The following is a 62136-nucleotide window of genomic DNA, read 5'->3' as shown; positions in this document are numbered from 1 at the left end:
TGCATATAATTGCAATTATAGCCTATTTTAAGATTAATAGCATTTCTATAATTGTAAAATTGGTTTCAATATATTTAAATTAATATTTATGCATTATTATTTGGGTCAGTACTTTTAATTTGTTTTTAAAATCTTTTTTACTATTTTATGAAATAAAAAAGGACAAAACTGGCCTCATTTCGTTTCAATTGCAGCCCATTTTGTATTTCGATTATAGCCAGATTAACCCCCCAATCGACCCAATTTGAATCCCAGCCGGGCCATCCCAATTCCATACCCTTTGACCCATTTAACTACCCGATCCAAGGCTCCTTTAATCCAAACCGTTGATTAATCTGATCAACGGTCACGATCTCCCCTTTCCATTTTTAATCCCCCAAACCTTACCCTAGTCCCCATTTCTGTTTATCCAGCTGCCTTTGAATTCTCTCCACCCTCAAACTCTCTCGAAGGTTCTTCGGAACCCTAGCCATCTCCGACCCCTTTTTCACTGTTCTTTCACTAGAATCCATGGCTTATCAGGCCATGGATAGTCTATACTCACTCCCCTCCACCATTAGACCTTGGTTGTTCGAAGTTGTGAGGCCTGACCTCGACGATTCCCTCTCCGATCTTCTCCGATCTTTGATTCCATAGTTTCTTCGGCCATCCTCTGGCACATTCGAGACTCAGGAGCCCGGTTCTTAACCTTCCCGACTCAAGACCAGACCTGTCTCCAAGCCTTTCTCATTCCTAGGGTTTCTCTGAAACCCTAAGCCATTAGAGGTTCTTTCACCGTTATTTGTTTAGATCTGTACTATGTCTCTGCTTTTCTTGATATCTAGAGTGTTTTCCCCAAAAGTTTTTGTCAAAATTGTTTCTCTCCGATTTTTAGGGTTTCCGCAAGGATTTTTGAAAAATCTTTCTGATTCTTTTCTTCTTTGCTTTATGTGTGTTGGTTTATACCTTGCTCGTATGAGTTCTTTTATTTTATGCATATATTGTCTTTTACCTTCTTCTTTTCTCCTGTTAATTTCTGCTATGTGTTCACTACTCTTCTGCTATATTTGCCTACCGTTAAAGTTATTTGATTTTTGACTCTGTTCATGTTCTTACATGCTTCATCTACTTGTGTTCAAGTTTGCACTGTCTCTTTCTTCTGAACTCATTTATGTTCTGAGTTTCTCGAATATGTTTTTCATGATTTTTCTTCCTTTGTTGTTCAAGCATGCTATCATGTCTGTTTTGTTGAGACTCTGAAAAACAAATGGTTTGCTTTCCCACCTCCATGTCTGATTCAACATTTGAAACCCTAGGATTTCGAGTTTCCTTTTGACGATTTTGATTTTTTTGTTCGAGTGAGGGTTCCACAATGAGGCCCTGGACTCTCAAACTCACTATGAGTCTGCAGGTTGAACCTGCATCTCCTTGCTTATGATTCTGAACTTCTCTTCGATTAAAATTCTCTTTTAAACAACTTGACAGTCTCTTCCTGATTCACATGTTTGAGTATTTATATATATGAGAACTCTTCTTTCAAAAAGCCTTTGCCAACTACTAATTGATTCCGGATTCCTTTAATTGTGTTCACTTGATTATTACTGGTTTTCCCTAATTGAACCTTTCTTTACCTCTTTTCCTGACTCGATTCATTCGAGTAAAAGTCTGAAGTTTTAATTTTACTGGTTGATTCTCTTTCCCTTTTCTTTACAAGCCGTGTACTATTAGTTTGTTGCCTTAAATAGCTTCTATGTACTTACCCTTTATTATATTACTGGGAAAACATTTTTTAAAATCCCTTTCCATAATTGCTTTACCCGCTTGAGATCAGAATCCCTTAATTAAAGGGAGACTGATCATGATGATATTTCCTTACCTTTTCTTGCTTACTTGCCACACTATAAAAAGGGCTCAACCCTTCTGCATTAGAAAAGGGGCTTTAAGCTTTAAGCTTTGATAAAAACCTTACTCTCTCACATACACTTTCAATCACAATACTTTTTCAATACCTTCTACTCTCTACTGAGACTTTTGTACTGCTTTGCAATTTGGATTTTCAAGACTGTTGGTTTACTTACTTGCCTTTCCTGAAACTGGTATGTCTAATTTAATTTCTTGCATCACCCCCTATGTGTTTTTTTTATAGTTTCAGTACTCTTTTCCACTTTGGTGTTCATGTTCAGTAGTTAAATCATGTGTGTTTCTTTCCTTGTATCTTGCTTCTATTATGAATCCCTATCCCCCTATTCCCCTCTATGTATCTGAGTTAATGGTTTTGGCCTGGCAGTATCTAAATTACTGCCCAGGTCTGAATATAATTGGGTGTAAGCACTTCCTGGATTTCACAAAGCTCCTTGGAACTTTGACACACCCAAAATATGAGAAAGTCTTTGGGAATCTGATCTTGGAAGTTGGTTTATCTCATATTATTGGACTTTGAGTCTGAATTAGTCTGTTCAGATGTAGTTGGAATTTCTGATGTAATATACATTTTTTGGATTCATTCAAGTGGTAATAATTTGTGATAACTATGGGGTGTATAGTAAAAATGGATGAGGGTTTATCATATTATGCATATGGGATAGATATCATGCTTTATGTTTTGTTTCTGCAATCACAACATTTTTGTTTATAGTTTTCTGCATTTAAAAATTCTGCCTATAAGATTGTTTCATTATGCATTTAAAATCCTACCTATAAGATTGTTTTATTTCAGCATCAGAAAATGTGTCTATAAGTTTCTATACTTTTGCATATAGAAATCATGACTATAAGCTTCTGCACTTCTGCATATACACATTAGGCAAACAGTCTATAGGTTAAAATAATCAATTACATCCTAGACACCATACTTATAGGACTCCTGCACTTACGTAACCGTTTTAAACCAATGACACTTAGAGATCATGCCTATAGGAGCAAATCAGTTGAATCAGTTTCGTTTGGAATGTAAAATCAGTCATAAGTCCGTAAAGTTTCGTTTATAAAACCAGCATCCTTTTCGTAAAAATCAGTGTACACTGTTAGATATCATGCATATAGGTCTCACTTAGGCAAACTACTAGGTAATTAACCAACTGTATCAGTTTTGATAACTACATCCAGACAGGGCTAATTCAGACTCTTTATCTGAAAAAATATGTGATAAATCAGCCTATACTACGCCTTAATTTATTAAAAACCGAACCAGTACTTGTACGTCATGCTAAATAACTTGCTGCTTTAAATTATGAGGCCTACTTGAGCCTTAATTGTTATTTGTTCACCCTTTAACTGCTGTTTGTTTTGCTTGTCGCCTAGATTTTTATCCTTTTGAAACTCTGAAAAAGCCCCAACTCCCTCCCCTTTAGGATTAGTAGTCTCAAATGTCTCCGGGACTGATAGAATCGGGACGGGTAATAGCATGCAATAAGTAACGACACCATGCTGCGCTTTAATACCTCAACGGGGTGGGAAGGGTAGTTATGGATATGATGGTCGGTGCGCTAATACCACATGTAGCCCCTCTTTTGAGGAGTGATTACCGGGTATTGCATTGATGTGATCCATAGTAATCATAAACCTAGGACCCCTCCCCCCCCCCTTCCCTTTTATTTGTTCTCATCTATTCCTTGTAGAATTGTTTAAATCTTTCATCAAATTCCTACCCCTTTTTACCCTTTCTCAAGTTTCGACTTACTTGCAATGTTGTATGTGAACCCCTTCTTACTTGAGCCCTTAATTGCTTATTTGATTATGTGAAGTCACAATTGTAACATGGCCGAGAACCACACTAGTGGATCTTGAGGGGTGCCTAACACCTTCCCCTCAAGATAATTTCTAGCCCTTACCCAAACTCTGGTTCTTCAAACTCAAACCCTTCTTAGTGTTCTAATGTACTTAATTATTAGGTGGCGACTCTTCAAATTCCAAAATCCAATTCCCAAAAGGGAATGAGTTGTCCTCCCAAAGGTCACAAGCCCGATTTCGCTTTTTTAGAAAAATGGGGCGCGACAGTAGCTTATCCAAATACCTTTGCATTATGTCATCTCGAACCTCGAAGGTTTTGTTTACTTGGTTTACTACCAGCAAAGAGTCACACTTGGCTTTGATGACTTCCGCCCTCAAGATTTTAGCTAGTTCAAGACCTGCAATCATGGCCTCGTACTCAGCCTCATTGTTAGTCAGCTTAGAAGCTCTGATGGATTGTCTAATAGTGTTGCCCGTGGGTGGCTTCAATATGATGCCTAGCTCGGACCCCTTCACATTAGAAGTTTCGTCTATGAAAAAGGTCCATACCCCCAATGATGTACCTGATTTTAACAAGAGTTCCTTCTCGACTTTGGGTACGAAGGTTGGCGTGAAATCGGCCATGAAGTCTGCTAAAATTTGAGAGTTGATGGTCGTTCGGGGTTAATATTCGATATCGTACCCACTGATTTCGATGGCCTATTTGGCCAATCAGACCAATAGTTCGGGCTTATGCAAAACATTATGAAGTGGGTAAGTGGTTAATAAACATATGGGGTGACATTTGAAAATACGGTTTTAGCTTCCTAGAGGCGCTTATCAATGCAAGTGCTAATTTATATAAGTGTGTATATCTAGTTTCTGCTTCTCCTAGAGTTCGACTTACATAATAAATAGGAAATTGCGTACCTTGCTCTTCTCGAACCAGGACACCACTTACTGCAATCTCCGAGACTGCAAAGTACAAGTAGAGGTTTTCATCTGCCTTTGGAGTATGAAGCAATGGTGGGCTCGAGAGGTATCGCTTCAACCCTTCTAACGTCTCTTGGCATTCCGGGGTCCAAGCGAAATCATTCTTCTTTTTGAGTAGAGAGAAGAATCTATGGCTCTGATCCGACGATCTCGATATGAATCGGCCTAAGGCAGTTATCCGCTGTCAGCCTTTGCACAGCCTTAACGTTGTCTACGATAGTGATGTCTTCGATAGCCTTGATTTTGTCGAGGTTGATCTCGATTCCCTGATTTGACACCATGAAGCCAAGGAACTTGCCCGACCAACTCTGAAAATGCATTTCTCGGGGTTAAGCTTCATGTTTTATTCTCTCAGTATCTTAAATGTTTCCTACAAATGTGTCAAATGGTCCTCTGTGCGCAGGGACTTAACTAGCATATCATCAATATATACTTACATTGACTTACCTATCTGTTCTTTGAACATTTTATTTACTAGGCATTGGTAGGTAGCCCCTGCGTTTTTTAGCCCGACGGGCATTACATTATAACAACATGTTCCATAATTGGTGATAAATGAAGTCTTTTCTTGGTCTTCCGAGTTCATTTAAATTTGATTGTACCCGGAATAGGTATCTAGAAAACTAAGGATCTCGCGGCCAGTCGTGTCGTCGATCATGCGATCAATGATAGGCAGTAAAAAAGAATCTTTGGGACATTCCTTGTTTAAATCCTTATACTCTATACACATCCTAAGTTTGTTTCCCTTTTTAGGAACTACGACTATATTAGCTAACCATTCGGGATACTTCACTTCCCGAATGGACCCTATTTTGAGAAGTTTAGTTACCTCGTCCTTTATGAATGAGTGTTTTTACTCGGACTGGGGCCTTCTATTTTATTTCTCTTAGTCAATGTATTGTTATCTCCGACGGAATCCCTGTCATATCTAAGTGGGACCAAGCAAAACAATCTATGTTATTAATAAGAAATAGAATAAGCTTTCTCCTGAGTTCGGGGGTTAACCCTGTTCACAGGTATACCTTTCGCTCGGGTAGGTACTCGATCAATATAACATGTTCCAGCTCTTTGACCGTTGATTTGGTGGCGTTAGAATCTTCTTTAACAGCAAAAGTTTGAGGGGTCAAGAGATCTTCCTCTTCCTCTTCCATTTCATGCTTCTCCGATTCGGTCGAGGCTGGTGGCGGTGATCGCTATTTGGCTTCCTGTCTACCCTTGGTGACCGGTCCTTTTGATGTTGATAGCACTGAAATCGGTATTACCTCATCGACCGCGAACATTTTTTTTGCAGCATGCTGCTCCCTGTACACCATTTATACCCCGTCTGACATCGAGAATTTCATCATTTGGTGGAGAGTTGAAGGGACTGCCTCATGTTGTGGATCCAGGGCCTCCCGAGCAGGGCGTTGTACCTCATGTCGCCCTCGATTACGTGAAACTTGGTATCTTGGATAGTCCCTTTCACGTTTACCGGTAGATAATCTCTCCTTTAGTTGTTTCACTAGCCATATTAAAACCGTTCAAAACCGAGCTGCAGGCACGATCTTATCTTGCAGTTCGAGCTGCTCCACGACCTTTGATCGGATGATATTTGCCGAGATACTTGGATCCACTCAAACACGCTTAATTTGAACTTTATTTAATAAGATAAAAATTACCAAGGCATCGTTGTGAGGCTGAGAAATTCCTTCTGCTTCCTCGTCATTGAATGATACGGTGCCTTTTGGCACATAGTCTCGGGTTTGTTTCTCCCTAGTAATTGATACCTTAATGCGTTTGAACACGGGCCCTTGCGGAATATCGACCCCTCCAACGATCATAAAAATTACATGTTGCGGCTCCTCTTATTCATTTTTCCAGTTGGCGTCCCTTTCCCTGAAATAATTCTTGTCTCGATCACTTAGGAATTCTCGAAGGTGGCCCTCATTGAATAAACAGGCTACCTCCTCTCTCAATTGCCTGCAATCCCCGGTCCTATGACCATGTGTGCCATGATATTTACACATCAAATTAGGGTTCCTTTAGGAAGGATCGGTCAGTATGGGCCTGGGTCATCTTGTGTCTTTGATTCTTCCAATTGCCGATACGATGCCTAATGCATCGACACTAAAATTATATTCTGACAATCGAGGTACCTCTATGGGATCGGTGTGTTTATCAAAACCACTATTTCTCATGAGTCCTCGAGAATTCTATCTGCGATCGCTTCTTCGATCGTTCTAGGCGGAATTGCGTCCTAGACCACTTTCCTGCGATCTGAGGTGTACGGTTGATATCGGTCTTTATTCGATCTTGGCTCCCTGTCGATGTCCCTCTGACTTTTGGCTGTTGATCTGTTTGGGTGTACTAAACCGGAAGGAGCTCCTAACTGGTCATCCTTGACCCTGATCTTTGATTGGTACCGATTGTGTACATCTGCCCAAGTTACAGCAGGATACTCGATCAAATTTTGTTTCAGCTGACGTGATGCTATCGAACTTGTTCATTCAATCCCTGAGTGAAATCTTGAATGGCCCAATCATCTGTGATCGGTGGCAACTCCATGCGTCCATTTGAAATCGGGATACAAACTCCCTCAACGTCTCATTATCCCTCTGTCTGACCTTGAAAAGGTTTGATTTCCTTGTCGCAACCTTTATGGCTCTGGCATGTACCTTTACGAAAGAGTCCGCCAACATGGCAAACGAGTCAATGGAGATGGTAGATTGTGATATTAAATCATTGCTCCCTTCGATAGGGTTTCCCCGAACTTATTGAATAAAACAGATTCGATCTCATCATCTTCCAGATCGTTACCCTTGATGGCACATGTGTAGGAGGTGACATGCTCGTTGGGATCGGTGGTCCCATTGTATTTAGGTATGTCTAGCATACGAAACTTTTTCGGAATGGATTTCAGAGCCGCGCTCTGAGGAAACAGCATTTGTACGAATTTCTTTGAATCCATCCCTTTCAAGATTGGTGGTGCCCCCGGTATCTGATCAACTCGGGAGTTGTATATTTCCATTTTTTTATCATTAGCTTCGATTTTCTTCTCTCCTGACTCAATTCTTTTGGTGATTTCCTCAAGCATTTTCATTATTGCAAGATCGGTCCCCGATTCGTTACCATTTGATCTCTCTAGTACTGGCTCAGTATGACGAGTGATTTTTGGCTCGACCCCACTCGGAGTTCTATGTTGATTTTGTAGCTGAGCAATAGTGACGTGCTGAGCCTGTAGCATCTCGAATATCACTTGGAGACTGACTCCTTTGTCTCCTCTGCCCTGTGTACCCTGGCCACCAGATCGGCCTTCTCTGCGTACACTCTCTTTGGGGTCCGCACCCAGGTCCGCATTTAAAGCAACATGCGAACTGACATCGACTGGATTGGAGACCGGTGCTCCCCCGAGATTAGCCTGTGGCACCTTGGCTCCTAGAGCAATCACATTATTGTTTTCCCCGTAAAAATCGAGTCCATTGTCACCGTGTGTGGGTGAGTTTTGTGAGTTTGACATGTTTCAACCTGGGAGCAAAGATACTTGACAAGAACAAGTGTAAAATAATATGTGTTATCAGAATCAGCACCGAACAATCACTATTATCCTTGGCCCCGCGGTGGGTGCCAAACTATTTACCCTCAAATTCGGATAACAATTAAACTTATTCATAGTTTTATGGACATGTGGTTTCGTCCAATACCAATTGATAAGCAAGAAAATAAATAAATATATTAGAGAATAAAATAAATCAAACTAGTATGCTAGCCAGGTCTCGACCTCGACTTGGGGTAGCCTCGAGGTGGGATAGTAAGAATAGTAAATGATAAAGTAACTATGATGAACAGTAAGTGAAGCAGGAAAGTAATGAATGTATATATTCTTATCAGTGAACAATGATCGTTACAAATGAATGGGATCCCTCTTTATATAATAGAGGAGTCCTAAATAAGGTACACTTCTAATTATAGTAGGAAACCATATTAACATCTGATTGACCGCAATGGATTGATTCATTCCGAGATTCACTCCACGATTATCAACCAATCGCGGATATCTCCCCTTTTCTGTTATCAAGCTATACTGATGTCACTCGAAGTCTGTCTCTTTCTGGCTGTGATTGACGTCGATCTTGGTAGGCTTCGATTCCGGACCGACGTCCTAGCTCCTTGACGCGACATTCCCATCTTGAGCAAAGGACGAAATCGGGTAGCCCCGATTTCCAACGTATACAAAACTATTATTAATGAGATCAATAAGGTGAATTGTTTGCCTAAACTAATGAAAACTATCATTTAAAAATTTTGGTTAGATGCAAGGACGCCAATTGCCAAGGGCTATTCTCTAATAACCAAATTTTAAAATTGTGATATGTATAATATAGTCAATTAAAAAAGGTAATCAAATTTTATTTTTCCTTCCAAAAAATGAACTACTTGAGCTGGCTTAACAATTAGTAATTAAAACTATCAACCATAGAGTGAAAATAATTTTAAGTAGTGTTGCTTTCGTAGGCAAATTATCATGTTGTGCATTTGAGTAGTCGTATATGTTTCGACTGAAACATATTCAAAATGATCAACACGAATCTAAGCAAAAATACTTTAATCAAACATATGATGATAAGCATATGAAAGGTGCACCATTGTAAGCTTAAGCTTTTAGTGAATCATTTTTTCTTGTTCTCTATGCTTTTTCAGAACATAGAATTGCTGCTATATGATCAGGAAGTCACAGGTTCGAGCCGTGAGAACGACCTCTTGCAGAAATGCAGGGTAAGGTTACGTACAACACTCTTGTGGTCCGGCCTTTTTCCAGACCCGCGCATAACGGGAGCTTAATGCACCAAGCTGCCCTTTTTATGCTTTTTCAGAACAATGTTGTCGAAAAGGTAGATTGTAAATTCATGGAGGAAAAATGAGTGTAATTACTTAAAATATACAATATGAGAGACGTTCAGTGAACCTCTTCGCGTAATATCTTTAGGGTGTTCTTCTAATTAACTAGGAAATAATTACAACTATCGCTCAATCCTAAGTTAGTAAGGGTCGATTCTATATACAAATTCTTGCTAATAGCAAGCGCTAGAAGTTTTTAGGATTTTCTACTGGCATACCGATTTCTAACAAGACAAAAGACTCCTAACGAACTAAACATAATCGCAACAAATTGACATAGCCAAATTGAAAAGGAATTTTTACATTCCTATGCCACATAAGAAACCTTTTTACCCTCAATATTTAAGGTTTGACTTAATTACACTTAGTATACTAAATTACCATTTCTATACCATAATTAATTAAGGGTATAATTAATGAGATGTTTTTTACTCTTTAATTAAAGGATTTCCGTTTAATTCCAGTATCTCCACTCATCCCTTACTTTCTCTCTCCTAACCCCTCATCCCCGTACCCACATTCTTTTTACCCATACCGACGTTCTTTTTACCATTTTCCATTTTCTGAAACCACCCAATCTCCCTCTAAAATCGCAGAAAATTGAAGAAACCCTTCAAACAAATTGGTTCCCCATTTTACTCCAATTGATGTTCATCAATGAAGAACAACAAAGCTTCAAAAAAGAGTCCTAAAAATTCAACAGTAGCTGATATACCCTCCTTTGATTTGGGTGTTTTATCCCCAAAATCACCCAAAAAGCAAGGCAAATCTCCACATGCAATTGCAGAGACTACTCATAGTTCCTCTCCCCGACAAATCAGAGCCGAGATGAGAACCAAACAAAAACACGATGTAGATGCTGGAGAACTTCTACACCAGTCAAATAAGTCAAACGAAAAGGAAAAGAGATTTCTGTAGACGACGACTTTGTAGAAGAGATCCCTAATCTTCGAATAGGAAAGAAAGCAAAGGTGTCTCCTGGTTCGAAAAATCTAAAAATGAAGAAACATTCAAAAAAATACCCTAAAATTGTTCGGAACCGATCATTGGCGAAGGTAAACATTTATTAGTTTCGTTTCTAATTTTTTTGTTTGGTTTAGGATGGTAAAATCTGTGTTCTACGTGTTTTAGACAATTGTAGATTAATTGCCTTAATTTTGAAGATTATATGTAGTTGTGATGTTCTGCCTTTATAGTTTTAGATATTTTATAGTTTTTTTTGTAGTTATACTATTAGGTAACTTGTACTATTTGAAGCAGAATTGTAGTTATCTTTCGTTGCTGCCTTTTTTTAGAAAATGCTTTAAATTATATATATTATGTAATCATTTGTAGTTATGTTGTTAAATCTGTGTTCTACGTGTTTTAGACAAGTGTAGATTAATTGTCTTAATTTTGAAGATTATTTGTAGTTGTGATGTTTGCCTTTATAGTTTTAGATATTTTGTAGTTTTTTTGTAGTTATACTATTAGGTAACTTGTACTATTTGAAGCAGAATTGTAGTTATCTTTCGTTGCTGCCTTTTTGTAGAAAATGCTTTAAATTGTATATATTATGTAATCATTTGTAGTTATGTTGTTAAATCTGTGTTCTACGTGTTTTAGACAAGTGTAGATTAATTGTCTTAATTTTGAAGATTATTTGTAGTTGTGATATTCTACTTTTATAGTTTTAGATATTTTGTAGTTTTTTTGTAGTTATACTGAACTTGTAATATTTGAAGCAGAATTGTAGTTATCTTTTGTTGCTGCGTTTTTGTAGACAATGCTTTAAATTGTATATATTATGTAATTATTTGTAGTTATGTTGTAGATAAAATGTTGATGAATTTATCCTTCTTATGCATTTTATTAATGTGAATTAATTTATTATTTGTGCAGAATGAACAGTTTTTGCCCCACATAATGTTGATTATGGGGTGCTTAGATTCCACACTTTGTGTGATCCTAGCATTCCTAGCCAGATTAAAGAGCTTCTATCCTCAAATGGTTTGAATCTTTTCAAAAAGACGTGTTTTGGATACTTACTGTCTCTTCCCACCATATGCATGCAAAACCAATCCATTTATCTTCTGATGAAGTATGAATTGACCAAATCCAATAAATCATATTTTTCTGTATAGTTAAAGGGCGAAACATTAAATTTTGGATTGCATGAGTTTGTATTAATTACTGGTCTAAGATGTGTTACCCAGGTTACTGATTTTGGTTATACTCCCACTTATGTTAGCAAAATAATGAGCAGTTATTTTCCTAACAAATTAAGAGTGGAGAATTCTTATTTGAAACAGATAGTAACCACTAGATTCTGGTAAACGATGAGGATGCGGTGAAGTTGTGCATCCTTTATCTTTTAGAATTTTTCATTTGTCCTTCGGACAAAGATCATGTTTCTTTTGTAGATCACTTTAGGTTCTATTTGGTAGAATCTGGGCAGTATGAGTCATACCCATGGGGTATTAAATCTTTCACCCAGATGATGGAATCTGTTAGGCACAGACAAAATCCGTATGTACATTCTTATCTCATACGGGGATGCCCACTAGCATTGCAAGTATGGCTTTATGAGTGTTGCTCTACTGTCAGCACTGATCTAGCTACAATATGTTCTAACTCAATACCTTGCATACTAAGATGGTCAGCTACTAAGGGGCAGATTTGGTTAGCTGCCTTTGAAGAGAAGATGATAAAGCCTGAGTGAATAAAGGTATAGTTTCTTTTATTACGATTATACATTTACTTTCAACATATCTACAAGTATTCTACATTTTCTGCCTTGATCAAACTAGTTTATTTTTCCTCATTCAGTTTACCAACATAGTTGAATCTGGAGAAGAGATTGCAGTGCTGATTTTTCCCGACAAAATTGAGTACAAAGTTCAAGAAGGTGAACAAACATCTGAGGTTCCCAATGCTGATCCTCCTATGTTGGAACCCAAACAAACAGATGGAGAAGAGGACAATGAGTCTATTGCTGAGAAGATCAGTAAATTAGAAAAAGGAATTGAGCAGGTAATACATATAAACTACAATATATCTACATTTTATCTATAATATATCTACATTTCATAAATTGTTTACCAAATATCTATAAATTTGTAAATTCTGATATATATCTTTATATAATTGCATATGTTTTTGCATTGTATGTTAGGACATGTTATAAAGTTAATAACTTACTATATTGTAACTTGTAGGTTGATAGAAAGCTTGAAGATTTTAGGAAAGCTGTCTTTGTAGAACTCGATAGCTTTCGAGTGTTTATAAATGATTATGTGCAGTCTGTCTTGCAAATGATAAACATTAGAAATGTGCAAGATGATACAAAGGTAAGATCTGACTTTTATTTTTATAGCAAAACAATTGAGACAATGAAAAAATATATACAAACTAACATAAAACATTCAGTTTGCTGGCAGTTCAACAAAAAACAATGACCAACAAAAAGACTTGGACAATTAGCATTTTCAGTTCAATATTGGGGAACAAGTGCAGGAAAGCACCAGCAAAACAGGTATCTACAAAATACCTACAAAATATCTACAATTTGTGTCAGTGTATAATTAACATATCTGCACTTATTCACAAAATATCTACAATTTTGCTACACATATGCTACACCTTTCAAGCCACCATTATCCAGTATTATTTACCATTTTTAATTATAAAACAGAACATGTTGAAGGTGCAGTTGGTCAAGAAAATCTTCCAGCACATGGTGATTTATATACACATTTTCAAGTTGCAGCTGATGAAGACAAAGTAGGTATCATACTATCACTCATAGATATTTTCTTGTTGTTTATAAATTTTAACATTCTTGTTAAAATTGATATGAATTCTGTTACAGTTATGGAAGATACCAATGCACAGTCCCCAATTCACGGAGTGACAGTAGCAGCTCAGTCAGAACAGGTCATTGAGGAACATGACAATGAAGGCGCAGATGCACAGTATGTGGATCTAGGTGATTCAGAAGGATCAGGAGTTGAGAAGAATGGGGTCACACTAGATGATTTTGAGTTGCCCGACAACTTATCCCAGTTGGTTATGTTTGGCGAGCACATACAAGATGATGCAACACCTATGCATCCGGGGAGAACAAGGCATCCGGGAAAGCATGTCCGATCACCATTTATCTCTCTATACAGTTCTGGGGGTAGCAGCTCGGTTGGACCTAAAATTTTCTACCTCAAACACCTTTTTACTACTGTTATTGGTGAAAATGTAGATCCGGATATTTTAGAAAACTTCAACAAGTAGTTATACCAGTCTAGCGACAAAGGTTCAAAGAGGTATGAATGCATAATTTGACACTTTCATTTCAGCATTTATCTTTTACATATCTAATTCAATCTACAATTGTTTTTTGTCATTTATTTGTTGTTATAGGAGGAAGGCTCCGTTTTCCATAAAGGATAACCAAATTAAGCCTTGGTTAGACCTTGGAGTGGAAAAGGTTGATAAGAAGGAATGGTTCTTTTCGTTGGCTCACCCCAGACAAGTCCTCAATGACTCGGTAAGTATCAGGAGTCTATTCCCAAGATATGATTTGTAGATATTTTGTCTTCTGTTTTGTAGATAATATATGAAGATGACTTGTAGTATAAAGTGTAGATATGATATAGACATGATTGTAAATGATGTCTTTATTGTATGTAGTGTAATTAATATTTAGGTTTCATGTTATGTATCATATTTGAAGATTATCTATAGTATAAATTCTATATGTATTTTGTGGACAGAATAGTTTTATTGCTGTATTTACTGTTTGTAGTGTAATTGTAGTTATTTTGTAGTTTATGTAGAACATTACAAGATTAATTGTAGTCTAAAATGTAGATATAATTTAGACATGATTGTAGATGTTGTGTTACATGTTTGCCCAGTAACTGTAGGTAAATTGTAGTTATTTTTAGATTAGGTACTTAAACTGTAGGTAAATTATACATTTACTGTAGGTAAATTTATTTAAACTGTAGAGCTGTTTTTAGACATCATTGTAGATATTTTTTGTTTCTGTTTTTGTAGTTAATTGTAGTTATAATGTAGGTTTTATGTAGATTATTTAAAGTTGAGTTGTTGTTTACATGCCAATTATTTTTGGGTGCAGCACATTAATACAATAATGTATTACTTGAGGAAAAGAGGCAAGTAGGCCCCAATAACAAGACCAGGTTTACCACAATGGATTGTGTGTTCAAGACCAGGATAGAACAAATTTATGAAAAGTTCATAAATTCACCTCCACAAGAGAAGTATTCGGTTGTTAAACCCCAAGATGTTGTTGCAGAATATATTTTGGGGTATAGACTACTTGTCAATGTTGCATGGGATGAAGTTGACTATGTCATAATACCCGTTAATATTAAAGAAAAATTCCATTGGGTGTTGGTCATTTTCGACATTGCAGACAGGTAACTTTATGCGTATGATTCCATGGTCTCTTCACACAACCATCATGTTGTTGAATCCTGTGTCGAAAAGTTTTCTGTTATTATCCCTTTGTATATGTCATGCACTGGTTTCTATGGGAAGCGTAAGGACATTAACTTCATGAATACAAAGGCATACATCGAGAAATCTGTTACCGACCCTCTTAACATTCAGTGGATAGTTGCATATATTCCACAGCAAAAAGAAGGGTCACTATAAAAGATCTATTCTCTCTTTCTATGCATTTAATTCTTTTTTTATTTCTAATTATTTGGTAAATATTTAAAAAAAATTGTGTTTCTGCAGCGCTTGTGGTGTATTTGTTGCTGCATTTGCGGAGTATGTTAGCCTTGGAGATTTATCAATTCCCGCAGAAGAATTTTTTGATATTGACCAACATCGTAGACGCTATGGAGCGCTCCTATGGGACTACACTACAAAGAAGCAGGAAGATGGGTCAATCAGTGAAAGTGAGGTTACAGGCAGACTAGCAAGGAGGAAGGGTGCACCTACATTGAATGAGAAAATAAGAGTCCAGAGAAAGAAAAAGTAGTGTCATGTCTATGTAATTTAGTTGATGCTAGTTTGTAGGAGAAGTATAGTACACAACTTTCTGAACATTTCTTTTGTATTTTTATTGTAGCAGACCTTTTGTTTTGTTAATTTCTATCCAGTTTAGTAGTTCACTTGAAAATAACTTGGTGGTTTTATCTCCAGTTGTTTAATATTTACAACACTTGTTCTTCATTATCTTAAAAGTAGTTATTATATTGTTAGAATACAAATTATCTACAAAAAAAACTTCAAATTATCCACAATCTGGAAACATTGAATGTTGAGATTGTATATAATTTTATAGTTGAATATATATATATATATATATAATTTGTAGGGAATACCTCCAGTTATATTTACTTTCTTTATATAACTGTCAGTTCAAGTTACATTAATTTTTTTTAACTTGTAGTTATATTGTGGATAATAAATATTAACTGCTATGTACATAATGTAAAAAATGGAGGTAGATGATTGACACAATACAGAAAAACATGTTAACAAACATAGAAACAAATTGAAGTTAACTACATTATGATCTTTCAAAACTTAAACGATTACACACAAAATTCTGTTAACTTGAACACACTAACAATTATTTTGAAATACTATTCTAACTACACGATATTTATTTCTTTTTGGGTGCATTCTTGCAAGATCTTTTGTTATGTCATTCACCTCCACAGTTGTCACATGACACCTTGTACTTCTTTGACTTTAGTTCATCATATGTTTTGTATCTTTCCTTTTGAGGTCTTCCTGACTATTTTTTCTCTCCCGTAGGTGGATTTACTACTTCATCAGATCTATGTTGTGGCACATTCCATTTGCTTTCATCGGGAAGGGGATTTACTGATATTTCATAAGTACGCAGCAGGCTCTCCCTTGTGTAATATGGAGAGCAATAGTTTTCATAAGTTTCATTCCTGTGCCTTAGAGCTGCCAAAGCATGCGGACATGGAAGTTCATCAAGTTGGAACTGGCCACAACTATATTTCTTGCTTTCAAGACACACAATGTACCGCTTCACACCATCTATCACAGTATGGATATGATCTGTTGAAGCTCTCACCTACAATTACATAACAAACAGAAAGAAAAATATTTACAATCATAAAAATAGATTAACTACAATTTATCTACAATTATATCTACAAACTATCTACAATCTACAAATTAACTATAATTTGTCTACAATTTATCTACAATCTGGAAACAATATATATTAATTAATTAATTTTCTGCACCAAATAAACAGATCTTACCCTAAGTTTCTGAGATAATGTACTGTTTTTCTCCAATTCTTTGTTGAATTTGTACCCAAGGTATGTGAAAGTACCATTTGCCTTCAATAACTTCTCTCCAACGTTCAAGAAGTGTCCTCATATACTCTAATAGGTCAAATATTGGCAGCTCTCTTGCCTCTTTTGTTACAGCATTCAACGACTCGGCAATGTTTGATGTCATAGTCCAAGTTCTATTCACCGTTGCATGTACTCTTGACCATCTATGATAGCCAATATCATAGAGGTATGATTTAACACGCGGGTATATCTCTTCAATCTTCGACATCATTTCATTAAATTCATCCAGAGTGTATGACCCTGCTGTAGCAAAGTACAATTCATTTAATTGTAGATGACCCTTCTTGAACTTTGCCCTTATATTTGTCCAAATATGCCACACGCAAGAGTAGTGTGGCACGCCCGGATAGGAAATTGATGTTGCCTTCAGGATACTCTCATTCCTATCTGAAACAACACACATTGAAGTTCTTTCACCATATGCTTGCTTGAATTGCTCAAAAACCCACTTCCACGATGCATCGTTTTCCGAATCAACCATAGCATATGCCAGGCAATATTGTACCTACATTATTAGTAAAAAAATAATTAATTGGCAGATTTGAAAATGCATATGAAAACACAAATACATATAAAATACAATATGTATATATATATATATATATATATATATAAAATATCTACAATGTATCTACAATTTATAAACTGCCTACAAAATAACTACAATTTTACCTGCTGCATCCATTGTGCTTGCTGTCAGCATAATCCCCCTGTAGGTTGTCTTTAAGAATGTCCCATCAACCACTACTACTGGTCTACAATATTCCCAACCACTTATTGATATACAAAGAGCAACAAATGCATATAAGAAGCATTCATCTGTTGTCTTCTTCAATTTAACAACTGAACCAGGATACGTCTTCTCAAGAATATAAAAATATTTTGGTAATTTGTTGTAGGCGTTAGCCGGATGACCTCTCAATAACTGTAAAGCCTTTTCCTTTGTCCTCCATGGTTGCATGTAGCTTAGGTTCACTCCGTGTTGGACAACGTGTCAGTTTGTATGTCCTTTGGTGTGTAAATTGTCTTAGGATCACAACACTTTGGCATGACCATGCTACCAACTACAACTGCAATACGGTTGCGCTATATGAATGTATCGTTCATATAGGTGCATGTGTGTTGTCGGTTGAAACTCATGATCTTGAACATTACAGAATCATTAATTGATGTTGCCTTGAAGTGCCAATTACAGTTTTCTGCAACGCATATGAGCCAGTAGCTACAAAAAAATACATTTATAATACAGGTTATCAATGTAGATTTAACAAAATGACTGTTTTAACATAAAGTAACACACTATACAATATAACTACTTTTCATCTACATATCACAAGAAAAATACTGTTTATAAAGGTCTTTTTACAATTAATATCTTCATACCTTCTGTGGCTAGATCTTTTAACCCAAAATTGAAACTTGTGCATGACAAAATAGTGCCTCATTGCAGTTGCAATTGTTTGCTTGTCTTGATACACTTGTCCTTCTTCGATAACACTTTGTGTACCTTCAGTTATTATTTCACTTTGATATTCCTCTATGACGGGAGAGGCTGGCATATCAAGTAACTGTATTGTCTCAGACGAACCTGCATGAAAATAAAGATAAACTGTGTCATATACAATTTTGTAGAATCTTTGTAGATAAACTGTAGATGAATAGAAAATTTTGTAGTCAATTTTTTTTCAACATGTATTGTAGCTTAATTGTAGTATAAATGTAGTAATTTTGTTGATAAGCATGAAAACAATATTGTTTTATACATCCTAAAACTGATTTGTAGTTTATTTGTAGATAAATGTAGGAATTTTGTAGATATTATCGTAAAATCAAACTTCCATAGAATTTGAAACATAACAAACATGCACTTGTGTTCTCATTTGTAATAGCCAATTCCATATTGAAATCTCGTACACTTATGAGTAACGGATATGATCCTAAGCTTTTATTCTCCTTTTTTGTCTCCATATACACACTAACCCCATATTGTTCCTAATATCCATTGGAGGACAATTCTCATTCACAATGTATTTGATTTTTACAATTTTTTCCGAAGTATCAATCATTAATTGCTCTGCAATTGTAGAAATCAACATACTGTAACTTGCATCATCATCAAGCACAATGCCATCAACTTGAAAATCTCTAAATCTTCCATAGCTATCCCAATTGCCATTAAAATGTAGCATGATTGGGATTTTAGACATGATTGCGTGTCGTTGCTGAGGTATTGTTCAATATTTTGTCGCTTTTTTTATTTTTTGGATTAAGAAAAAAGACGAAGAACAGAGAATCGGCAAAATTGATTTCTACAATTTGACTTGAATTTGTTGAATATTTTGTCGCTTTTTTTATTAGTGGATTGAGGAAAAAAATCGACAAACTGAGATTTGCAGAACTGATTTCTACAATTTGAAATTGAGCTTCTGATTTCGACGAACTGAGATTTTGATTTGTAGCGATTGCGAGAATATCGAAGAACAGAATTTGATTATAAATTGAAGATAAAGAATTTTCGTGATATGATTTGATCTGATTTACGCCAAATCTTTTTAGAAGATTCTGTTCCTGAATTTTAGCTCGATAAATTAGGAAGATTCAGCTACTATTAATTAGTATTTAGTGATTGGTATAATAACTGTAGAAAAAATGTGGACAGGGCGGGTAAATTAAAAACTATGCACATTTTTGGTAATAAGGTTTCATATATGATATAGGAAAGAAAAAATCTCAATTGAAAAACAAAGGAAGTGGAATAAATAACAAGCTCTAACTTTTGCCCTGATTTAAGGCATATGACAATATTACTTAATTGATTGAATACAGTACTGTTACTCACAGGTCACAATCAAAGCTGCCCATGGGAAAATAGAAAAGTCATAGTTCCACCATTCGGCAGAGACATGATTACTGGAAGCACACCTGCTTCTGTCTTTGCAAAAAAAAAAGTACAATGTATCTTGCTTTTGTTTTTCACGTAACAACCAACTTCATAAAGAGAAGGGGAGCGTTGGTGTAACTGGTAAAGTTGTTGCCATGTGACCAGGGGGTCACGGATTCGAGCTGTGAAAACAGCCTCTTGTAAAAAAGCAGGGTAAGGTTGCGTACAATACACTCTTGTGGTCCGGCCCTTCCCTGGACCCCGCGCATAGCAGGAGCTTAGTACACCGGACTGCCCTTTTTAACCAACTTCAGAAAGAAACATCAACAGGACAACAATATCTATTTTTCTTAAACTAATACGTAAACAAGTCTTAGTATTGCCATTTATGGAAGCAGATATCACCAGCCCCATTATCCCTTCTGGAAAAATTAACCACAAATTGGTTCTATTAATCTGACATGCATGAGAAACTAGGTTAGAAGACACAGTTTCAGCAAGAAGTAAATCACCTCACAATTACTATTTACTCACAGACTGCTGTCGGATTACTGAGAATGGCTTTCGTAACCAATAACATTATTTTGAGAACTATTCGTTTTTCGCTTTTATTTCTTTCCTCATCTACAAGTAAAAAAATCAAGTAACTAGATCATGAAGAGAGAACAAAACTAGCTTATGCGACAACTACCAGTACATGGACTACATACGATTAGACAAGGAACCAGAATCTCAGTGGCCAGAGTTGAACCTGGTAAATCTTGATCCCAGAACATCAATGGTGATGAAGTGCTAGAGGCCTACGGCTTGTTGGCTTTGCTTAGCCCTCATTGGATCCAGGTTGCCATATGGTTATTTTTTGGAATTTAGGAGTTCTCCCTGGCCAGTTGTTAAAGGTTCACAACTAACAACCTGCAAGGCACAAAAAAACATAAAATCAATATTTAACAACATTTTCTGAAAATGAGAGGATGAATGCCAGTCTAGTTCTGCTTGGGGTCCCAGAATAAAAAACAAATCATTGATACCTAACTGGCAAATGCCCACCACAACTCAATAGAAAAGAGGGGGAGAGGGATTCATCACAAAAATTTGATTGGATCTCTAATCTTCTTCATTCCTTCCCATGACAATAACTAGAATAAAAAAAAAAAGGGGAATGTCAATGCATCCACCGATTCACTGAGTGACTTTTCCTTACCGCTGCCCTTACGTCCCTATCTCTTAAAGCCCTATCAGACTTCCCTTGCCGATTGAAGAAAGCCTTGTATGGCTTCAAACAAGATAGGATACTGTCCACTAGATTAGGTCAAGTGATTAGCAAGACAATAGAGAACCCAATAGAAATTAAAATCAAAGAATCAATTATTCATGGTGCTGGATAAAGACCAGACGTGAGCTGTGCACAAGAACTTAATATATGCAAAATGCCACACCAATGCTAAACAAATAATCTGCTTAATATAGCTCTGGCGGACTGCAGATAATACTACATGGATGAATGCATCTTACGAGATGAAGGAGCTTGTTAAAAACAAATCCCATCACATTAGCCAATGCATCATCAAATTAATGCCCCATCATGACAAGGAAACACTGTTTCTCATCATTACATATCATAAAGGTTGATGAACAAAGCAAAAAGGGACACCGTGGAAGAAATATCAAAAGGTAAAGAATCAGAAAGGAGTCCACTAGTTCTTACAACCGCACATTGTGAAGCTTAAACTAAAAGACCATTAGACCATAACAACATAGCAAAAGACTACAAGAAATGAACACAGGAAGTGACAAAGTTCAGTATTCACATCTGGGACCTTGCATTGCATCATATTCTCTTGATTTCCAAAATAAGAATTGTTTACTCAAATTAAATAGCACATCGTTTCAGTTGAATTTGAACCAAAAGACAATTCATATGTATACTAACATACCGTTCTCATAATACATAGTGAGGATAAAAAACCAATGAGAACTGTACTGGGAGAATGGTAGAACTATAACTAAGGAACCGAAAGAGAAGAAGGTGCTTAGTCTACCTTGGGAGATCATCACAGAAGACTTGCCATTGGTATTGGTTAACTGCTGAAAGAAACTTCCTAGTGCAACTGAAAATGCAAGCTTACATGTCTGTTAGTAATGTACTTTCAAGGTTTTGCACCTCTCAAGCACAAAGAAGAGAGAGAAACAAAAGCACCCCGCTAAAGTTTTTCACAAAACTAGTGAAAGCGTTCTTCAAACTCACGTTAGAAAAATGTAAGATGAAAAGAAACCCACTCACACGTTCTTCAATCCCACAAGATTGCAAGAAGCGTTGAGTAAGCGAAGAAGAGGAAACAAAAGAGTCAATCACACTTTTTAAGCTAATGGTCAAAGAAACTAATTAATCACGTTTATTTTCAGCATATTGAGCCCTTTAAATAGGTCTTAGAATGAGTAAAATTGGTAAGGTTAAGGAAAACTAATCCTAATTAATCTAGAATAAGAATAAGACTAAGAAAACCTATCCTAACTAAAATAGGAAAAAAAATTCTAGTAGGAATAGACTACCAACTAACAATCCTAGTTTGACTAAAAATATAAATATAGTACTACTAAAACAAGAATCAAATTACTAGGAAACAAGAAATAAGAAATCCTAATCTTTATAGAACAGAAATTCTAATCTTCAATGGATTCTTGGACTTCATGAATTTCTGGATTCTCGACCTTCTTGAGCTTGTATCATCCCCCTGGTTGAAAAAGACTCATCCTCGAGTCTACCAGCTTCTGTAGATGGTGCATGATTTGCTATAGTAAAGAATAGGGACCCAATGTTCACCAAGTTTCAAATTACATTTTGCTAGCTTATCATATAGCTTTTTCTTTCTTTCTTTCGTTCTTCCTTCCTTCCTTCCTTTTTCTTCTTCTCCTTTTTTTTTTGGGCTCTGTTTTTTCAATTCCTTCATGGGCAAGAGGCAGAGAGCTTCATTTCAAACCTGAAATTTCCTCCTTTTTTCAGTTATAGAGTAGAATTAATTGCATATTGACTTGATAATTTTTTCCTATAAAACAGTATTGAAATGGCGTCATCCGATGGTAATAAAGAAATGATATAGCTTGGAATTATGCTATACAAGGCTCATCAAGATCCGCAATTAAATGTGTGTTTTGTGAAAAAAAAACATGGTGGTATAATTTGGCACAAATAACATTTGATTGGTGAATGTAAAAATGTAGTACAATGCCCTCTTTGTCCGCCTGATCTCAGGGAGGAAGTAAAAGCATTTGTCGAGAAGAAAAATGTAACAAGAACTCAAATGAGTTATGAAGCATCGGTGCATCTTATTGATGAAGAGAATGAAATGAGACCCCAACCCCCCCCCCCCACCCCCCAAAAAAAAAACAAAAGATGAGGATGCTGAGGTGGATGTGCGGGCACACCAGGATAGACAAGATTAGGAATGAAGATATTCGGAAGAAGGTGGGCGTGGCCCCTGTGGATGACAAGATGCGGGAAGCGAGGCTTAGATGGTTCGGGCACGTGCGGAGGAGAAGCCTTGATGCTCCGGTGAGGAGGTGTGAGCGGTTGGCCATGCTGGGTACGAGAAGAGGTAGAGGGAGGCCTAAGAAGTATTGGGGAGAGGTGATCAGGCAGGACATGGTACGACTGCAGATTTACGAGGACATGGCCCTTGATAGGAAGGTCTGGAGGTCAAGCATTAGGGTTGTAGGTTAGGGGGTAGTAGAGCTTTCCTTACTTCATACCGGGGCTGAAGCGGGGTTAGATTAAGGTTGATCTTAGATGGTTTGCAGTTTATGTTGAATCCACACTATCCTTGTTGTTTATCTTAGCCTCGGGCCTTAATTACTAGTTACTGTTATTGCATGTCATTTATCTTTTGGTTGTTATGCTTCTGTTACTATTACGGTTTCTACTGGAGTTACTAATGAATTGTCTTTTCTTTTCTGAGCCGGGGGTCTATCAGAAACAGCCTCTCTGCCCTATCGGGGTAGGGGTAAGGTCTGCGTACCCATTACCCTCCCCAGACCCCACTTTGTGGGATTTTACTGGGTAGTTGTTGTTGTTGTTGTTGTATATCTTCAAATAGTTCTAGTGGGTCATCCACGTCGCGTACGGTCACAAAAGGTCCTTTCAATCTTTATTTCTCGGGAAACAACAAGAAAAGAGAAAAGGTGATTATGGTTCAGGTTTAGAAGCCAAGAAGATTTTGAGGGATCGCCTCGTAAGTGCTTTTGCAACATGGATGTACGATGCAGGGCTCCCTTTCAATTGTCTTGACTACAAAACTTTTGATAAATTCATTGAGGCCGTAAGACAATATGATCCAGGAATGAAGCCGACTAGCTATGATGAAGTTAGAGTAACTCATCTTAAAAAAAGATGTGAAGAAGATAGACAAGATTGTAGAGGAGCATAGAGTGGAATGGAATAAGTTTGGATGTTCCATTATAATGGATAAATGGACAGCATGGAATGAAAAAATGGTCATAAATGTGTTGGTGACTTCTCCAAGAGGTAGTGTTTTTCTTGAATCTTACGATGCTAGCAACTCTTCTATGGATGTAACCAAAATGTACAACTTGTTTGCAAATACTATAGAGAAAGTTGGAACGAAAAATGTTGTACAAGTTGTTACCGATAATGCTAGTGAGAATGTTAGTGGGGTAAGATGATGCAAAGTGTGTATCCACACATTTATTGGACTCCATGTGCTGCCCATTGTAACAATTTGATGTTTGGTGACATATTCAAGGAAAAAACCATATGCTTCAGGCAACTTTAATATAGTTATCTTTAAAGCTTTAACTTTATTTATACTTATGTCCTATTAAGTATTAACTATAAAATTGTTATTGTTACTTTTACAGTTTTCACTAAGGCCGTCAAAATATATTCTTACATCTGTCAGAGGTCATTATTGTTGAACTTGATGAGGAAATTCACCAATGAAAGAAATTTGGTGAGACCGTCCAAGACTAGATTTGCTACGGTTTTCTTAACTTTGCATAGTTTTTACTTGCAAAAGAAAAACTTGAGAAAGCTAGTTCTTTCATGGAAAGAAAATAAATATGCAAAGGAAGCTGCGAGGAAAGAAACTGCAAAAATTCTTATTTCTCCATCATTTGGAATGACGTTGTTCGGGCTCTTAAAGTTGGTGATCCTTTGATTAGGGTACTTTGTATGGTGGGTGGAGAGAGAAAACCACCAATGGGTTATCTTTATGAAGCGATAGATAGATCCAAAGAAACTATTGAAGCGTCATTTGAGGGAGATCTGAGGAAATAGGAAAAAGTTTTTGAGATTATTGATAGAAGGTGATCGGATCAACTCCATCGACATTTGCATGCAGTAGGCCATATTTTGAACCCGGGATTGTTTTACAAGGATAATAGAGATGGCACTTCAGATTCAGAGTTTTGGGTTGGATACCATAAATGTATTGTGAAGTTGGTCCCCGATGCAGCGGTATTAAATCAAATTAGAGGGGGGAGAGTTTGGTAAGTACACACACGCAGATGGCCTATTTGGTTTATAGGCGGCTATTAGCGCCAGAGACATAAGGTCGCCAGGTAACTAACTTTAATATAGATATCCTTATAGCTTTAATTTAATTTATTTGATTTATCTATACTTATTAACTTTTAAAATATTTTTCTATAGCGGAATGGTGGATGCAATTTGATCATCAAACTTGCAAAACTTGCAAAAGTTGTTGTCAAAGTACTACGCTTAACTTGTAGTGCATCTGGATGTGGGAGAAATTGGAGCGTATTTGAGCATGTAAGAAGCAGATTTATTTATATTAATATATTATATATTGTATTATTATTACTCCCTCCGTTTCATTTTAGATGAGGTAGTTTGAATCGGCACGAAGTTTAAGAAAAAAGAAGAAGACTTTTGAAACTGGCGGTCTTAAAAGCTTAAGGGGTAAAAAGTTTGTGGGGACATGACATTTGTGTGGCTATAAAAGCTTTTCATTAAGGGTAAATGGGTAAAATGAAAGAGTTTAAAGTTGAATTATTTCCAAATTTAGAAATGTGTCATTTGTTTTGGAACAGACTTAAAAGGAAAGTACTTCATCTAATATGAAACGGAGGGAGTAGTATCTATTAATTACTCTCTACAACTTATGCGCGGATTCACTCCAACGAAAAGGAATAGGCTTGAGTTATCGTGTCTCAATGATCTAGTGTATTTAAAATACAATAGAACATTGAAGCATCGTTATGACGCTCGCGATACCATTGATCCAATTTTGTTGCATAACATTGACGAGGCAAATGAATGGTTAACTGGGACCTCCCCCAAAATCATGAAGATGAACACGTGTATGTAGGAGATGATCTCGATTGGGGTACTGTTTCTATGGCAGCTGGAGTTAAGGAGAATATCTATGGTCTTAGAGGGAGTTCTTCACGTTCAAATAACAAGGGAAAGGGAGTAGCTACAAGTTCAAGTCGGTCACTATTTGATGAAGACTCCGAGGATGAAGAAGATGATAGCCAATATAATGCTAACATTTTTGAAATTCAAAAATTTGAAAATCTTGAAGAAGAATAGATGTTGCTTGTTTTAGTTTATGAATCTACTATGACTATCTATTGAGTTTTAAATTTTTGAATTGATATATTTATTAATATATTATTGCTATTATATTTTTAGTATATTATATATATAAAATTTTAACATATTGTCGTTTCACATCAAAAAGGTGAGCGCTTCGCTTCTCGCCTCTCGCCTCAGTGAAGCGAGCCCTCGTCGATATTTGTCGCTCACACTATCCAAAAAACTAATTATGGTACATTTGGACATCATGAGCGGATTGATATTGCTATGGCCCGAGGTTTATGTTGTACGATTATTGATGTGGAACGAGATTTATGTCGTGCAGTTATTGTTGTGACACAAGGTTTAAGTCGTGCTTATTGTTGTGGCACAAGATTTCTGCTGTGCAGCGTGTGGATATGGACCATCCCTTGGGATCGCCCTCCCATGTTTTTCTCTTGGTGGCGTACACGCAGAGTTTGTGAGACACTGATGAGTGTCAAATTATGATGGTATTGGTTGTGAGTTGGGCGTAAAGGGGGAAGCTTAAATTACATAAGTGAATTATTTACGTCATATCATGCATTGACATTCTAGACTCACGTAGAAACATGCATGTATATCATCGATATATGCACATTCATGCAGTTCATATATGCATAGGACTTAATAGTGGATAGTTGCACACCTGGAGAGTGTCGGATTCATAAATATGTTAGTCTTCATAATGCATAGACATCTTAGACTCATGCAGGATCATTCGTATAGTTTCTATTTAGGAATTGATGCGAAATTTGGTCTCTATCATGCACAAACACTCTACATTCACGTAGAAATATTCTGAGTAAAGCTCCTTCGTACAAATCTCATTTATATGTTGATTTAGTGCATTTGTATATGCTTTGATTTGGTTATTTAAAAAGCATGTTTATGACCTTCTTCTTTGATCGAGCACCTTATCATTGATATCAGATGTTCCTTGGTTGTCTCTTGGCTATTTTTCTGTTATTGTATGGTTTATGAGCTACACCGTAATATAACGTGAGTATTTTTTGACTAAACTTCGCCACTACTTCGTTGAGGATAGTCTTGATTATTGAATACATGGGGTCGATACCCTACGTGCAGATTTTGGAGTTGAGCTGTTGTGGAAGTCGAAGGCTAGAATTGAAGATGTAATGGCGTTCCAGTTGTAATCTACCATTTTGTTCATGGTAGTTTAGGACAACGTTGCAATCCTAATATTAGTCGCTCGTGACTTGTACTACTAGTTCTTGGGATAGTTTGTATTAATCTTTGCGTTCTTAATTTATTATTTATTTGATGACTTCAGTTTGAAATTTGAACTATGTTTATGTTGGTTGGCTTCCCTAGCGTGTTGGGTTAAGCGCCATTACGATCCTGTTGGGACTTGGGTCGTGACACATGAACAAAACCTAGTTGTGCACATAGCATCTGGAAGGCTGATTTTGTCAGAATCCTTTATCAAACAAGTTCATAATTTGATTGGTAGCTCTAATAAAAGAATACTCCTCAACTCACTGATTCAGTGTGGGAAAAGAAGATTTAGGGCATTCAAATGCTATTCCCTTGGTAGTTCCCAAGGCATTTTGACTAACAATACATACACAAGGCTAAGCTGGCTTTCAGTTCCCTGGCTTAAACAAAATTGATGCTCAAAAACAACAATGATCTAACAAAGTTTCTTTCTCCCAAAATATAGCTTGGAAGTTGAACATCCTCAGGCAATCTGCAGGAACTAAGTAGGACTCTTCCTAAATCCCAGTTTTCATCTAAGTTGCTCCGACATGTCAGTTTAGGTGCCGCACCCGTGTCGACACGACACTAGTATGGGTGTGGGTATAGGGGATTTGGTCAAACAATTTTGGGTACTTTGACCACGACGGACGGAAAAATTTGAGACGAGATGCAATTTGATTCCCGAAATCATAACCAAAACTAGAGTAAATTTTAAGAAAATAGCATACCTTATCTAAGAAATCAATTCTTTACTTATCTACAACTTGAAAATTAAAAAAAAAAAATTGCTTTACAAGCTATATGTCAGTATTCCATAAAATTTCTCATAATTTAGAGATATTTTTATATTTTTGAATTATTTGTGGTGCCATCCAACTTATTGTCACCACAAAGCTGTACTCAAATATAAGATTGAAAAAATATTTGCAATACAGCAACTTCACAAGTTACTGACAGAACAGTCTCGGACTTGCCCATAGGGTTTACTAACAGAATTCTATAGTTAGGATGAGCACCAGCACCCTATTATATTAGTAACAGAAAATTCAAAGTAACTTGCCAAACAGAGTAAATTTGAGACAATGATATGCAGCATAACAAGATATTAGTAACAGAAACTCAAACTTGCAGAAGAAGCCATATGTTAACATTGGGACAAAATTAAATTCAATTTTTAGATCACTTAATAGCATTCAACAAGAAGAATAGAAAGCACAGATTGCTAACATTGGGACCAACATTAACAGAAGCAAAAGTGTAGCATGGAAAGAATGCCAAAACAAAAGAACCAAACATATGCTGAAAGAAAGAAAAAAAGAGCATACCCTTTTTCTCTTCTTTTTCTTTCTACTCAGTATCTGAAGGCAAATGCGATGAATCGACAGGACCGTCAACTTCAAGCGTCAGATTTTGTAACCCAGGCTTCAATTCCTTATGGTAAAACTCCTCGTACTCCACTCTGTCTCCTGCTTTCTTCTTCACCTCAACAACTCTCAAAGATGGTGTCAACTCAAATATCTCAGCTGCAATAGTCAAAGGTCCCTTTGCACCCTCCTTAGACCCCTCCAAACTCACTCTACAATCCTTCTTCCTCACTGCAAAGCTCACAACTTTAGCAATTTCTTCTAATTTACTTATGATCTTAGGCACCGGAGCCCCCGATATAAACCTCCCTCCATCCTCTCCATCATCAAACAAACCAGACAAGTCAAAACTACGCGAAAATGAAATGATATCAAATGCATTCAAACTAGCAGGCCTAGGCAAACTAGGCGGCTTCCTTCTTATCTCCATTTCAGACTCTGACTCTGACAGCTCAGACGAAGAATCAACTCCTTCTTTATCATCCACATCATCATTTATGCTACATAACTTGTCATCCTCTATATAAAATTTCACATGTTTAAACCCCTTTTTGAACCACCTATTGTTCATTATCTCCGGAATTGTGATCCGCCTTTCAGGATTTGTATCAAGAAGTCGAGTTAAGAAACGAGCCAATTCAGAGGAAAACCATCTAGGACATCTAAATTCACCTTTGTAAATCTTCTTATACATAGCCATAACATTCTGGTCATGAAATGGTAAGTACCCTGCCATTAACACAAAAAGTATGACCCCACATGACCAAATATCAACTTTAGCCCCATCATATCCTTTCCTACCCAAAACCTCAGGTGCAACATAAGCAGGGGTACCACAGAAAGTATGGAACAACCCGTCTTGCTTTATCTGTTCAGAAATAGCACTTAGACCGAAATCAGACACTTTAACATTCCCATCTTCATCTAATAATATATTTTCTGGCTTTAAGTCTCTATGGTACACCCCACGGGCGTGACAAAATGCCACTGCTGAAATTAATTGCTGGAAATATTTTCGAGCAACTTCTTCTTTAAGCCTGCCTTTAGCAACCTTATTGAATAACTCTCCACCTTTCACATACTCCATCACGAAATAGATTTTGGCTTTGGTTGCCATAACTTCGTATAATTGAACAATGTTTGGATGCCTAACTCTTCTCAGGATCGAGATCTCGCGTTTTATGTGGGCAATTAGTCCTACTTTGAGGATTTTTTCTTTATCAATCACCTTTATGGCTACGCACTCGTTGGTTTTGATGTTCCTAGCAAGGTACACTTTTGCAAATGTACCGTGGCCTAGTAATTTCCCAATTTCGTACCGACCCAATATAAGAACTTGATTTTCCTTCTTGCTGTTGCTACTGGAGCTGCTGCTGGTGGTGGCCATGGGTTGGGCAATTGAAAGGATTATTATGCGTTAAAGATTGGAATATACGAAAAGGGATTTGTAAAGTCCACCTTATTGTTGTGTTTGTGGAGGAGCTTCCGCCACGGAAAGTGGGAGGGAGCTATGGTTGTTTGTGGGTTGTCGTGGTGTTGTAGGTAGCTCCTCGGATGTTGATTTTCAGGTTTTTAACAGCTTGTTTGATGGTTGTTCCTCCTTTGTATCCTATTTTATTATTCCACAACAATATTTGTTTTGATTGTTTCATTAAAATTAATTGTATTGTATTATTAATTTTATTGTTCCGAACAATAAAAAGTCCCATTTTTTAAAATAACTGATTTGGTGTGGTGGAATTATTTCCTATTTTTCTTTCCAATTATGTCCTAACTTATTATTCTACAATTCTATTTTACCCTTTATCTTTTTTTCTATTTTAACTCCAAATCTTCGATCTATAACCTACTTTATTTTTTTCCAGACCAATGTTAAAAGTGTTTTGCCACCTTCTATTTTATTTTTTCTCCTAATTTGCTTTTAACTCGATTCTAATTAGTTGTGCTCCTTTGTTTTGCCTTCTTCTGTCTCGCTCATTTGTTCTGCTTTCTTAAGGTATTTTGCATTCTTCTGTTTTGTTTCTTAAAATTATTTTTATATATAATTTTTTATAAATTTAATATTTAAATAATTGAGTGTATTTTAGTAAATTTATCAGTTACAGTACAGTACGATACAGTCAAACCAAACAACAAAATATTATTTAACAATAACAAACAATACAATCTATCCAAACATTATATTCATTAAATGGTACGATACAATACGATACAACACAACACAATACATTATAAACCGATGTGGAACAATGATCCAAACAGAGTGTTAGGTAAGACAAATGATTTTGAGAAAAAGAAAAAAAGGGTAACACGAAAAAGAATGTTATTATCTTTTTTATATTTAAAAATAATTTAACTTTAAATTTTTTTATTTTTCTTTAGTAAGATCTATATATTATTAAAAGCCAAAAAAATGCACCACATTAAGCCAAGTGAAAACCTAGAAAAAAGTCACATGGCATAATTAGTTATTTAGTTAAAAATTAGTTATTGGTTATTATTTATGAATTTAAATATCTATAAATTTCTAAAATAAGAAAAAATAAAAAACTACCCATTCAAAATGGGGAGTAGCTTCTTCCTAATATAGTAGTTTATATATATACATATATAAACTTAAAGGTGTCAAACGGGCCGGGCTGACCCGGTTCCGGACCGGACCGGCCTGGATAGATAGTAAGGGGCCGGGCAGGGCTGGGTTGGGACGGGAACTGGCATGTGCTGGGTAGATTGTTTATACCGGTTAACCGGACCGATACGATCCAGTAAGGTCATGTCAGTTAGGAACCATTTAACTGGCCCGGACCGGCCCAGACGATTCAACGGCTAGTAATTTATAGTCATACAAAATTTTGACTTATTTTAGACCATAAATTTTAAAAGTCTATTTTTATTTCTTAAACTTTTTAACCAGTCAAACTAAATCACAAAAAAAGGCACAGGGATTGTTATATTTGGGGTTCCCCGATAATGGGGTTGCGACACGGATCGATGAGATTCTTTTTTGCGAGAGGGAATGGGGGTGAGTGTAGCGGCTGGGTAGGGTTGTCGGAGATGGATTAGATTGTACACTTTTACAGCTGAAAAGCTTAGGTGATCTAAAAAATAAAATAACTAAATTGGCCCCTTTACTATGCTCGGGTATTAAGGGAGAAGTTGTCGGCCATGGGGGCCTGGAGAAGCAGTGTGGACGCGAGTTATATGTGAAATACAACCACAGACTACATTAGGGAAGCTGCTAGAGAGGTATTAGGGGTCACGAAAGGCTACCCGGAGGGTCACAAAGGGGATTGGTGGTGGGATGAAGAGGTCCAAGGAAAAGTGTAAGCCAAGAAAGCGGCGCATGTGAAACTAATGGAGAACGTCGATGAGAAGAAAAGGAGGACGAATAGGGAGTTTAATAAGAAGGCCAAGAAAGAGGTAAGTTAGCGGTCACGGCTGCCAAGAATGCAACATTTGAACGCTTGTATGAAGAGCTGGGGTAGGGTGAGGGGGAGGCGGTGACAAGAAACTATTCTGGTTAGCCAAGGCTAGAGAAAGAAAGTCTTAGGATCTGGACCAAGTGAGGTGCATCAAAGACGAGAAAGGTAAGGTCTTGGTAGAGGAGGCGTGTATTAGGTGTTTTTGGCAGACTTACTTTCATAAACTCTTGAACGAGGATGAGGATAGGATCATTGAGCTTGGGGAGTTGGAAAGCTCAGAAAGCCAACGTGATTTTGGGTTTTGTAGACGTATTAAAGTTGAGGAGATTATACAGAAGATGAGTAGGGATAGGGCGACCGGACCACATGAGATTTCGGTGGAATTTTGGATGAATGTAGGCCGTAAAGGCTTGGAGTGGCTTACTGATTTGTTTAATGTTATTTTTAGGACAAAGAAGATGCTCGAAGAGTGGAGACGGAGTTTGATGGTCCCGTTGTACAATAACAAGGGTGATATTCAGAATTACAATAACTATAAGGGTATCAAGCTACTGAGTCACACCATGAAAGTTTGGGAGAGGGTGGTGGAGAGGAGGGTGAGGATGAGTGTTTCTATTTTGGAGAACCAGTTCGGTTTCATGCCAGGACGGTCGACTACATAAGCCATTCACATGGTAAGGAGGTTGATAGAGCAGTATAGAGAGAGGAAGAAGGATTTGTAAATGGTGTTTATTGACTTAGAAGAAGCCTACGATAAAATCCCTAGGGAGGTTTTATGGAGTTGTTTGGATATTAGTCGTGTTTCGATGGCGTGCATTATGATGATTAAGGACATATACAATGGAGTTAAGACTCGTGTGAGTACAATGCGAGGAGACTTGGATTACTTCCTAGTGGTAATGGGGTTGCATCAAGGATCGGCTCTTAGCCCATTTTTATTTGCCCTAGCGATGGATGTGCTGACGTGTTACATTAAAGGAGAGGTGCCATGGTGTTTGTTATTTACAGATGACATATTGTTGATTGACGAGATGCGTTGTGTGGTTAATTCTAGGTTAGAGGTGTGGAGACAGACCCTAGAATCTAAAGGTTTCAAGTTGAGTAGGACGAAGACAAAATACTTAGAGTGTAAGTTTATTGTTGGGGCTCATGAAGCAGAAGTGGAAGTGAAGCTGGATACACAAGTTATCCCTAGGAGAGATAGTTTCAAATATCTTGGGTCTGTGATACAGGATAATGGGGAGATCTACGAAGATGTCGCACATCGTATTGGAGTGAGATGGATAAAATGGAGGCTCGCTTATGGTATTTTGTGTGACAAGAATGTGCCACCTAGACATAAGGGAAAGTTCTATAAAGCGGTAGTTAGACCGGCCATGTTTTATGGAGCTGAGTGTTGGCCAATTAAGAAATATCATGTCTAGAAGTTGAAAGTAGCGAAAATGAGGATGTTAAGATGGATGTGCGAGAATCGAGGCTTACATGGTTGGAGATGTGAATAGGACATACCTTGGTTCCCCGGTTAGAAAGTGATAGAGGTTTACCGATGCGGGTAAGGGAAGGGGCAGAGGGAGGCCTAAGAAGTATCGGGGTAAGGTGATTAGGCAGGACATTTGCACCCATGTCTAATTACCTTGTTGTTGCTACTATCTATTTATTACTTTATTTTCACTACTCTTGAGTTGAGGGTCTTTTGGAAACAATATCTCTACCGTTGTCGACGCCCCATTTTTTCTCTAACCGTAGGGTCAGAAATCGGGTATATGACATTGGGAGGACAACTCTATTCCCTTTCGAGAATTGGGTTTAGAAGTTGAAGAGTCGCCACCTAATGATTATAGTGCATTAGGACACTTTAAGAAGGGCTTGAGATGAAGAGACCAGAGATTAGGGTAAGGGCTAGAAATTATCCCGAGGGGAAGGTATTAGGCACCCCTCAAGATCCACTAGTATGGTTCCCGACCATGTTACAATTGTGACTTTACAAGTAAACAATCAAAGTTCAAATAAGGACTCGCATATAACATTGCAATTAGGTTAAAAACTTTCGAAGGTAAGTAGAGAGGGCAAAAATTCATGAAAGAGATTTGAACAGTCTTACAAGAAGAGATGAAAGCAAATAAAGGGAGGGGGATCCTAAGTTTATAATTAATATGGATCACTTCAATGCAATACCCAGCGATCACTCCTCGGAAGAGGGGTCGCACGTGATATTAGCGCATCGGTCATCATATCCATATCTACCCTTCCCACCCCGTTAAGGTGTTAAAGCGCGAAATGGTATCGTTACTTATTGCATGCTATTACCTGTCCCAATCCTATCAGTCCCGGAGGCATGTGGGAATACTAATCCTAAAGGGGAGGGAGTTGGGACTTTTGCGGAGTTTCAAAAGGATAAAAATCTAGGCGACAAGCTATAACAGATAGCAGTTAAAAGGGATACAAATAGTAGTTAAGTCTCAAGTCGGCCTCCTTATTCAAAGCAGCAGATTATTTAGCATGACTTACAAATACTGGTTTGGTCTGTATTAAACTTAACGTAGGAAGGGTGGCTAACTTATCACATATTTTCAGATAAGAGGTCCAAATTAGGCCTGCCTGCTGGTTGTAATTATCAAAACTGATGCAATTATAAAATTTTACCCTAAGGTTTGCCTAGGTGTTAAACAGAACTTATAGGCATGATATCTATAAGTTTCAGAAATAAAGAAGTAGACTGATTGCAGAAAAGAATTAACAGTTACAAAAACATAAGTTCTGCAGGTGCTTACGCGTAATTGCTACTGATTTTAGACGAATTGGCGATTCAAGTTAGTTAATAGCTCCTATAGGCATGTTTTCTAAGTGTCACTGATTTTAAACACTGTTTTTAAACACTGTTATTATTATACAGAAATACTATAGGCAGGTCATCTATATGCAACTATATAAAAATGCAGAGTTTCAGTGATTTGTAAAATGCAGAACTTTTAGAGACAGTAATTCCTACAAGCATGATCTCTAGATGGGATACAAAATTTCAGAAATGATAACCCCTATAGGTATGATATCTACGCCTTGCATGCATAGTTCCCTGCCATTTTCTACTAGCCAACCCCAAATGTTTATTACAAGATTATTACATACCAGAATTAATTAAAAAATAAATAAAATACGTCCGAAATCAGAATTCCAACCAAGGAGGGCCTAATTCAGACTCCCAGTCTGACATATGTAGTAAACCAACTTCCAAGGATCCAGGTTCCAAAGCCTTCTCTTATTTGGGATGTGTCAAAGTTCCAAGGAGCTTCAAGAGCTCCAGGCAGTGCTTACACCCCAAACATCATTCCAGAATTACAGTAAAGTGCAGTGCGGAAAAGCCAACCCTCAAATGTCCAAGTTCAGAGGGAACTCAAGGTCCCAAGGCAATGCTCATATGAGAGGGGCAAAACTTAAAGTCTAAGAGTAAGTGCAAGTGCAGGGGAGGGGAAATGATAAGCTGGTGGTCATGCCAAGCAATTTGAAGTGCTGGCACACCCCTGACCAATTTGTCATTTTCAAATTGAGGAGTTATGACTTATTGAAAGTCAGGTTCAGGCCTGGATAGCCATTTAAAGGCTACCAGACCATAAACTTTAACTCAGCATACATAGGGGGTAATGATACGGAATTCATACCAAAAACAGTAAACAAAGGAAGAGGGGGGCAAAGGGCATGATCAGCAATGAAACATACTGACACACTCTTTACTTGGGGTCAAAATTTAGTTCATGGACAACAATTCATGTTGCCATGCCCTGAATCCCCATTTATAAACACATAGAGGGTAAGGGAGTATGGATCAAACATTTGCAGGAAAGTAAAGCGTACAGTAGCATATGAACATGTCAAACTCTGCAGGTAATAGGCATAGATATAAGGACTATAAGTAAACACATTAGGATGATTGCTGGGAACTTAGTTAAGACATACCAGTAAAAGAGCAAGAGTAGGATGCAAAGACAAAGCAGTAATAGTATATTAGCCTTGGCTTTTAGCCGGCTAATAAGAAGGAGCAGAGAACAGCAGTAGAGCAAAACAACAAAAGAGAATGCAGATTTTGAAAGTATTCAGTGGTGTGTGTAAGTTAGAAGACTGTTGTCTGTTTTTTGTAAAGACTTAGGGTATTTATAGTCAAAAGTAGGTGGTAAAATAAGGTAAAAATCATGGAAATATGTTAATTGAAGAACTCGGAATAAATTAATCAACGAATCAAGGAAGTACTCCCATTAATTAAGGGAATCAAAATCAAACGAAAAGATTCAGCACCATATAAGGCAAATAGGAAAAATCAGCATAGGATTAAATAAGGAAAGAGTCAAGGTTCAGTATTGCATATAGTAGTCGAGTAAGGCCAAATTCAGGAAAATTCTAATTAAGGAAAGGCTTAAAAGAATAGAGTACTATAACAAATGAGGTAACAAAACCAATTAATTCAAACGGGCGGGTAGAATGTTAGGTTTTTTTTTAAGAAAGTTTTTGAATTACCAATCAATCAAGGAAAATCAGAATCAATCATGTGAAGTCATGATTCTGCATTTTTAACATATAAATAGAGGTAAATGAACAAAAGTAGCGAGCAAAGTTAACTAGGAAGGAGCAAGGGATGAACAAACATAACCACTCAGAGATAGTGAAAACAAGTTAAGATTCAGCAAGATATATTCGAAGCATGGTGACTATGAAACATCAACAAGAATCAAGCAAATAGGCCAGCAGGCAGAACCAAAGCAAGGAAGATTAGGCTAATACACACAATCAAACGAGGAAACATGCTAACATATAGAGACAAGACAAAGGAAATTAGGCTAACACAGGTAATCGAAGCAAAGAAACATGCTAACACACATAATCGAATGAAGAAACATTTTCTAGAAATTAGGGTTTTTAGCAGAGCCAAACTAAAAAACAGTAAAAGCATAGAAATTGGTCAGAATAAACAACGAAAAGGTTTTAATCATAAAGAAAATCAATCGAAGCATGCATAAAAAGAAATCCCAGAAATCCTAATTTCGAAGAAAGTAAAAAAAATGGTTCAAAGCAAAGGATCTTTCAGAATAAACTCAAGAATAAACAGAGCACAGAGGAAAACATGAGAATAGCATGAAATGACACCGTTTTTGAGAGATTCAGGAGAGAGTTAGGGTTTCAAAAAAAGAAACCTAATAGAAGTGGAAAAAACCTGTTGTAACCTCATAGATCATGATATATAGGGTGTGATTTCGTCTGAAATCACACCGGAGAACTCGCATATAGAAGAACCAGGAACCCTAGGTCTCAAATCGCCATGGTCCATAAGCCTCGAAGGTCCTCGAGGTGTTGAACAGGACGATGAGAGGTCCATCGGAGCCTTGGGGTTGAAAGGAGGTGGCCGGAGATGGCCGGGGAGGCGGTGGATTCATCGGAGAGAACCAGAAGGTTCTAGAGGGAAGGGAGACCAAGAGTCAGTATAGAGAGAGAGAGAGACCGTCTTGGAAATGAGGGGTCTGGGGGGAGGGATTGTTGGGATTTAATTTTAGGAAATAAAATCTGGGCCGTTGATCTCATTTGATCAACGACTCAGATTAGATCGGAACTGGACCGGGTAATTGAATTGGGTACGGGTCGGGTTCCAATTGAAATGGGGCTAGAAATTGGGCCAATTGAGGCTACAATTGAAAGGGAGAAAGGCTGTTATTGAAATAGAAATAGGCTAAGTGTTAAATAGCTATTTCCCCTTTTATTTTATAAAAATAGTAATAATGATTTTAAAAGTAAATTAAAAATACTGAGCAAACAAATACTATATAAATATCAATTTAAAAATAGTGGAACCAGTTTTATAATTATAAAATGCTATTAATCATAAAATAGGCCATAATTGCAATTATATGCAATTAGCTTAAAATGCCAAATAAATTTGTAAAAAATATGCAAAAATTACCTTAATTATATTTTGGTGTAAATACGGGAATGAAATAAGTTATTCACCAAAAATGATAATTTTGAGAATAATTATTGGATTTTGTGGTATTAAAATAGGTAGTAAGTCGGTTTAAAAATCGTTAAAAAATACTAAAATTCTTGGGTGTGCTTATATATGCACATACATGCTATTTTGGAAGTATATTGGGTACAAAAATACCTAGGGAAAAATTGGGTATCAACAGTTTCCCCTCTTTACCCGAGGAGGATGAAAGAGTTGTCGGGTAAAGATAAGATGGCCAATTTTGACCGGAAGCGGCGATTGAAAAGAATTTTGACTGAGATCTGGTTTTTGAGCTGCCTACATATCCCTGGTCTTACAGGAATCAGGTCATATGTAGTTCAGGATCCATTGAGCGGAATATGCCGATGGAGATTTGAAACGGACGAACGCGATGTTTAGATTGAGAGAGGTTTCTGAAAATCGATAGGCTGCGGGAACCGGAGCGAGATCGCTCCTGCTGAGACGGCCGTTGCCAGCCGATGTACCTGTAAGTAAGCAATACGAGCGCATATTATGCATAAATTTAAACGTGATGCAAGTTCCCATCGGACCATGAATGTTGTCTTTGGACGGTTAGGATGACATCCTCAGACCATGACATCCTGGGTCAGGAAGCGTATAATAAAGGATTCGCAGGCTATGAAATGATGTTCTCGGGCTATGAGAATGATGCCTCCGAACCATGATGCCTTTTAATAATGATATGCAAAAGGTAAAATAGGGGTCCTCAGGCCATGGCATGGCGTTCTCGGGTTATGCAAATGGTACCTCCGAACAATGATGCCTTTGGACAATTTGGCGATCTTTCAGCCCATGAAATGCAGAAGGTGGCGATCTTTCAGCCGATGCGAGATGTAAAAGGTGGCGATATTTCAGCCATGCGAGAGAGATAAGGTGGTGATCTTTCAGCCATGCAGGATGGAGACAGAGCTTAGTCTCGGAAGGCAGAGAGGTAGCCTTATGCAATGCAAGAAATGTAGACGGAGACAGATCTTAGTCTCGGAAGGCAGAAAGGTAGACTTATGCAATGCAGGAAATGCAGATGGAGACAGAGCTTAGTCTCGAAAGGCAGAAAGGTAGCCTTATGAAAAATGTAGATGGAGGTAGAGCTTAACCTCGGAAGGCAGAAAGGTAGCCTTATGCAAAATGTAGATAGAGGTAGAGCTTAACCTCGGAAGGCAGAAAGGTAGCCTTATGCAAAAAATGCAGATGGAGGTAGAGCTTAACCTCGGAAGGAAGAAAAGTAGCCTTGTGCAAAATGTAGATGGAGGTAGATCATAACCTCGGAAGGCAGAAAGGTAGCCTTATGCAAAATGTAGATGGAGGTAGAGCTTAACCTCGGAAGGCAGAAAGGTAGCCTTATGCAAAAAATGCAGATGAAGGTAGAGCTTAACCTCGGAAGGCAGAAAAGTAGCCTTATGCAATGCAGAAAATGCAGATGGAGGTAGAGCTTAACCTCGGAAGGCAGATAAGTAGCCTTATGCAGTGCAAAAATGTAAAAAGATGATCAGTAGTAAGATCTCTTAGCTGATAGCCGATTACGATAATATGACTGCTAGGGAGATTGTGTACGGATAGCAATTACGGGCAAGTGATGATTCTGAGAAGTTTCATTCTTGGGAAAGTATGCGTACATAAATATACCTGACGATATTGCGAGTCGAGTGCCTGCATCCAAAGAAAATCGTGAGTTTTGTGAGGGGAAAAGTTAGTTCGTCTTCCCCAGACTCTTGATGTTGTGTGTCATTGGGGTAGCGTCACTAAACAACAGCAATCCGGATAATAATTATGCATGATTTAGTAAATATAACGTAAGTATATAATAGAAAATAGTTTTCTTTAGATGATCCAACGACTGCGACGTGGTTCAGGACATTGCAACCTCTTTTCTCCGGAATTTTGAGGGTCCTCCTCAAAATTCTGCCCCAGTTTACTGAGCGGACATTTCTGACGGCTGTGCTAAATGACTAAAAAACATCTTTGGAATTTTGAGGGTCCTCCTCAAAATTCTGCCCCAGTTTGCTGGGCTGGCGCTTCTGGCGATGCATGAACTAAAATTAACTTCGGAATTTTGAGGGCCCTCCTCAAAATTCTGCCCCGGTTCCAATAGCGGGGAAAATGGAATTTTTATTAAATTATGACCGAACCCATAGGGCTGCCTACGTATCCCCTCTTAAACGGGAATCAGGTCAGGCGTAGTTCAAATTACATCGTTAAGGGAATCATAAGTGGTTACACATAATATCGTTTCACTGCATCTGAATTGATTGGCTTCGGCCAGACTTCGCCGTCCATCCCTGCAAGAATAAGGGCTCCTCCAGTTAGAACCCGGTGGACCATGTACGGACCCTGCCAATTGGGGGAGAACTTCCCCTTGGCTTCATCTTGATGTGGGAATATTTTCTTCAACACCAGCTACCCCGGTGTAAACTTCCTTGGCTTAACCCTTTTGTTGAAGGCTCTGGACATTCTGTTCTGATACAACTGACTGTGGTAAACCGCATTCATCCTTTTCCCATCTATAAGGGCTAACTTCTCGTAGCGACCTTTTACCCATTCTGCATCATCCAATTCTACTTCTTGTATGATCCTTAAGGAGGGGATTTCTACCTCGGCGAGGATGACCGCCTCTGTACCATAAACCAGCATGTAGGGAGTTGCTCCGGTCGATGTGCGGACTGTAGTGCGGTATCCCAATAAGGAGAATGATAACTTCTCATGCCATTGTTTGTGTCTTTCGACCATCTTCCTTAGTATCTTCTTGATATTCTTGTTGGCTGCTTCCACAGCTCCATTCATCTGAGGACTGTAGGTTGTAGAGTTCTTGTGTTTGATCTTGAAAGTTTCACACATTGCTTTCATCAAGTCACTGTTGAGATTGGAACCATTATCGGTGATGATTGATTCCGGAACCCCGAATCGACAAACAATGCGGTCGCGGACGAAACCCGCCACAACCTTCTTAGTGACTGCCTTGTATGATGCTGCTTCGACCCATTTGGTAAAATAATCGATTGCCACTAGGATGAACCTGTGCCCATTTGATGCGGCAGGCTCGATAGGTCCGATAACATCCATTCCCCAAGCGGCGAATGACCATGGTGAGCTTGTCATAGTAAGCTCGTTTGGAGGCGCATTTGTCATATCTGCATGTATCTGACAGCGATGGCATTTGCGAACATACTGGATACAGTCTGTTTCCATAGTCATCCAAAAATACCCTGCTCGAAGTATCTTCTTTGCTAAGACAAAACCATTCATGTGCGGCCCGCAGGTCCCTGCATGCACCTCGTCCAATAGCCTGGATGCTTCTTTTGCTTCGACACACCTTAGTAGACCCAAATCGGGAGTCCTCCTGTACAGAATTCCTCCACAGTGAAAAAAGGTTGCTGGATAGCCTACGAAGTGTACGCTTCTGAGTAGTGTTGGCAAGTCCTGGATATTCCCCTATTGTCAAGTACTCCTTGATCTCATGGAACCATAGTTTTCCATCCGCTTCTTCCTCAACGTGGGCACAATAAGCTGGCTGATCATGAATCTTTACTGGGATAGGATCAATGAAATTCGTATATAGATGTTGGATCATGGACGACAAAGTAGCTAATACATCAGCAAACTCGTTCTGGACTCTGGGGACGTGCTGAAATTCTGTCTTTGTGAACCTTTTCCTCAATTCCTGTATATGATACAAATAGGGAAGTATCTTAGAGTTCTTGGTTTCCCACACTCCTTGAACCTGATGTATGAGCAAGTCTGAATCTCCGATCACTAGCAACTCCTGAACGTTCATGTCAATGGCCATTTTGAGGCCCAAGATGCAGGCTTCATATTCGGCCATATTATTGTTGCAAGGGAACCTGAGCTTGGTGGATACCGGGTAGTGCTGGCCGGTTTTTGATACTAAGACTGCTCCTATTCCAACTCCTTTGAAATTTGCAGCTCCGTCGAAAAACAACCTCCAACCATCATAGGATTCTGCAATATCTTCTCCTATGAAAGATACCTCTTCATCGGGAAAATATGTTTTTAGGGGCTCGTATTCTCCGTCCACGGGATTCTCGGCGAGATGGTCCGCCAAAGCTTGCCCTTTGATTGCTTTCTGGGTCACGTAAACAATGTCGAATTCACTTAGCAGGATCTGCCACTTGGCAAGCTTGCCAGTTGGCATGGGCTTCTGGAAGATATACTTTAGAGGGTCCATTCTGGATATGAGATAAGTAGTGTAAGCATAGAAGTAATGCCTCAACTTCTGCGCGACCCAAGTCATAGCACAACAAGTGCATTTTAAAAGAGAATACCGGGCCTCGTACGGTGTGAACTTCTTACTGAGATAGTATATGGCTTGCTCCTTCCTCCATGTTTCATCATGTTGTCCTAGAACACAACCAAATGCTCTATCCAATACCGCAAAGTAAAGCAATAGGGGTCTTCCTGGCTCAGGCGGAACCAAGACCGGTGGCGTTGATAGGTATTCCTTGATTCGGTCAAAAGCTTTCTGACAATCATTAGTCCATTTGGTAGCAGCGTCCTTCTTCAACATTTTGAAGATAGGTTCACAAATGACCGTGGATTGAGCTATGAACCGGCTGATATAGTTGAGTCTTCCCAGGAAACTCATCACATCCTTCTTATTCTTTGGCAGCGGCAATTCTTGGATAGCTTTGACCTTTGATGGATCCAATTCTATTCCTCGACGACTCACGATGAAACCCAATAATTTTCCAGCAGGAACCCCGAATGCACACTTGGCAGGATTCAGTTTCAGATGTACCTCCTCAGTCTGTTGAAGAACTTTCTTAGATCTGCCATGTGATCCCTGGCTTTCTTGGATTTGATGATGATGTCATCCACATATACCTCGATCTCCTTGTGTATCATGTCATGAAATATGGTAGTCATGGCTCTCATGTAGGTGGCACCAGCGTTCTTCAAACCGAATGGCATCATTTTGTAATAGTACATTCCCCACGGTGTGATGAAATTCGTTTTCTCTACATCTTCCTCATCCATCCATATCTGATGATACCCAACGAAACAATCAACAAAAGACTGCAACTCATGCTTGGCGCAGTTGTCGATAAGAATGTGTACGTTAGGCAAGGGGAAGTCATCTTTAGGGCTGGCCCGATTAAGATCCCGGTAGTCAACACAAACTCTAACTTTCCCATCCTTTTTTTGGCACTGGCACGATGTTGGCTAACCATGTCAGATACTCTACTACCCTGAGAACCTTGGCTTTGACTTGCTTGGTAACCTCTTCTTTGATTTTCAAACTCATATCGGGTTTGAATTTCCTGAGCTTTTGCTTTACTGGCGGGCATGTTGGATCTGTTGGCAGTTTGTGAGCTATAATGGATGTGCTGAGACCAGTCATATCATCATATGACCAGGCGAATATGTCTTCATATTCCTTTAGGAACTCCGTGTACTCTTTCTTTTCTGATGGTGACAAGTGAACACTGATGCGCGTTTCTTTGACATTCTCTGCATCTCCCAAATTAACGACCTCAGTTTCATCCAAGTTAGACTTAGGCCTATTTTCAAAATTCTCAACTCCTCTAACGACCTCTTATGGTATATCATCCTCTTCTGAGTCCGTATCCGTTTGTTGCGTTGTCTCGTTGCAAGTCACAATCGTTGGTTCATCATCAAGGCAAGTAATAGTAATGTTGTGTAAAATAAAGTGAATGATAGGAAAATAATAAGAGCGAGATATATAATAAACTGAAATGCTTCAATTAGATTCATAATTGTTTTGAGTATCAGAGCTCTTTTCAAAATTAAAAGACAATGCAGAAATAAAATCAGCCAGTAAAAGGTAAAAATGTGATGCATGGTGCTTTTGTTTAGCCTTGCTACCCCGAAGCTTTTCGGACCCTAGTGGTTCTGATTGACCAATTGCTGAGGCGCTCTCCTCGGTTCACAACTTGTATAGAAGGGCCTTCCTCCCCTTCCTCCTCGAAAATAACACTGCAACCCATATCATCATCCTCCAGGAACAGATTCTTCACGGCTGCCAATGCTTCATCTTCCTCCGACCCATATATAGTATCTGCCTGCTGGAAAGTCTGTTCCAGGTGAGGTATCGGGTGCTCCAGTGGGTAGTAGGGACCGCGCCATGGTGGCAACCAGTGATTGAACTCCTCCCAAGTGTACTCATACCCCAAACCAAATGTAGTGCCATGTTTCTTCAGCTTGATGGGTTTGGCGATTCCCTGGAGGTTTTTGCCGAGTCCCTTTCCAGGTTCGTATCCACACCAATTTAGGATACTTTCAATCTTGTTATCCCACCATTTATCTTTGTCTACAGCGTTGACTCTTTCAATGTGGTGGTATGTTTCTCCGCCTATTCTCCTTCTGCCTCCAATCATCGAGATGGTCTGGCGACTATATATGGGGTTGCTACCATCGTCATGAATGATCACCTCTTGGTGATTCTATTCGAACTTCACTGCCTGATGCAGGGTCGATGCTACAGCTCCAGCGGCATGGATCCATGGTCGTCCCAACAACAAATTGTAGGATGCTGGGACATCTATCACCTGAAAGTCAATGTCGAACCAGGTTGGCCCCATTTGCAAGCATAGGCTGATCTCTCCAATAGTAGACCTTTGGGACCCATCGAAGGCTTTGACATTGATGGCCCCATCTTTGATCTCGTACAGGCTCTTTCCCAATGTTCTGAGAGTTATCAATGGACAGATGTTGAGGCTGGAGCCTCCATCAATCAAGACTCTAGTGATGAAGTAATCCTCGCATTGCACGGTGATGTGTAGGGCCATGTTGTGACTCAGTCCTTCCGGCGGTTCCATCTTCGTGGAAGGTGATTTTGTGGCTTTCCAGTATTTGTCCTACCATATTTGACATTTCGCCCCCAGTTATGTTGCTGGGCACATAAGCTTCACTCAATATTTTCATCAAGGTATTTTTGTGTGCGTCAGAGCTCTGTAGAAGAGCTAGGATGGAGATCTGTACTGGTGTTTTGTTCAACTACTCAACGACCGAATACTCCTTAGCTTGTATTTTCCTCCAAGATCATCGGGACCAATTTCAATAGTCCGTCCCGAGGATTGCTTACTGGGCTCAGCTAGGTGCTCTAGAGTGTAAACCCTGCATGTTCTGGTCATACCCTGCGCAGCAATTGCTTCTCCCGTCTTGGTCTTTCCTTTCCTCCTTGCTTCAGCTGTATAATCCCATGGTATGGCATTTGAGTGGAACGATGTTACGTCTGACATTGCTACAGGAATGGGTACCCTCGGTGGTAACACATCAACTTCAAAGGGTACAGGTGCTTTTGGAACCCCAAACTCAACCTCAATTGGCCCGGCCACCTTCGCAGAAGAAGGTGCTTCAAATTCGAGAGGTATAGACATGTTTACTTCATCTCCCCTGGAGGGCTGGTTCTGTACAACAATCGGGTTAAGTGTGACTGTCGGTTTCTTTGGCTCATCATCCTTAGCAATCAATCTTATCGATCCCTTGGGGTCCCAGTCATCTTCGATCTCGATCATGTGAATGTCCCCACCTCTGTGATTAGGCAGAGGGTTGTTGCGGACATTAAGAGCAGGATTCTTTGCTATGATAACCTTATTATCGATCAGAGTTTGAATTTTGTCCTTCAATGAGCGGCACTCATCAATGGTATGTCCCTTCATGCCGGAGTGGTACACACAGGTCTTATTAGGGTTGACCCACTAGGAAGGATTTTCTGGAGTTATGGCAGGGATAGGGGAGACTTAACCAGTAGCTTTAAGTTTCTCATACAGCTGGTCAATTGGCTCAGCGATGGCTGTATATTGTCTGGGAGGTCTGCGGTCAAAATTTGGTCTGGGTCTGGGGAGATTTTGGCGAGTGGGAGGTGCTTGGTAGTGAGAGGGTTGGGAATTATAGGCTTGGTAAACAAGTGCAGGTTGAGAGTATCTAGGTGAAGTGGGTTGATATGCGGGAGGTGGAGATGATTGGTAAATGGGTGATGGATTTTGGTAAGAGGGTGCGGGTGCTTGGTAATTTGGGACAAGCTGATATGTAAGTGTAGGTGACGGGTAAGTGTGGTATTTTAGTGGTAATTTGGCTCCCTGTGCGACCGTCATGGCATTGACGTCCTTCTTCTTGGATGTGCCACCAGACTGTAAAGCCTTGTTGGTGACCTGCAATGCTTCAAGATTAGTAACCATACCATTCTTAATGCCTTCCTCAATTCTTTCTCCCAGCTTGATGATATCGGAGAATTTCTGGCCCTCGATCAGCATCAACCTCTCATAATATTGTGGGTCCTGAGCCTGAACGAAGAATCTGTTCATCTGTTCCTCTTCTAAGGTCGGCTTGACCTTAGCAGCCTCTAATCTTCAACGAGTAGCATACTCGCGGAATGTCTCGGTAGGCTTCTTCTTCAGATTCTGGATGTAGAATACATCTGGTGCATTCTCTGTATTGAATCGGAACTTATCCATGAAATCCGATGCAATACCTACCCAGCTTATCCATTTCTTGGGGTCTTGACTGATGTACCAGGATAAAGCATCCCCCTTCAGGCTTCTCATGAAAAGTTTCATACAGATTTTCTCATTCCTTCCGACTCCAACCAACTTATCACAATATGTCCTCAAATGGACTCTGAGATCTCCCGTGTGATCGAACATTTCGAAATTGGGAGGTTTGTATTCCTCCGGAAGTTCAACATCTGGCTGAATGCAGAGGTCCTCATAATTCAGCCCCTCTATGCCTTTGTTTCCTTCTATGCCCTGGACCCGGCTGGTCAACTTCTTGAGTTCTGTTGCCAAGTTTATGATAAGAGAGTCCTTGTCATCAGACTCAGGTGCACTTGAGATTGGTTGAGTGTAGTGAGGTATGGTATCTACGTAGATGGGAGTGTTGTGGGGGTGGTCGTTTGTGGTGTTCAGTGGTTTAGGAATGGGTAGTGGGGTGTGTCATGTGTTGCAGTGTTGAGCATGAGTGGGGTGTTCTGTGGAGGTACGGGATTTTGAGCATTTGGAATGTTGACATCAGGAGCGGTGAGAGTGAATGATAAATTTGCCAAGTTCCGAACTTGATCCAGTTCTTCTTGGAACTTCAACAGTTTCTGCTCAAGTTGGGCAGCAGTTTCCTTAGCAACCGGGGTACCCTGAGGAATCTCAATTCTTTCAATTTCCTTTCTGGCGCTTGAATCTCCCATTCTACCTTTGCTCTTGTTCCGGATAGGACTTGGAGGAGGAGGAGGTGGAGGGCCCTTGGATCTCGTATTGTATGATGATGGTGCCAGAATGCGCGAACTAACCTTTGGGGAGGGGAATAAAAATAAAGAAAAACAAAAAAGGTAACAAGTTAGTGCGGGTTACAAGAAGAAAATATTGCAACATTTAAACAAATTGTGCAAGAATATAAATCGCTCCTAATTTGGGTGTCTTGTTGTGCCCGAGGTAGGCCTAGCGACAAATTAATTTGGAGAACTTATAATGCTAAATGCCTCATTTTATTGATAAAAATAAGATGAATTCACAACGATGCCAAATAACAGAAAATAAAGTGTCACTAGTGGGCATTGGCCTTATTACATCATTAAAAGTAAAATAAAAGACTCCTAACTACTTGGTCGCAGACGGACCTTCCCCAGATTTGGTATCTTTATCCCCCTCGAACATCTTTACCAGCTCGCGCAGTCCTAGCAGTAGATAAGCTTGGGCTAAATGTCCGTCTGCATTCCCTTCAGCGTTTCGACAATCTTCAATCCTCTTGAGGAACTTTCCTTCTAGCTCCACTAGACCTCGCTCCAAGTACCCTAGTCGCTTGTTGGCGCTGACAGCCATATCCGTCCATTCCTTGATCAACTTCTTATGGGCTTCTTGTATTTCCCGATGCTCACTTTCACACTCTCGAATCCTCTTGCGCAGTTGATTTTACTTAACCCGTGCTTCAGCTTTCTCGTCGATGATTCTGTGTCCGTGAATGAGCCCGGGCTGACCCATACCATTGTGATTATCTTCCAACCAACCAGAATAGTGCGACACGCAACCAGTGTGATACCTGTCTGGCTCAATAGATTCTTTCCCCAAAACGAGCTTGCAATGCCACATGTGTTGAGCTTGGCATTTGTGAGGGCTATCATCGTCCTAGAAATTGGCCCTAAAGTGACTCATTTTGTCGACCCTTGGTATGATTTGCTTTCTTCCATCTTGCCTCATGGCTCGGAGGGGAACGTAGGGATAAGTTCCTCTTAGACCAATGAGTATGAGAAATGGTGCGTCTCGGGATCAAACAATGAATTCTTCCGTAGGGAACCATTCGACCATCCACTGTACCTGGTCTTCTTTTAGATTCTCAAATAGCTCCACCCATCTTCCAGCTTCCTCTGGCTGAGCGAACATGATAGGTATATAATTCATACGCCTTGGCTGGTGGAAGGCAATGTGATCATCCCAGTCTCTGCGTAAGATCTCTTGTCGGTATTCTCCTTTCTGGAGGTGCTCTATGAGCCAGAGCTGAAGTAACAAATTACATCCCTCAAAATGACTGGCCTTTCGCTGGCAGTTGTCCAGAGCCCGGTATATCTCAGCAACAATCATGGGCACTATACTGAAAGGTTGTCCGCCGATTCCTTCCATCAGAGTGTTGGTTACCATGGCCAGTCTGGTGTGGATCCTAGCCTTCTTCATAGGGAACACTATCATCCCTAGGAAACAAAACATGAATACGAAGACCCTTCTGTGAATATGCCCCAGTGAGGTGAGGGCAAATTCATCTGAGTAGGTGCGGTATGACTTGCTATGGCCGTACCTCTCGTACAGATAGTCGAATAGGATGTAGGAGTTTTTCAAACAGGTCAAGTCTGGGTTCTTCTTCAGTCCCATCATCTTAAGGAAACCCCTACCCTTGCGATTCTCTGGCATAAGCAAACCCGGAGTCTCCCAAGGAATACCAGCTAAGCCTCCTATTTCTTCGAGCAAAGGAGTTATTTCAAGGTTCCCGAAGCGGAATACAGACCTGTCACTATCCCAGAACAGAGTTGCAGCCTCTATGATTTTGTTGTCACGCTGGATTTCTAGAAGAGAAGGCAGATTCCCTAAGTATTTGCGGACAAGTTTCTAATCACTGGAGTGGAGATCTTCCCACCAATTCAGCAGTCTTGGATGAATGTTGGTTACCATGCCAAATCTGGGGACTTCGTGCCTCATTTTCTGCAAAACAGAGTGTTAGACCCTTACCCCGCCAGACTCGACTATTTAAACCAATAGTTAGCATAAAAAGCATTTAGTTCTCCAAATAAATGCACAGAACATGCAGGTGTCCGTTTGGGTTTCAGGGAAACCCGATGGACTTTGGACAAGGCTATCTTAATGAGTCATTATGTGGACAACATAACTAACTCGGCTAGGTTTGACCATGATGCATGCACAGTTAGACAGAGTAAGGTTTCTATTGGGGTATTAGACAGGTACCCTTGAGCGGACAACTCAAGAGGGAAAGGCACGGAACCGTCAACTGCACCGCTGATCGACTGATTTTACCGCAAATACGCCTTTGCCGAATTTAATGGGTGATAATATTGGAAGAGCGCAACCACTCATTATAAGCGTTGCTATAGTGTTTGTTTGGCACGAGTGGAATATGATATTGAAGATGCAGTTTACAAGAATGAAACAAATTGACATGTATTTTCACGTTCATAAGATAAATGATTACAATAATTGCAGTAATTACAACAACATTGAAATAAAGTAGTAAAGGAAAGCATCTAAAGGAAAGAAAAGACATGAAGAGCCAAGTCAGTTTCGTAGTGAAAGAATAAAAGACCATAAATAAAGAAATTAATGAGATAATAAAGTCACAAGCAACATGCAATGGTAAAAGCCTAAAGAAAATCCCCAGCAGAGTCGCCATGCTGTCGACGCCCCGTTTTTCTCTAACCGTGGGGTCAGAAATCGGGTATACGACATTGGGAGGACAACTCTATTCCCTTTCGAGAATTGGGTTTAGAAGTTGAAGATTCGCCACCTAATGATTATAGTGCATTAGGACACTTTAAGAAGGGCTTGAGATGAAGAGACCAGAGATTAGGGTAAGGGCTAGAAATTATCCCGAGGGGAAGGTGTTAGGCACCCCTCAAGATCCACTAGTGTGGTTCCCGGCCATGTTACAAATGTAACTTTACAAGTAAACAATCAAAGCTCAAATAAGGACTCACATATAACATTGCAATTAGGTTAAAAACTTTCGAAGGTAAGTAGAGAGGGCAAAAATTCATGAAAGAGATTTGAACAGTCTTACAAGAAGAGATGAAAGCAAATAAAGGGAGGGGGATCCTAAGTTTATAATTAATATGGATCACTTCAATGCACATGATATTAGCACATCGGTCATCATATCCATATCTACCATTCCCACCCCGTTAAGGTGTTAAAGCGTGAAATGGTATCGTTACTTATTGCATGCTATTACCCGTCCCAATCCTATCAGTCCCGGAGGCATGTGGGACTACTAATCCTAAAGGGGAGGGAGTTGGGGCTTTTGCGTAGTTTCAAAAGGATAAAAATCTAGGCGACAAGCTATAACAGATAGCAGTTAAAAGGGATACAAATAGCAGTTAAGGCTCAAGTCGGCCTCCTTATTCAAAGCAACAGATTATTTAGCATGACTTACAAATACTAATTTGGTCTGTATTAAATTTAACGTAGGAAGGGTGGCTAACTTATCACATATTTTCAGATAAGAGGTCCAAATTAGGCCTGCCTGATGGTTGTAATTATCAAAACTGATGCAATTATAAAATTTTACCCTAAGGCTTGCCTAGGCGTTAAACAGAACCTATAGGCATGATATCTATAAGTTTCAGAAATAAAGAAGTAGACTGATTGCAGAAAAAAATTGTCAGTTACAAAAACATAAGTTCTGCAGGTGCTTACGCGTTATTGCTACTGATTTTAGACGAATTGGCGATTCAAGTTAGTTAATAGCTCATATAGGCATGCTTTCTAAGTGTCACTGATTTTAAACACTATTATTATTATACAGAAATCCTATAGGCAGGTCATCTATATGCAATTGGTTAGTTGTTTAAATCCTATATCAAGTTTGCCTAATGACGGATGCACATGCAAAATTGCAGAAAATCCTATAGACATGATATCTATATGAAAGTGCAGAAAACCCTATAGGCATAGTATGAGAATGCAGAGTTCCTATGGACATAACATCTATATAAAAATACAGAGTTTCAGTGATTTGTAAAATGCAGAACTTTTAGAGACAGTAATTCCTACAAGCATGATCTCTAGATGGGATATAGAATTTTCAAAAATGATAACCCCTATAGGTATGATATCTACCCCTTGCATGCATAGTTCCCTGCCCTTTTCCACTAGCCAACCCCAAATGTTTATTACAAGATTATTACAGATCAGAATTAATCAAAAAATAAATAAAATACATCCAAAATCAGAATTCCAACCAAGGAGGGCCTAATTCAGACTCCCAGTCTGACATATGTAGTAAATCAACTTCCAAGGATCCAGGTTCCGAAGCCTTCTCTTATTTGGGATGTGTCAAAGTTCCAAGGAGCTTCAAGAGCTCTAGGCAGTGCTTACACCCCAAACATCATTCCAGAATTACAGTACAGTGCAGTGCGGAAAAGCCAGCCCTCAAATGTCTAAGTTCAGAGGGAACTCCAGGTCCCAAGGCAAGGCTCATATGAGAGGGGCAGAACTTAAAGTCTAAGAGTAAGTGCAAGTGCAGGGGAGGGGAAATGATAAGCTGGTGGTCATGCCAAGCAATTTGAAGTGCTGGCACACCCCTGACCAATTTGTCATTTTCAAATTAAGGAGTTATGACTTATTAAAAGCCAGGTTCAGGCCTGGATAGCCATTTAAAGGCTACCAGACCATAAACTTTAACTCAACATACATAGGGGGTAATGATAGGGAATTCATACCAGAAATAGTAAACAAAGGAAGAGGGGGGCAAAGGGCATGATCAGCAATGAAACATACTGACACACTCTTTACTTGGGGTCAAAATTTAGTTTATGGACAACAATTCATGTTGCCATGCCCTGAATCACCATTTATAAACACATAGAGGGTAAGGGAGTAGGGATCAAGCATTTGCAGGAAAGTAAAGCGTACAGTAGCATATGAACATGTCAAACTCTGCAGGTAATAGACATAGATATAAAGACTATAAGTAAACACATTAGGATGATTGCTGGGAACTGAGTTAAGACATACTAGTAAAAGAGCAAGAGTAGGATGCAAAGACAAAGCAGTAATAGTATATTAGCCTTGGCTTTTAGCCGGCTAATAAGAAGGAGCAGAGAACAACAGTAGAGCAAAAGAGCAAAAGAGAATGCAGATTTTGAAAGTATTCAGTGGTGTGTGTAAGTCAGAAGACTGTTGTCTGTTTTTTGTAAAGACTTAGGGTATTTATAGTCAAAAGTAGGTGGTAAAATAAGGTAAAAATCATGGAAATATGTTAATTGAAGAACTCGGAATCAATTAATCCCATTAATTAAGGGAATCAAAATCAAACGAAAAGATTTAGCACCATATAAGGCAAATAGGAAAAATCAGCGTAGGATTAAATAAGGAAAGAGTCAAGGTTCAGTATTGCATATAGTAGTCGAGTAAGACCAAATTCAGGAAAATTCCAATTAAGGAAAGGCTTAAAAGAATAGAGTACTATAACAAATGAGGTAACAAAACAATTAATTCAAACGGGTGGGTAGAATGTTAGGTTTTTTTTTAAAGAAAGTTTTTGAATTACCAATCAATCAAGGAAAATCAGAATCAATCATGTGAAGTCATGATTCTGCATTTTTAACATATAAATAGAGGTAAATGAACAAAAGTAGCTAGCAAAGTTAACTAGGAAAGAGCAAGGGATGAACAAACATAACCACTCAGAGATAGTGAAAACAAGTTAACATTCAGCAAGACATATTCGAAGCATGGTGACTATGAAACATCAACAAGAATCAAGCAAATAGGCCAGCAGGCAGAACCAAAGCAAGGAAGATCAGGCTAATACACACAATCAAACGAGGAAACATGCTAACACATAGAGACAAGACAAAGGAAATTAGGCGAACACAGGTAATCGAAGCAAAGAAACATGCTAACACACATAATCGAATGAAGAAATATTTTCTAGAAATTAGGGTTTTTAGCATAGTCAAACTAAAAAATAGTAAAAGCATAAAAATCGGTCAGAATAAACAACGAAAAGGTTTTAATCACAAAGAAAATCAATCGAAGCATTCATAAAAAGAAATCCCAGAAATCCTAATTTCGAAGAAAGTAAAAAAAATGGTTCAAAGCAAAGGATCTTTCAGAATAAACAGAGCACAGAGGAAAACATGAGAATAGCATGAATTGACACCGTTTTTGAGAGATTCAGGAGAGAGTTAGGGTTTCAAAAAAGAAACCTAATAGAAGTGGGAAAAACCTGTCGTAACCTCATAGATCGTGACATATAGGGTGTGATTTCGTCTGAAATCACACCGGAGAACTCGCATATAGAAGAACAAGGAACCCTAGGTCTCAAATCGCCATGGTCCATAAGCCTCGAAGGTCCTCGAGGTGTTGAACACGACGATGAGAGGTCCATCGGAGCCTTAGGGTTGAAGGGAGGTGGTCGGAGATGGCAGGGGAGGCGGTGGATTCATCGGAGAGAACCAGAAGGTTCTAGAGGGAAGGGAGAGCAAGAGTCAGTATAGAGAGAGAGAGAGAGACCATCTTGGAAATAAGGGGTCTGGGGGGGGGGTTGTTGGGATTTAATTTTAGGAAATAAAATCTGGGCCGTTGATCTCATTTGATCAACGACTCAGATTAGATCGAAGCTGGATCAGGTAATTGAATTGGGTATGGGTCAGGTTCCAATCGAAATGGGGCTGGAAATTGGGCCAATTGAGGCTACAATTGAAAGGGACAAAGGCTGTTATTGAAATTGAAATAGGCTAAGTGTTAAATAGCCAATTTTCCCCTTTTATTTTATAAAAATAGTAATAATTATTTTAAAAGTAAATTAAAAATACTGAGCAAACAAATACTATATAAGTATCATTTTAAAAATATTGGAACCAGTTTTATAATTATAAAATGCTATTAATCATAAAATAGGTCATAATTGCAATTACATGCAATTAGCTTAAAAATGCCAAATAAATTTGTAAAAAATATGCAAAAATCACCTTAATTATATTTTGGTGTAAATACGGGAATGAAATAAGTTATTCACCAAAATTGATAATTTTGAGAATAATTATTGGATTTTGTGGTATTAAAATATGTAGTAAATCGGTTTAAAAATCGTTAAAAAATACTAAAACTCTTGGGTGTGCTTATATATGCACATACATGCTATTTTGGAAGTATTTTGGGTACAAAAATACCTAGAGAAAAATTGGGTATCAACAACCGTCATAAGGTAGGGCTAAGTTATAAGTACACTTTACCCTCCCAGAACCACTTGTGGGATTTCATTGGGTTTTTTGTTGTTGTTGTTGTCGGCCCCTTTACTATGCAAGAAGGATCAAGTTTACCCTTCGTTATACTATTTGCTAAAAAAAATAGCCTTGTCATTGTCCAAGTGGCTCAAATATAGCCCTCAACTATTATGGTTGTCCAAGATGGACACCTAACTCCATGTCCAAGATGGACACTTAATCCGAAGATTGGACAACGTATAATAAAAACAACCTATACAGAACGACCCCTAGGCTCCAGTCCTATCTATGGACCGATTTACATCTGACTGAATCAAGGCTTTCATCCCAAGGCAATGTTGCACACGGACCATACCCCCACATTTCTAGCATCACCATACTCCGCTTCAACTCTTTAACTAAGCCAAAAGGGATAAGTTACACACCCAACAGTCTTTTCAATCAACTTTGAAAGATTAGGCAATGGATATTGATCTCAACAGCTAGTGCATCTAAGAAGGCCTTCGTGTCACGACCCAAATTCCCCGAACTCAGTCGTGATGGCGCCCCTCGTGAAGACAAGGCCAGCCAGACCAAAACAGACCACCACTTTTAAACAGTTAAATACCATAAGTAGTTCTAAAACATGATATAATAACCATAATTTGCGGAATTAATGATAACAACAGTAGAAACCATCCCGACACAACCCAAACCGGGGTGTCATAAGTCATGAGCAACTAATAGTTTCGGATACTAGTCTACTAGATACGAAATCCGTTACAGAAGTTCAAGAACATGAAAATAGTAAGATAAGGGAGGCACGGGGCTACGGACGCCAACAAGTACCTCGTAGTCTCCGAAAACACTACCTGGAATGGGAGGATCAACTCAGGAGCGGACTCTGCGACGCCTGAATCTGCACACACGATGTAAGGAGTAGTGTGAGTACTCTGACTCAGTGAGTAATAATCATAAATAATGGCTGAAAACAAAAAAACACGTAAAGGCACAAAGCAATTCTATATCAAGCAGTAAAATCACTTAAGGCAGTAAATCCATGAAGAAATCAAATGAAGTTCCTTTAAACCAAGTAAAACAAGTAATTTAGCAGGTGAATAACAAGTAGAAATTCGCCCCTCAGGCACAATAACAATCACTCAGAACAGTATCAGCCCCTCGGGCTCACTCTCAAATCATGATGGGTACCCGCGCTCACTATGGGGGTGCAGACTCCGGAGGGGCCCCTTACGGCCCAAGTGCAATATCAAGCCACCTCGTGGCAATAAAAAGTGTCTCAGGCTCTTGGCCTCATATCACTCAGCATATCCTCACATATGGCCCTCGGCATCACTTAGTCCGAAAATCATCACAAGCCCCTCGGGCATTAGTAAAACAGTAGTTCTCAGCCCAAAACATCATTTAGAAATATCATTTAAGTTCAAATACGAATAAAAGTGGCTGAGTTTGTAAAACAATAAATATCAACAGGACTGAGTTCAAGTAATAAGTCAAACAGTGAGGAATTAGTGATAAAAATCCCCGGAGGGTTCAAATAGTTGGCACGAAACCCAAATATGGCAATCAGCCCAAATCATGACGATAACAAATAAGTTTCAGTCAAATACGCAGTAAAATCATCAATCGGGACAGACCAAGTCACAATCCCCAGTAGTGAAAGACCCCACGCTCATCACCCAGTGCGTGTCTCACCTAAATACAGCACTACGATGTGAAATCCAGGGTTTCAAACCCTCAGGACATCATTTACAATCATTACTCACCTCGAACCGACTACTTCTCTAGCTCGCGACGCCTTTGCCCCTCGAATTGGCCTCCACATGCGTCGAATCTATCCAAAATCAGAACGAATACGTCACTATATGCTAAGGGAACAAAGCCCAAGCGAAAACAATCAAATTATCACAAAATTCCAAAAATTGGTCAAACTCGACCCCCGGGCCCACATCTCGAAATTTGACAAAATTCACAAAACTAGAATCCTTATACTCTCACGAGTCTATCCATTCGAAAAATTATTCAATTCCGATATCATTTGGTCCTTTAAATCATCATTTTATATTTTTGAAAGATTTCACAATTTTCTTCCCAAATTCCATCCCAAATCATAAATTAAATGATGAATTCAATGATAGATTCATGTACTCTAGCCAAATCTGAGTTAGAATCACTTACCCCGATGAATTTCTTGAAAATCCTGCGAAAAATTGCCAAAATCTGAGCTCTCTAGGTCAAAATATCAAATAAAACCCAAAAGCTCGTATTTATAAAGTACCCCACAGATTTCCACCTCCGCGGGCCGCACAAAATCGACCGCGGTCCGCACAAAACCAGTGCGGTCCGCACAAAACCAGTGCGGTCCGCACAAGTTATCCTCTACAGTGACAGACTTTAGTATTTTGCCATAACGTCCGCTACAAATGTCCAAATTGCGATATCTTTACCTTTCTGGAAACTATACATGAAGGGCTACAACTTTCGTTTTTGAATCATCTCAAAATTCCTTGTAATCAAAAGATATGAGCTTCCGAAGTAAGACCAGCGGAATATTCTTCACCGCGTGCACACACCATTTTGTGCGGTCCGCACAACACCTACCGCGGCCGCACTTCATTTTGTGCGGTCTGCACAGCACATACCACGGCCGCACTTCTTTTTGTGCGGACTGCGCGGGTGAGTTTCGAGGCCTGCAACCCTTCTGGACCTGCTACAGCTATGATTTTCGGCCTAAAACATCCCGGAAACTACCCGGAACTATTGGAACTTCAAACCAATTGTACCAACACATCCCATGATATCGTTCAAACTTGTTCAAAACTTCAGAACGCTCACAACAACATCAATCACCAATTTAACATAGGATTCAAGCCTAAGAACTCCAAGAACTCTTAAATTATGCTTTCGATCAAAAAGTCTATCAAATCTCGTCCGAATGACCTAAAATTTTGCACACGCATACCAAATGACGCAACGAAGCTACTGTCACTCTCGGAATTCCATTTCGACCCCTATATCAAAATCTCGCCTATCAACCGGAACCGCCAAAATATCAACTTCGCCAATTTAAGCCTAAATCTTCTCTACAACTCCAAAACCCATTCCGATCGCGCTCATAAGTCACAAATCACCTCCCGAAGCTAACCGAACCATATGAACTCACTTCCGAGCCTTATAACACATAAGTCAATATCCGGTTGACTTTTCCAACTTAAGCCTTCTTAAAAGAGACTAAGTGTCTCATTTCTTACCAAATCCTCTCCGAACTCGAACTAATCAACCTGATCACATAAAACACGGATAACGAAGCGTAAAGAAGCTAAAATAGGGAAAAACAGAGCGGTAACTCATGAGATGACTGGTCGGGTCATCACATCCTCCCCAACTTAAACAAACGTTCGTCCTCGAACGAGTCAAGAAACATACCTAAAACCTCAAACAAGTGAGGATATCTGCTCTGCATCTCCCACTCGGTCTCCTAGGTAGCCTCCTCCACGGGCCAACCTCTCCACTGCACTTTCACTGAAGCTACATCCTTTGACCTCAACTTTCGAACCTGACGACCCAAAATTGCTACTAGCTCCACATCATAGGTCAAATCATCATCCAACTGAACCGTGCTAAAGTCCAAAACATGAGACGGATCCCCAATATACTTTTGGAGCAGAGAAACATGAAATACCAGATGCACACTCGATAGGCTGGGTGGCAAAGCAAGCTCATAAGCCACCTCCCCAATCCTCCAAAGCACCTCAAAAGGCCTAATGAACCGCGGACTCAACTTTCCTTTCTTCCCAAATCTCATAAAACCCTTCATGGGCGAAACCTTCAGCAAGACCTTCTCACTGACCATGTAGGACACATTTCGAACCTTCCGGTCCGCATAACTCTTCTGTCGTGACTGCGCTGTACGAAGCCTCTTCTGAATCACCTTCACCTTCTCTAAGGCATCCTGAACCAAATCTGTCCCCAATAGCCTAGCCTCGCCGGGCTCGAACCAACCAACTGGAGATCTACACCGCCTCTCATACAAAGCCTCATATGGAGCCATCTGAATACTCGATTAGTAGCTGTTGTTGTAAGCAAACTCTGCAAGCGGTAGAAACTTATCCCATGAACCTCCAAAATCAATAACACAAGCACGCAACATATCCTCCAATATCTGAATAGTATGCTCGGACTGCTCGTCCGTCTGAGGATGAAAAGCTGTGCTCAACTCCATCTGAGTACCCAACTCTCGCTGAACAGACTTCCAAAATTGGGAAGTAAACTGAGTACCCTGATCTGAAATGATAGAAACTGGAACACCATGCAGCCGAACAATCTCTCAGATATATAACTCTACTAACCGCTCTGAAGAATAGGTAGTACAGCTAGGAATGAAGTGCGCAGACTTGGTCAGTCGATCCACAATTACCCAAATAGAATCGAACTTCTTCAAAGTCCATGGAAGTCTAACAACAAAGTCCATAGTGATCCTCTCTCACTTCCACTTAGGAATAACCATCTGCTGAAGTAAGCCACCCGATCTCTGATGCTCATATTTCACCTGCTGACAATTGAGACACCGAGCTACAAATCCCACAATATCTTTCTTCATTCTTCTCCACCAATAGTGCTGCCTCAAATTCTAGTACATCTTCGCGGTACCCGGATGAATAGAATACCGCGAGCTATGGGCCTCCTCCAGAATCAACTCTCTCAGCCCATCCATATTGGGCACACAAATCCGGCCCTGCATCCTCAACACCCCAGTATCACCAATGGTCACATCTCTGGCATCATCATGCTGAACTCTGTCCTTAAGGACAAGCAAATGCGGGTCATCATATTGGCGCTCTTTGATGCAATCAAATAAGGAAGACCGAGAAACCACGCAAGCCAACACCCGACTGGGCTCCGAAATATCCAACCTTACGAACCGATTGGCCAAGGCCTGAACATCAATTGCAAGTGGTCTCTCCCCAACTAGAATATATGCCAAACTCCCCATACTCACTGCCTTTCGGCTCAAAGCACCGGCCACCACATTGGCCTTTCTCGGATGGTACAATATAGTGATATCATAATCCTTAAGCAACTCCAACCATCTCCGCTGCCTCAAATTAAGATCCTTTTGTTTGAACAAATGCTGAAGAGTGCGATGATCAGTGAACACCTCACAAGATACGCCATACAAGTAATGCCTCCAAATTTTAAATGCATGAACTATGGAAGCTAACTCCAAATCATGAACGGGGCAGTTCTTCTCATGGGGCTTCAACTAACGAGAAGCATACGTAATAATTCTACCCTCCTGCATCAATACACAACCAGTCCCAACTCTCGAAGCATCACAATACACGGTATATGAACCTAAAGCTGATGGCAAGACCAATACTGGAGCTGTGGTCAAATCCATCTTGAGCTTTTGAAAGCTCTCTTCACACTCGTCCGACCACACGAATGAAACACCCTTCTGAATCAATTTGGTCAAGGGCGATGCGATAGATGAGAATCCCTGAACAAACCGGCGATAATAGCCTGCCAACCCAAGAAAGCTACGAATCTCTGTGGCTGAGGAAGGTCTAGGCCAACTCTGAACCGCCTCAATCTTCCTTGGATCAACCTGAATACCCTCGCTGGACACCACGTGCCCCAAGAAAGTCACTAAACTGAGCCAAAACTCACACTTGGAGAATTTTGCATAAAGCTTCTCCTCCCTCAATCTCTCTAATACAACTCGCAAATGCTCCTTGTGCTCCTCCTGACTACACGAGTACACCAGGATATCATCAATGAATACTATAATGAACGAATCAAGATAAGGCCGGAACACGCTGTTAATCAAATCATGAACGTTGTTGGGGCATTGGTTAGCCCGAAAGACATCACAAGGAACTCATAATGACCATATCTGGTCCTGAAAGCAGTCTTAAAAATATTTGACTCCCTGATCTTCAACTGGTGATAGCCCGAACGGAGATCAATCTTGGAGAACACTCTCGCTCCCTAAAACTGGTCAAATAAATCATCAATGCAAGGCAATGGATGCTTGTTCTTAATTGTTACCTTATTCAATTGCCTATAATCGATGCACATTCTCATTGTGCCATCCTTCTTCTTCACAAACAAAACCGGTGCACCCCAATGTGACACACTAGGCCGAATGAACCCCTTATCTAGGAGTTCCTGAAGTTGTTCCTTCAATTCTTTCAACTCTGCTGGTGCCATACGATACGGCGGAATAGAAATGGGCTGAGTGCCAAGCACTAGGTCAATACCAAAATCAATATCCCTGTCTGGTGGCATGCCCGCAGGTCTGCAGGAAAACATCGGAAAAATCCCTCATAACTGGGACAGAATCAATACTAGGAGTCTCAGCTCCAACATCCCTCACAAACGCTAGATATGAAAGGCAACCTTTCCTAACCACACGCTGGGCCTTCAAGAAAGAGATCACTCTACCAGGAACATAATCAGTCACACTACGCCACTCGATCCGCGGTACATCGAGCATAGCCAAAGTGACGGTCTTAGCTTGATAGTCTAGAATAGCACGACACGGAGATAACCAATCCATGCCCAAAATGACATCGAAATCCACCATGCTCAATAGTAATAGATCCACTCGGGTCTCCAAACCCCCAATAGTCACCACACATGACTGGTACACACGGTCTACAATAATAGTATCGCCCAACAGGGTAGATACATGAACAAGTAAAGCAAAAAAATTACGGGGTGTACCCAAATAACGAGAAAAATATGATGACACATAAGAAAAGGTGGAACCTCGATCAAATAATACAGAGGCATCTCTGTGGCAGACTAAAACAATACCTATAATGACAACATTTAAAGCAATGGTGTCTGGCCTGCTTGGAAGTGCATAGAAATGGGCCTGACTGCCCCCTGATCGACCTCCCCCTCTGGGGCAACCCCTGGCTACCTGACCTCCACCCCTAGCTGGTTGGGCGGGTGGTGAAGTAACTGGAGCAGAAGTCGAGGGCGGACCCCTCTGCTGGGACGAACTAGCAACACGACGAGGACACTGCCTCCACACATGCCCAAACTATCCATACCCAAAACAAATCCCAGGTGCTGGAGAAGGGGACTGAAGGGAACCCCTCACACTGGAGTGACTAGATGACGCACTCGGCATAGAAGAACCCTGAGCAGACGGGGCACGAGATGAATTCTGAGCTGGGAGGGCACTAAGTGATGACTGGCCATGCTGAGTACCATGATAACCACGACCCGAAGATGCCCCACGATAACCTGGGCGGGCTGATTGAGCAGGCCTGAAAGAACGACCTCTACCATACTGGAACTGGCCCCTCGAAGGAGCA

At 39.3% G+C, this 62136-nt stretch overlaps 2 protein-coding genes across 4 annotated transcripts; both read right to left on the bottom strand.

The window, feature by feature from the left end:
* Positions 1–16309: 16309 nt before the first annotated feature.
* On the bottom strand, positions 16310–17871 carry LOC104242117 (uncharacterized). Its single transcript, XM_070167067.1, has 3 exons — positions 17575–17871; positions 16867–17415; positions 16310–16618 (listed from the first exon to the last, which is right to left on the bottom strand). The coding sequence occupies exons 1-3, from the start codon at positions 17869–17871 to the stop codon at positions 16310–16312; spliced, it is 1155 nt and encodes a 384-aa protein (XP_070023168.1).
* Positions 17872–19670: 1799 nt separating this feature from the next.
* LOC104242116 (CBL-interacting serine/threonine-protein kinase 12-like) lies at positions 19671–30553 on the bottom strand. 3 transcript variants are annotated; one of them, XR_714903.2, is made up of 3 exons: positions 28930–30553; positions 21831–21899; positions 19671–20703 (listed from the first exon to the last, which is right to left on the bottom strand). XR_714903.2 is itself a non-coding variant. In XM_009797115.2 (2 exons), exon 1 carries the CDS (start codon positions 30353–30355, stop codon positions 28952–28954), a length of 1404 nt encoding a protein of 467 aa, XP_009795417.1. In that variant the 5' UTR covers positions 30356–30552; the 3' UTR covers positions 19671–20703; positions 28930–28951. The 3 variants fall into 3 exon arrangements, 2 of the variants coding, with proteins under 2 accessions (XP_009795417.1, XP_009795418.1); XM_009797115.2 differs by lacking the exon at positions 21831–21899 and having other exon boundaries at positions 28930–30552; XM_009797116.2 differs by lacking the exons at positions 19671–20703; positions 21831–21899 and adding an exon at positions 22167–22769.
* Between the last annotated feature and the right edge of the window lie 31583 nt (positions 30554–62136).

This window comes from Nicotiana sylvestris, chromosome 2 (assembly GCF_000393655.2).
Source record: "Nicotiana sylvestris chromosome 2, ASM39365v2, whole genome shotgun sequence".
Classification (NCBI taxonomy): Eukaryota; Viridiplantae; Streptophyta; class Magnoliopsida; order Solanales; family Solanaceae; genus Nicotiana; species Nicotiana sylvestris.
The sequence above is the reverse complement of the archived record's forward strand: the minus strand, read 5'-3'. Positions and strand labels throughout refer to the sequence as shown.

Bases quoted from the DNA above. Each gene is read 5' to 3' on its own strand.
- LOC104242117 (XM_070167067.1), bottom strand. From the start codon at position 17,871: ATGCAACCATGGAGGACAAAGGAAAAGGCTTTACAGTTATTGAGAGGT. The intron at 17,416-17,574 runs GTAGTTATTTTG...CTAATAATGTAG, and splicing joins TGGATGCAGCAGGTAAAATT to GTACAATATTGCCTGGCATA. The intron at 16,619-16,866 runs GTACAAATTCAA...ATGTAATTGTAG, and splicing joins GGTACTTTCACATACCTTGG to GTGAGAGCTTCAACAGATCA.
- LOC104242116 (XM_009797116.2), bottom strand. From the start codon at position 30,355: ATGGCCACCACCAGCAGCAGCTCCAGTAGCAACAGCAAGAAGGAAAAT.